Raw genomic sequence first — 60,079 nt, 5'->3', positions numbered from 1 at the left:
CGATGAATACTTCGATCCGTGGTTTTTTTAACTCAGGATGGAGTCGAATTCATTTATTGTAAACTTCAATATTTTGTCAAACCGGATAAATTGAATTAATAACTAATTTCACTCAATCTAGAACATTTATATTCTAAGAGAGTGGTAGCTCTTTAAAGGGAGGGTGAAGTGGAAAATCAAGTGATTTATTTATCGATTCTTCTCCAGTCTGTATGGTGAAACATTCAGGAAATACTGTCTCCGAATGATTTTACAATTCAAATAAGGTTCAGATTTTAAGAACAATTTGAAATTAGGACCTCCGACCAATCGCGTAACGTCCTGCCTTTTTGTTAACAAGATTCTCGTGGCACGCGCCATGTCTCGCGCCACGATCGTCACATCGCGCGCAAATTTTATCAAATCTCGCGATAAAATCATTCGACATGGAACACGTACCACGAGAATTTTTTTAACAAATTGGCAAGGCTTTACGCGATTTGTCGGAGGTCCTTATTTCAAATTATCCATGAAATTTCAATAATTGTAATATTAAAACCATTCGGTGTTATTTCTTGGATGTTTCTCTATGCAGATTGGTATTATAATTAGTAGAAGAATCGATAAAAAGCCACTTTATTTTCCACTTCTCCCTCCCTTTAAGGTGTGATTAAAATTTCAAAGATATCCTTCAAATAACTTTTCTTATAAAGAATAGTTGTTAACCTTGGGTGGTTTTCATTTGCAGAAAAAACAAGTTGGGAAAACCAAAATATTACCTCTCCGTGTCAAGAGGTCTACTACTACAAACGTATTTACCTAGATATGGAATTATTTCACTTTTTTGAAGTAAAAATTTACGAAATATTGAAGCAGTATTCCAAACATAGCGAATGTACAGTAAAGCAGACGACATTTTACATCCAATAAGGATAAATCTTGGACACATGGAAATCAGTCAATGGGGAAAAGAACAGGAAATGAAGTCTACGCTTCACCTGTTTACCCTATATTCTGAAAGCTACATTCACAACTGGTTTGCAGTGTAAACACTATCGTCTCGTCTCACCTCAACAATATTCTTAGTTTGCCAACATGAATGTTAACGTTAAATAACACCAAAGCTAAATTGTAGCTAGACGCACTAATAGTCAATGCGCACCATAAAGAGAATAATAAGTCTGTAGTTACTAGCCGTTTACCATTAGCCCTTTTACTAACCTTATTATTATTATTTAAGAGTGTATTTAACTTTCGACTCACTCTGAACCGTTGATGTCTGTTCATTTCAGACACGAAAATCAAAGCCAATAGTTTACTTCACCTCAGGCCTCAATTATTTACTCTTTGTTTCACTAAGCCTATTGCGGATAATACTTGTTATACGCGCCTGAGTCTAGATCTTAGTTTTCTTCATGAAATTACTAAACCAAGGATTATTCTATATACAGATGTAGTATAGCTTACGCAATATATAAACAGCCATTTCAAATAACAATATTAAAATAAATCTTTGGAATATCAAAATGAAACAGAGCTTTAAAGCTACAAAAGTACTAAATGCATCATAATTACGAAAAACACTTCCACATATTCACTTTATATTATGGAAAAAGGGAATATTAAGGTTCTGTATGATTTCTTAACACATCAACACAAGGCTAACTGCTAACGCGACGCACTAGTGTAACAATGGACGGACACACACAGACAAAAACATAGACTGCTTTTTAAATCTTTCCGTATTAATTTTGAGTTGAGAAACAAGATTATCTTTAATATTTAAATAAATATAATTATTTTTAATTATTTTAATCTTCAATAATTAACATTAATAATAGTTAAATCGTTTAAAATAAAGTTATACCTATTATCATCTCAAACTTTGCTAATATTGACGTTTAAAGTGAAGGGTACCCCTCTTGCCCGCTTTTTTCAAATTTGGGGTATATATACGATTCGTTTCCATTATAATAGTAAGGAAAAAGCGCAATTGCGAAAACCTTTGGTGGCCGATCCCACCTTAGGGAGGCTAGACGTTTCTCGTAACCCTAGCTGATCGCCGCGTATATCCTAAAACCAAACGATGATAATGGAGTAGAAGCCAATGATATAGATTGGTGTCTATGTGGAATAGACTTTGTGGATGGTGGTGTTAGAAGCCAGTGTAAGTGCAGACTGGTGTCAATGTGGGATTGACAAAGAATAGAAGATGGTGGTGGTGGAAGCCAGAAAAGTACCAGACCGGTGTTCATATGGGATGGACGAAGACCAAACATGGTGGTGTGAGAACTCAAGTATAGAGTAGCCAACGGAGAGAAATACAATTTTCCAAATTTCTGTGAACTGTCAATGCGGTCCGGAAATTGGGAACACGTTTGCTCCGATACGCAAACTGCGAACGCGGTCACGTGGGTGTAACAACGGACAGACAGACAGACACACACACACACACACAGACAGACAGACACGGCCGTTACAGAACCTCTCCTGGACTACGTCACACGGAGAGGTAAAAATCGCTCATTTTGACTAAAAATTGGAAATAATAATATCAAGACTGAAATTACAGATAAAAATTAAATATGTCTTTGTCGACAAGGATGCGAAAACGTGAAAAATAAGCGTTTTTGATAAATTCCCTCAGGTACAAATATTCCAATTTTGGTTCAATACTATTGGACCAATTTCCCATTTCCCCCTGGGGCGCTTTCGAAAAGTGGGGAATAGCTTCAAAAGACTGCGCTAAAAGAAAGTGTACCTTGCTAACTTTTCTCCGATACTGAGTAGCAAGCATTTTTAAACGATTTGAAGGCTAAATATGAGGAGAATGTGAAATAAGCCATAATCCACAACGGATCCTTTGATATGATTTTCCGTTTCTAATTACATTCTGCCAAGGTGGTCTTATATCTTTCCCTAACGACTAAAAGTGCCTTGACAAAATTTTCCTGTCTGTGTGGACACTTAACGCCTTTGAAATGTGATTTGTACAATATTTTATTTAGAATATAACTCTTTTTTACAATTTTCAAATTTAATAAAACAATACTTAATTTCGGATTAATTGCAAAGCTAAAATGTAACGGGTTTAGAATAGAACGTTCTTAAGAGGCTTAATAGCCGGGGATTCTCGGACCCATCCTTGAGAAGAAATCAACATGGATCAAACCACTCAAACAATTCGTTTAATCAAATTCGAAATTTAACAAGAGATTTTCTCAAATATATATACAATCAAAATGAGTACAAACTTTTAAAAATCCGTGGGGTCCCTATACTACTATTTTATCCAATCATTATTATCATTGACAAATACAACAGTTAAGTCCGATTGGTGCCATATACAAAAATATTTTCAATTCTTCTGGTTTCTGAGCTCGAAATGGAGAGGCATTTTATGAATTTTTGAGACAAAATCAAATTCATTAGTTACTTTATCTCTCGGTAATTTGAAAGTGATTTGAAAATGGCGAAGAACGTTTACTAAATATAGTTTCATTTCAATCGTGGCGAATGTTTGTCCTGAAAAACAGTTGAAATTAAATGGTGTTATAAATTATAGCAAGAAAGGTGTTGACGATGGGATGTAGGCAAATGGGTGTCTTCCTTCGCTGTTCTCCGGGTTGAATCTGTCGGGGTCAAATATTTCTGGATTGGGGAAATGTCGGGGGTCGCGATGAACGCCCGGTATCAAGATACCGCAAGTCACACCTTTTTTAAGAGTTTTCTCGCCTAAAATTGCAATGGCGTTATTTTATCTAAATGTTTTGAAATATAAATGATAGTGGATTAAAGTAAAATGATCTGTTCTAAATTATAGACGTTTAACAAATTGAGGAGACTTTTAATCACGTATTTGCAAGGGGAAAGGTAAAATAGTGAATTAACTTATTAATGTTAATTCTAATAGGAAAGAAATTAGTAAGATCAGAAGTGAGATGAGACTAGAAGTACTGAGCTAACCAAATCCTTCACTTGGCGAAAGTGAATATTCTTGATAACACACCAACGGTTGGTCCTCTGGTAGCGGTTTCTGAATTCTCCCTCCAATACGTGAGACGCTCGCGGCAGTAGAAGGCCGAACTAGATTCAAGTACCCGCGTCCATGTTCCGCGGCTTTAGGTTGAGGGGAAGGGGGTAGGAAATTTTTTGGAACTCGACCAATTTTTTTCATTCTAGTGTAGGCGCGATGGAAGCGGCGAATAAAATCTTCATATTTATTCACTGGTGCCAGGATCTACTAGCAATGCTAGAGCTCTTTACTTCTAGTCTGGTAAGATTAAAACGAACCCATTTGTAAGTCTTCTGTTAGCTCGCGAGCAATCAAAGGAAGTGGAGGACACAGCCTTAGCGATTCCTGCAAATGCTTAAGTTGGCTTTCACTTAATATTGGAAAACTTATGCTTTAACTATTTAACAATAATTAACCTTGATGACATTTTCGAGGTAGGTCAAGTGTTTTAAATCGGTGTATTCAATGTCTCTTTCGATGTCCGTTCCACAGACGGAAGTCAACTCTTGGTAGACCTTTTCTTGAATCTTCGGGTAAAGACCGAGCAAATACAGGCTAAATGTTGCAGCGGTAGTGGTAGTGTCGAAACCCTACGAAAGAAATTATGTATAACCTTTTTTCAATTGAACGGCGTTATGTTGTTTATCACCGCTCCAATGATAGTAACGGTTTCGTCTCGAAGTTGTTTATCACTCATCAATTCGGGGTTTTTCTCGAGCATTTGTAGAAGGGATTGCAAAAAGTTGACATTTCGAACGTTATCGTCGGGTTCTTTCATATTCGCCTTAACTTTCGACAACTCCGTCTACAAATGAATTAGTGGTTTCGTTACGTATTGTGTCAAAGTTCAAAATTCGAAAAGTGTCTACTTACTTGGTACGTCTCGTCCATTACTTTAACCGCATTTACGGTTTCTTTTCCCTTTGCTGTCATTTTGAATAATTTCTCAGATATCAGCCATGGTCGAACTAACCGGTAACCTAAGCTTTCTTCTAGGCTAAAAATATTAATAATATTTTAATTAAATCTAGGCAGAGAGAATTTATAACAGGGAGTGGAAACTGAGGAATATTATGTAGCTCAAAAATCACGTGATCAACAAAACTGGCCAGGTCTATTTCCGGTACTATTTTTTGTGACCCCTCCCTCTAGGGTGGGTCTAGAATGTTACGGGAGGGTCTAGGGGAGATTGACACTATCTTTTTAGGGAAAGGGAACGATCTGACTAAAATAACTCCAAATGGCGCCAGTCGCACTCGAAATCACGAACCCTTATTGGGTAATTGTACAACCAACAGTGATTGAGGGCAAACTTTAAAATTAAAGGAGAGTCATGTGACCGGAAATTTACTTGGCCAGTTTTAGCGTTTGAGCTACATTGTATTTAGTACTTTCAAGGGCAAGAGTTTCCACTCCCTATTATAAATTCTCTCTGATCTAGGCAAGAATAAAATATTTAAAAACTCCCTATTATAAATTCTCTCTGATCTAGGCAAGAATAAAATATTTAAAAATAAGGAGAGCTGAGGCTAGTGAGATAAATCAACAAGATTAATTGAGTTGGTACATACCTTTTAATGGCTTTGAAAAAGATTTCTCCAAAATATTTGTTACTTTGATGATCTACGTCAGTAACAGCGTCTATAAGAACAAATAATTAATGTTGGCTTTATTTTTACGGAAAGCTCAAACATTCGCGTACAAAACTGGCTCATGTCTCATTACCGAATACCGCCAAAATGTGAGGGTTGACTTTCAAAAAAATTCGCAATAAAAATTAAATTTTCATTTTTGGTTAAACGATACACTTTTTGGTGGCAGAATGAAAAATATTTCACTTTCTTTTAAATGAAAAGTTCAGGTGCCATAATATTATTATAAGAAGTGATATCTAGTTTATCAGGGAGAAGGTATAAGATGCCTAAGAATTCGCGCGCCATAGTCCCAGTCACCCTTTCGAAATACAAGGGGGGGGACGTAAAAGGAGACCGGGCTATTTCGCCTCTCCTAAGTCGGAAAATACGTAATTTTACTCTAGACGTGAGTTTTCAAGAACCAATGAGATGCTGGTTGTAATTTAGAGGCGGGGATTTACTCCGGACCTACGTTTGGACTGGAGATGAAGCTGGAAATGTGGCGAATTTATACCTTCTCCCTGATAAACTAGATATCACTTCTTGATTATACCTTAAAAGAACGGCCTTTTTCTAAATATAAAACTAAATGTATTAAAAAAAATAAATTATTATTTTAAAATAACTACCATTTAATTTATCTAAAAATTGAGGGCTTGCAATTTCCCCCAAATTTTATGAAAATGAACTTTCACATTTTTGGCGGTATTAGGTCCAATGGGATAAGAGCCTGTTTTGTAAACTCAAAGTTTCAAAGGATATAAGGGGCAAAATGTTGTAGCAAAAGAGGAGCTGTCGAAACCCTGCCAAAGTAATTTAGTATAACCCCCAAATTTAAGAGCGCTTTATTGTTTATTACCGCTCCAATGAGAGTTAGGCATTCGTCTCGAAGTTGTTTATCACTCATTAATTCGGGGTTTTTCTCGAGCATTTCTAGAAGGATATCCATAAAGTTTACGCTTCGAACATTATCATCGGGCTCTTTCATATTCTCTTTCTTTTTCATCAACATCGTCTTCGAATGAATTCGTGGTTTAGTTCGAAATGTGTCGAGTTCGATTTTCAAAAAGTGTCTACTTACTTGAAACGTCTCATCAATTACTTTAACTGCGTTTACGGTTTCTTTTCCCTTAGCTGTCAATTTGAATAAGTTGTCCGATTGCAACCACGGTCGAATTAAACGGTAACCGAAGCTTTCTTCGCAACTATATTAATGAATATTTTCTGGTAATTATAAAGTATGCGCGTTTTGGTAGAATTAATATATTATGGGGTTTATTTGACTAATGGTTGGAAAATAATTTCCAAAAATTTTAACCACTGTTTGTCTTCGGAAACCATTTTGAAAATAAAGGGGAAGGGAAAGCTGAGTGGTGTTCAATATGTTAATTCTGTTTGAACGGAAAGATGTCACAGTTGAGGATTATATTTTGTTAATTGAAAAAAGAAAAGATTACCTTATTATAGCTTTGAAAAGGACATCTTTGAAAATATTCTCATTTTCATATTCATGGTCAGAAACCGCGTCTATAATAAGAAAACGAAATTACACCTTACGGTGTATTATGCCACCTATATTTTACTGAATTTCGTAACTTTTTGGTCTGTGATAAGCACCCATAATCAAAGCCTAACCTAAACTAAACATAGCAGGAAAAAAATTTGTTTAGCAGTGAATCATTCTTAAATAATAATGCAATGAGTTCCCCGGTTGATTTCATAGAGTAGCGCATCATCTGCAATACAGACTTTTAAGTTACCAATTATTATGAAGAAAGCGCACTTCTCGACTGACTCCGTTATATCTAAAATCTTGGAATGAGATTTGTGAAGGTTTTCTTGCAATTGAGATATCATCATTTTGACGTGTTTGTTCATCATGGGAACGAACTCCTTGATGCTCCCAAGATGAAACAACGGATTAAACAATTTCCTCTGTTTCCACCAAAGATATCCCGTGCTGGAAATTCGGCAATACAATTGCTTTTTTGAATACATCGCTATCATAAGAAATTTAATAACTTTTCAAACTCTTACCTCGCTACTAAGCCATTTCCTAAAAACATGTGAAAAAGCTTGTAATGCTTGCTTTTGTTGATTTCTTTGCTACTGGTTAGGACAACCTTGAAATAAGTGGTCAATTGATCGGTAGTTAGCGGGGTCAGTCTCAAATTTCTTGCCACTCTTTGAAAGGGACCTTACCTTTATTAGCTCTGGGTCAACTAAAAAAAGCATTTTCAGATTGAAAATGTTGAAATCAAAAAGTCCTCCTTGACGAAATATGGTAGCCATTCCCATAAGGGTCTCCATAAAATCTAAAAATAGCAGAATTAATCTCTTATAAGGGATGCAGAGATTTGTCACAACAAAAAACCACAAACATATTGGCTGTGAAATATGGGGGGGGGGCTCTGCAAGTAAATACCATGTTTCATTAGTGTTGCAAATGCAATTTACAGGGCCAATCTCTCGATACTACTTTCAGTTCTAAATTATATTTGGAACATTGTTCCAAATTCCCAGATTGTGTGAGCACGATAGTATACCGTCAATTGCTAAGATGTTTAATATTGCGAATTCAAACGTAGGACTGTTCACGATATCGAAGCAGCTCTGGGTCGTGACGAGCGAGCCGAGCCGACACTTTGGCGGATCGATTAAGGAGCGAGCGAGCTTTTTTAAGGTCGAGCCGACAGGCATCGAGCAACTACGACTCGCGGGCTTAGTTAATAAAATTGTGCTCTCCTTTTAGTCTTTCTTCTCTCCACAAATAGCGTTCCGTTGCATTTTTACATGAAATAAAGCGTGGGAAAATTTGCTTTCTCTCGCCTCTAACCGTGAGAATAAAACGATTTCTTCACATTTTACCGAGTGGGTTGTAGTGAAACATTTCATTCGTAAACATGGGATAGCATTTCTAGTCGTTCTCAAGTCTTACGTTGGTAGTAGAAATTTTTGTTAAACATATGTATGTTAACCCGGCCAGCTCAGCTCGACTCGTGAACAGTCTTAAGTAGTGACATACTTATGGAACGTATCTTATACGCTTATGGTAAAATTTGGTATTTAAAATAGTCTATTACTCACAAGTTGTAGAGGTGACTTCTTTAACGGGCGGAAAGAGCTTTAGAAATCTGACGTGTCCAAAGGCGAAGACCGACTGGAAACCGTAATTTGGGTACGAATCCCATATTCGCGGTAATGGAATACTTTTAAGTACAGACGATATAAGTTCCATAAAATTATGAGTCAATTCAAACACGAAAAGTAATATCTTCAGCGACATGATTGTTGTGTGATGGAAAGAACAACTGAGCGATCAAAAACACTTGGACCCGCGGTGTTTATACGCAGGATGGAGTAGAAATAATTTCTTATTAACTCGTAATGCATTTCTAATTGCCGGCTCGATTTCATAAATTGAACTTTTAATTCAGGTAAAACATGTTCGCTTAAGTTGTTTACCGTTATAAATTCATTTGAACCGGGTTAAGTTCAGTCAGCCTAAATGAAAACTGTCTCTCTCGGGACTACTTGATCATTAATAAGCAGCCTCAAGGGCGTAATATGAATAAATTAAAACTTTGTTATATAATTTTTCCAAACGGTCTAATAAACCCTTTTTTTAACTAGTCACCTAAGAGTACGATGTTTCTTACTAACAGAGTGTTTCGATTCATGACATGAATATTATAACAAGATATATATATATATATATGATTAATTAATGTTTTCGCGTGGATCTACTTCTGCAAAGAAGCCGTTTAGCCATTGAAAGTTCGACAAGTGAAATACAATACATGAATATTTTCAATTCTTCTGGTTTCTGGGCTCCAAATGGAGAGGCATTTTATGAATTTTTGTGACAATATCAAAACCAGGAATGACCTTATCTCTCGGTAATTGGGAAGTGACTCGGAAATGCCGAAGAAAGTTCGCTAAAATTACTTTCAATTCAATCGTGGCGAATGCTTGTCCTGGAAAACAATTGAAATAAAATGAAGTTATTAATTATAGAAAGTAAAGTGTTGACGAACCGATGCAATTGCGGGGACCGGCTGCAAATGGAATGTAGCAAAATGGGTGTCTTCCTTCGCTGTTCTCCGGGTTGAATCTGTCGGGGTCAAATACTTCTGGATTGGGGAAATGTCGGGGGTCGTGATGAATGCCTTGAATCAAGATGGCGCAAGTCACACCCTTTTTAAGAATTTTCTTGCCTAAAATTTGCAATGGTATTACTTTATCAATGATATATAGTCCTAGTGGGTTAAAGCCAAATGCTCTCCTCTGAATTTTAGACGTAGAACAAATAGACAAGGAGACATTTAATTAGTTCACTTGCTACTCTACTTGGCAAAATAGTGAATTATTAATGTTAATCTAGTAAGAAAGAAATTAGTAAGCTGAAAACGAACCGATTTGTAAGTCTTCAGTGAGTTCGCGACCAATCAACGGAGTTGGAGGACACAGCCTTAGGGATTCCTGCAAAGGGTTAAGTTGGCTTTCACTTAATATTGGAAAACTTCTAATACAGCTTTAGCTGTTGAACAAAAATTAACCTTCGTGACTCTTTCGAGGTAGGTCAAGTGCTTTAAGTCGTCGTATTCAATGTCTCTTTCGATGTCCGTTCCACAGACGGAAGTCAACTCTTGGTACACCTTTTCTTGAATCTCCGGGTAAAGACCGATCATGTAAAGGGTAAATGTTGAAGCAGTAGCGATGGTGTCGAAACCCTGCCAAATTCATTTAGTATAGCCTTTCTACATTTAAACGGCATTATGTTGTTTATTACCGCTCCAATGAGAGTGATGCATTCGTCTCGTAATTGTTTATCACTCATCAGTTCGGAGTTTTTATCGAGCATTTGTAGAAATATATCCCCGAAGTTCACATTTCGAATGGTGTCGTTGTCCTCTTTCATATTTGCCTTCTTTTTCGCTAATTCCGTCTGCGAATGAGTTTGGTGATTTTCTCACGATTGGTTTCGCTTTATCGTATCAAACAGTATCAACTTTACTTGGAATATTTCGTCTATTACTTTCATTGTATTTACGGTTTCTTTTCCCTTGGCTGTTAATTTGAATAATTTCTCCGATATAAACCATGGCCGAACTAAACGGTAACCGAAGCTTTCTTCGCATCTAATGTTAATGACGATATAGTTAAGTCACAGTAACTAGGCGCTTAAGAACTGATTGGTTTTTGGAGAGCATTGAAAGGTCACTTAAAATAGTATTATCTTGGATCCACATACCGCATGTTCCATCTTAACTCTACATAAACAGACGACACAGCCGCCCATTAAAAGTTTCATGCAAGAACACTACATAAAATAGTTTAAACTTGGGAAAGCTGAGGCTTGCGAGTTAAATCTACTGAAGGAATTGAGTTTATGGTGGAATGAATTTTCCACTTGGTACCTTTTAATGGCTTTGAAAATGAAATCTCCAAGAAATTTGTTACTTTGATAATCTTCGTCAGAAACTGCGTCTATAAAAACAAATAATTATCGTTGACTTTGGTTTTCGCCGCATCGCTTCAATATCAAGCATCAAAGGGTTCTTACCCATAACTATGTAGAAGGCGCACTTCTCGATTGATTCCACTATATCTAAAATATCGGAATCAGATTTGGAAATGTTTTCCAGAAATTGAGAGATCATCCTTTTAACGTGTTTGTTCATCATGGGAACGAACTCCTTGATGCTCCCAAGATGAAATATCGGATTCAGCAATTTCCTTTGTTTCTTCCAATGATCTCCTTCCCTGGAAATAGATCATTTCAAAAATGACATACACAAAACACAGGCACACAGGGGCAGGCGGCCATTGGGGGGGGGGAATATACCTCGCGCTAAAAAACAATGCAGGGCGGAGCACGAGTTCACAAAACGCGGGAGGCTAGCCAACTCGCTTTGTCTCTAGCGGTGCTTCTTGGCGAGAGGGAGAAGAAAACCCCTGTGTGTTGGTTTCTCTTTATGTAATTTCCTAAATAGGCTCACCTCGTTACTAACCCATTTCCAAAAAATATGTGAAATAACTTGTAAAATTCGGCTTTGTTGATTTCTTTGCTACTGGTTAGCACAACCTTGAAATAAGTGGTTAGTTCGGCGGAAGTTAGCAAGGTCAGTTACAAATTTGTCGTCACACTTTGAAAGGTCCCTTACCTTAATTAAATCTGGATCAACCAATATTACGCCTTTTTTATGAAATAAATTGAAATGGAAAAGTCCTTCTTGACGAAATAACGAAGACATTCCCATAAGGGTTTCCAAAGCATCTAAAAGTTGAAAGATTTTTCAATTAGAAATGCGCAGACTTATGGGGGCTGAAACCGTTGTACTCACAAGTTGTAGAGGTGATTTCTTTAACGGGTGGAAAGAGCTTTATAAATCTGGCGTGTCCAAAGGCGAAGACGGACTTGAAACCGTAATTTGGGTACGAATCCAAAAATGGCGGTAATGGAATACCCTTAAGCAGAGACGATATAAATGTCACCAATTTATGAATCACTTCAAACGCTAAAAGTATTATCTTCAGCGACATGATTGTTTATTGTTTGATGGAAAGACTAGTTGTGAAGCGATCAACACTTCGACCAGCCGTCAGGATGGAGTCGAATTCATTTATTAATCACTCGAAATGTCGTTAGTGAACCGGTTAAATTTAATTTTTAACTAATAAAAAACTTTAGCAAACAAGTTTTCCTGAATTACCATATACGTGTATTTAATTACAGATTGGAGAATTCTCTTAAACGTGCTAAAAGGAAGTAAATGATTATTTTCGCGTTTGTGACGTTTAAAAATAATTAGCGTTTCTTAAAATAACTTAACTAGAATTAAGATAAATTACTGACGATTAAAATAAATTCATTATTCCTAAAATCATTTTAAACATAGCTTTAGTCGACGTTTGAATTCTAGCGTATGCCTCTTTAAATTTTTTTTGGAAATTTAGGGTATGTAAGGCAATTAATTCACAGTAATGATAAGAAAACCCGCAATTGCGTGAATCGTTGATGGAAGCCCATAAATTGGGAGGCTAGACGTTTCTCGTAACCTTAGCCAATCACCGCGTACATCTTAACCCTAACGATCATAATGGAGTAGAAGCAAATATTGCTTTCTGTGAACTGCGAACGCGGTCCGGATACTGCGAAAACGTTTGCTCCTATTTGCTAACAGCGAACGCGGTGACAGACACAAACACACACACACACACAGACACGTCCAGTGTAATACCTCTCCATGACGTCACTGACGTCACCGCCACTCGGAGAGGTAAAAACACAATCAGATCTAGCGTCTAGCCACTCTAAAATAGAATACGAGCTAAAGAATGTAAGTTATTGCCCGATCAGACGTAATTTTGATCATGACCCTTGGTTCTCATAAAGGACTACGTGTATTTAACTTCCGGCTCACTCTGAACCGGTTAAGCCTCTTCATACAGAACATGAAACAAAACGGCAATTTCAATCGTATTTATCTTGGCATGGACCTTGGGTCTCTTCACAATTCGGTCTAGTCCGAACCGACTAAACATCCATGGAAGGAAAATAACTCGGCATTACACGATTTTATTTATCATTTTTGAAATATTTATGGTTTTGAAATCAAAAAAAAACTTACTTAATAGGCTTAATCGTCTCACATTCTAGTACTGTTAAACTACCAAAACCTGATTGTAATTAAATTTGAAATAATTTATTCCTTTAAATATAACAGGAATAAAGTATAGCTCTGATCAAGTCGGTTTTTGGTTTTTTTAATACCTGCTTATTATTTTGTTTTTAATAAGAATAAGAATTAATTTTAATCATTTCATTTTTGGAGCAAGGCCATTTTTGATTGCGTGTTTGATTTCATAAACAAAACGCTTAAGAGAATTCTGAAATCTACAATTAAATAGAAAAGTTCGATGGTAATTGAGGAAAAACGTGTTCGCTTAAGTTGTATATCGATTATTTATTAAATTTAACCGCTTTATCAATCTTAATTACTCTCATTATAATATTCATATTAAAGTTTACCGTTTATCTGAAACCATATCCCGTACACTTTATTTTACTTCTATAAAATAGATTAAGATTTTATTTTATATAAGTAGAATTTTAGTAGGTCTTTCCATAAACTCTTTTGTGAGAGTGTAGAACCAAGAAGAAATATACCTATAAGAAGGCCTAAATCCGCCTCTGGTGCTTGACAATCCCTCTTCATAGGAAACGGAGGCGGGACTTAATATTTTATCTTACACTATATTTTCCACCTTCTATCTCTTTCACCTTTATATTAAGCCTTGGGTGGTTTCCTGGAACTCACGAACTCATAAGTATAGTACACTTGATTCACCTTAGAATTGATTACAGAACGATTTTCACGTAAAGACGCATATTCCAAATCCATCGAGTTAGGTTCAAAACTAACTAAGTTGTTAATGGCAATTAAAATAAAATTGTGTACCGTTTCAGCACCGCGGGCAGCCTCCATTTTCTGTTTACTTTGCTCGAGTTCCTTTTCTCTACTCTGAATACGTCATTCGCGTCTGTATGACCTATCCTCACGGAATCCAATGGGAAAGCGAAGAACAATTAGGGACATGAAAGGGTGGGGCTTACTTGTCCACTCACGCCTGTGTAGAACTAAATTCTGGCGAATTTAAGTCTTTATATGGTTTATTTCTTCTTGGTAGCTGAATTAACGGACAGGGACAATCTGAGCTCCCGTTGTTCTTGTTATTAAAATGTGGTGTTATTTATACTAGAATTCTGAGAAATTAGGAAACGACATCGTTTATTTTAGTTAACATCTTTATCGTTCAGGACAATAAAAATTATATATGTACAATTAATTATTTTGAGTGGGTCTACAAAGAAACGTGCTTTAGTCATTAATTACAAAAAGTAGACGTTTAGCCGTTGTAAGTTCAACAAGTGAAATACAAAACAAAAATATTTTCAATTCCTCTGGTTTCTGGGCTCGAAATGAAGAGGCATTTCATAAATTTTTGTGACAATATCAAGAGCAGGAATTACTTTGTCTCTCGGTAATTGAGAAGTGATTCGGAAATGGCGAAGAACATTCGCTAGAAATAATTTCAATTCAATCGCGGCGAATGGTTGCCCTGGAAAACAGTTTAAATCAAATGAAGTTATTAATTATAGAACACGAATGTAACCCCTCCTGTTATAGAATGAAAGGTGTTGACAAACCAATGCAATTGCGGGGACCAGCTACAAATGGGATGTAGGCAAATGGGTGTCTTCCTTCGCTGTTCTCCGGATTGAATCTGTCGGGGTCGAATATTTCTGGATTTGGGTAATGTCTGGGGTCGTGATGAACGCCTTGCACGAAGATGACGCACGTTGCACTCTTTTTAAGAATGTTTTCACCTAAAATTTGCAATGGTATTATTTTATCTAGTTATTTTGAAATATAGATGATAGTGGATTGAACCCAAATGCTCTGTTCTAAATTTAGACGTTTGACAAATAGAGGAGGAGACTTTTAATTAGTTAATTTGCAAGTGTCTTGGTGGAATGCTGTTAAATCTAGAATGAAACTAGTAAGCTGAAACCGAACCTATTTGTATGTCTTCTGTGAGCTCGCGAGCAATGAACGGAACTGGAGGACACAGCCTTAGCGATTCCTGCAAAGGGTTAAGTTGGCTTTTACTTAATGTTGGACAACTTGTAATACAGTTTTTTAGCTGTTGAACAAAAACTAACCTTGATGACATTCTCGAGGTAGGTCAAGTGTTTTAAATCGGTGTATTCAATATCTCTTTCGGTGTCCGTTCCACAGACGGAAGACAACTCTTGGTAGACCTTTTCTTGGATTTCCGGGTAAAGACCAATCATGTACAGAGTAAATGTTGTAGCGGTAGCACTTGAGTCGAAACCCTGCCAAAGTAATTTTGTATAACCTTTTTGCATTTAAAGCGCACTTTATTGTTTATTACCGCTCCAATGAGAGTTAGGCATTCGTCTCGAAGTTGTTTATCACTCATTAATTCGGGGTTTTTCTCGAGCATTTGTAGAATGATATCCATAAAGTTTACGCTTCGAACGTTATCGTCGGGTTCTTTCATATTCGCCTTCTTATGCATCAACATCGTCTGCGAATGAATTCGTAGTGTTGTTCGAAATGTGTCACGTCTGATTTTCAAAAAGTGTCTACTTACTTGGAAGGTCTCCTCTAATTTTTTTACTGCATTTACGGTTTCTTTTCCCTTAGCTGTCATTTTGAATATCTTGTCCGATATCAACCATGGTCGAAGTAAACGGTAACTGAAGCTTTCTTCGCATCTAATGTTAATTAATATTTTTATTTTTAGGCGCTTAAGAACTGATTGGTTTCTGAATAGCCTTGTAGAAACTTTCTTAGAATTTTGGTATATTTCTTTTGCTTTAAAAATCTGTTTTTCCTCACTTTTTTGGACAAGGCTTGGTTTAAGAAAAATTCTCCCACCCAAGCAATGCAGGTGCAGGGTGTCACCGGTCGGTCATGCTAGGTTTATTTGTAAGCGTGTTTGTCGCGAGAGAGTACTTTTGCTCGAGGGGAAGTGTTTTTGCAACCCTGACCTTCGGCTAGTACAATGAAAGTGAGTCTTTTTGGAGTTTCTGGGTAAAACGGGCAGTTCTACCACGAAATTTCTACACACGGAAATTATCTTTGTATCTTTTTTTATCATTACTTGGTTAGCTGTTACTCGGAGTAGATCTTGCTACACAAAATTTCTCAAAACCCCTTTTCAATCAGTCTAATATTCAGTATGCAATCTTGTTATATTTTTTAACATTAAAAGTTACTCTTGATACTCAAATCTATATTTAAGCTAGTTGCGGCGATGTTTTATTTCACATGCATATGATTAACGAACGATATAACGCGAAGGAGCAGTTACTACAAGCCTTGACCTGTCCAACGTTTCCTCACTTAAAAATATATTTAAGTTACATTGGAACTCACTGTCTCTAATTCCTGTATAATTTTTATTGGTGAGGACTTAAATATTTAATTTTTTTTAATTTAAGTTAAATATAAGGGAACATCCGTTATGTGGAGAACAAAGACTTTAGATATGACTTCAAGCGAAAGGACTTTAATGGACTGCTGGTAAGTGGTAACTATGAAGCCCCATCTAAAGTCTTTGAATCTTCATACCGGATGTTCCGTAATAACTTAATTTCATGCAGATGATACCGAGGCGCAAGGTTCTTAAATTGACATCCGTTTTTGAAACGGATCTATTGGCTATGGCCGACGATCATCTTACATTGATCCATCGTATACAATTTGTAGTTTCAAGCAAGAACACTAGATAAAATAGTTCAAAATAGGGAAAGCTGAGGATTGCCAGTTAAATCTACTAGAGGAATTGAGATTATGGTGGATTGAATTAAGTTGTCTTGTTGGTACCTTTTAACGGCTTCGAAAAAGATATCACCATGATATTTGTTACTTTGATAATCTTCATCAGAAACAGCGTCTATAATGACAAAAAATAATGTTGACTTTATTTTTAAGGAAAGTACAATCATTTGTGTACATGTACAAACAGTCTCCTATCCCATTGGACAGAATTATATTAAGCCATATCTCATTAAAAAGAATGTCCCATTACAGTGAATACTTCCAAAATGTGCGGTTTCATTTTGATAAAATTCGCATTAAGCATTTCCATGTATTTTTAGAGGCAGAATTAAAAATCTTACAATTTTATTTAAGAAACACACATGCCTATGCCTAACCTATCACTAACACTAACCTAACGCAATCCTAACTCTAACCTAACCTTACCCTAAACCCAAACCATAAACTTATAGACTTTAGCCTAATAGAGCCAACCAGCAAATCTTTTGAATTTTTATAACGGCTCAGATCTCGTTCTCGGGTTTTGAAGCGAGAAAGGGATAACCTTATTGGCTTGATTTTGCCATGCGCAGTACCCGTTTTACCCCAAGAGTCAGACTCTAATCCAATGAGAAAAAAAAGAGAGATTTATTTTCGTCGCTCAACGACAGATGGTACTACAGTCAACTTTTTTAGTCACGAGATCCTATCCCTTAGATGGAGACGAGACCAAGCCATCTTGTTTATTTGTTGGTTGGGTCTATTAGTGGCTAGTGAACGTCTTACTTTAAATATACTTGCATACTTACAAGTATTACATTATTGTTATCCGTCCTGGAATTTTGAACCAGATTAATAATATCAATATCGTTACCAAGAAATATATAATTGTAAAAGTCCTATAAGCTCGCGGAACGTGAATGACTATTAGCATTTATTTTGGTATATTAAGGTCACTAAATATTTCAAAGCAAAACGGGGAAATAAATGAGAGTACCTATCATAAAGTCCATGTTTACGCGTCACTCTTCAAACTACGTATGTCTAGGTTGTAATTTAATGATTGGCTGTTTGATGTCATACTTCATTTCGATATATCGCTTCAATGTAAAGTATAAAATGATTCTCAATTTACCCATGATCACGTATAACCCGCACTTCTCAATTGAATCAGATACATCAATAATCTTGGAATCAGCTTTGGAAAGGTCTTCTTGAAATTTAGAGATCATCATTTTGACGTGTTTGTTAATCATGGGAACGAACTCCTTGATACTCTGAGAATGGAACATCGGATTCAGCAATTTCCTCTGTTTCTTCCAAAAGTCACCATTGCTGAAAATTCGTCAATAGACCATTTCAAAAACTACATACAGAGAACTCAACACAAAGGGGCAATGCCGCCATTGGAGTATTCTCGTTCGCGCCAAAAAGCCCGAGTTCACCAAATGCTGGAGGCTTGTCAACTCTCACTGCCTCTAGCGGTGCTTCTTGGCGAGAGGGGAAGTATTCATCAATGGTGGCCTCGTCCATATGTGTTGGCTTCTCTGTGTGTATTCTCTGAAATGGTCTATTAAATTTGCTTGATCATAACTCTTACCTCGTTAGTAAGCCATTTCCTACAAATAATTGGATTAACTTGTAAAGTTCAGCTTTGTTGATTTCTTTGCTACTTTTTAGCATAACCTTGAATGAAGTGAAAAATTTCGGCGGGAGTTAGCAAGATCAGTAGCAAATTTGTCGCCCCATCACTCGCGAAATGTCTTACCTTAATTAAATCTGGATTATACAATACTACGCATTTTTTATTAAATATATTGAAATGAAAAAGTCCTTCTTGACGAAAAATCTTAGACATTCCCGTAAGGGTTTCGAAAAAATCTAAAAGATGAAAAATCTTTAGGTTAGTGCCCGTAAATTTTCAGGTACAATTATACAAAGCAAAAACATTTAATCAATTGCGATTAGAAGGAAAAACATGTAAAGAAATATATTTTATAATAGCTGTCTTGAGACTCGTTTTAATTATTGATATTCATCCGTTTATCTAGCGCCATATCCGTGGGTAAGCTTCATTTTTATAATATAAAATAAATGGTAGCATGAAATTTGGGTGACAAGATTGGGTGTCCGGCAATTTGGAGCGTTGAAAATTGGGTGTCCCACAATTGGGACGGTTAAAAATTGGGTGTTCAAAAATTGGGAGAATTTAAAATTGGGTGAGCTACTATTTGGTGTCAATGAAACTGGCAGAGCGTCAGTTGGGTGAATAAAATTTTATTTTGTAAAAATTACAAATAACTTCTCATTCTAAATTATTTTTTTAAGGTTAATGTTAAAAAAATGAACTCTATGATAAATTGTGAGAAATGCCTCGTAAATCCGAAAGTGGTTCGGTTTCTTCGGAACGGTTTACGGCATTATAAATTATTTTTTTCCAAATCAGCAATTTTTTCTCTGAAACGTCAGGTTTGGTTCTGTTCGGTTTGGTTGAGACAGGTCAGGTTAGGTTTGGTTGAGATAGGTGAGGTTAGATTAAGTTAGGCCAGGTTAAGTTGAGAGAGGTTAAGTTAGAATAGCCCCTTCCAAAAAGTTTGACTGCCTTGTGCATCTTGTTGTTTAAGTTCTTCGCGCATGCGCACTTGAAGCTAAAAAACGTCATATCTAGGTTGTGAACTAGGCTATGCGGGGAAACTACTTCCTGTTTGTAGGAAGAACTGAACTGACTCAGGCTAAGAACATTTTTTCAAAACATTTTGGAAGGGGCTATTTGTTGAGATAGGTTAGGTTTGGTTATTTCGCCAAACTTTTATAGTTTTTTCTGAAATATGTACTTTTTGAATAACAAATTGTCGATTCTACCAATTTACGCTCTGCCAGTTTCATTGACACCAAATAATCGCTCACCGAATTTTAGATTCTCCCAACTTACGGACGCCCAATTATCTTAGACCTAAATAAATCTAGATTTTAAGTTATCAAAGTAGAATATGAATTTAATTGCTCATTTTATTTAAATAAATCCTAAACTTTCAAAAAGTGCATCGAGGGCTATTTACACAAATTTTCTGAACGCCTGTTAAGTAAGGTACGATGTGGCTATGACCACACGTAGTAAGCTAATCTATTATTAGAATTACGTAAGAATAAATTGAAAGTATATCGATACATGGTATATACCGATGTAATAGTTGTGCAAAATTAGTAACCCTACAATGAAAACAAAAAGTCGCAACCGATATAACTCTGATTTAAATAAAGTGGGTATTCACTTTTACTCTATCTTTAAAACTTGTTATTTAAAGAAGTGTATTACTCACAAGTTGTAGAGCCGATTTCTTTAACGGGTGGAAAAAGCTTTAGAAATCTGGCGTGACCAAAGGCGAAGACCGACTTGAAACCGTAATTTGGGTACGAATCCCAAATTTGTGGCAATGGAATACTTTTAAGCAGAGACGATATAAATGACATCAATTTATGAATCACTTCCAACACGAAAAGTAATGTCTTCAGCGACATGATTGCTGTTTGATGGAAAGACTAATTGTGAAGCGATGAACACTTCGACCAGCCGTGTTTATACTCAGGATGGAGTCGAATTCATTTATTATTCACTCGAAATATCGTTATTGAACCGATTAAATTACATTTTTAACTGATAAAAAACTTGAGCAAACAAGTTTTCCTGAATTACCATCGAATATGTGTATTTAATTACAGATTGGAGAATTCTTTTTAACGTGCTAAAAGGAAGTAAATTATTATTTTCGCGTTTGTGACGTTTAGATTTTCTGACAAATAAAAATAATTAGCGTTTCTTAAAATAACTTAACTATAGAATTAAGATAAATTACTGACGATTAAAATAAATTTATTATTCCTAAAATCATTTTAAACATAGCTTTAGCCGACGTTTGAATTCTTGCGTATGCCTCTTTAAATTTTTTTTGGAAATTTAGGGTATGTAAGGCAATTAATTCACAGTAATAATAAGAAAACCCGCAATTGCGTGAATCTTTGATGGAAGCAAAAGCACTGCCATTGGGAGGCTAGTCGTTTCTATTAACCTTAGCCAATCACCGCGTACATCTTAACCCTAACGATGATGATGGAGTAGAAGCAAATACTGCTTTCTGTGAACTGCGAACGCGGTCCGGATACTACGAATACGTTTGCTCCGATTTGCTAACAGCGAACGCGGTGACAGACACAAATACACACACAGACACGTCCAGTGTAATACCTCTCCATGAAGTCAGTGACGTCACCACCACTCGGAGAGGTAAACACTGAATCAGATCTAGCGTCTAGCCACTCTAAAATAGAATACGAGCTAAACAATGTATGTTATTGCCCGATCAGACGTAATTTTGATCATGACTCTTGGATCTAATAAAGGACTACGTGTATTTAACTTCCGGCTCACTCTGAACCGTTAAAGGCTTTTCATGCAGAACACGAAACAAAACGGCAATTTCAATCGTATTTATCTTGGCTTGGGCCTTGGGTCTTCACATTTCGGTCTAGTCCTTACCGACTAAACATCAATGGAAGGAAAACAACTCGGCATTACACGATTTTATTTACCATTTTTGAAATATTTCAGATTTTTGAAATTAAAAAAAAAACTTTCTTAATAGGCTTAATCGTCTCACATTCTTGTACTGTTAAACTACCAAAACCTGACTGAAATTAAATTAGAAATAATTTATTCCTTTAAATATAACAGGAAAGAATTATAAGTCGGTTTTTAGTTTTCTTTAATACCTGCTTATTATTTTGTTTGTAATAAGAATAAGAATTAATTTTAATCATTCCATCCTTGGAGCAAGGCCATTTTAGATTGCGTATTTTATTTCATAAACAAAACGCTTAAGAGAATTCTGAAATTTACAATTAAATAGAAAAGTTCGATGGTAATTGAGGAAAAACATGTTCGCTAAAGTTGTATATCGGTTATTTATTAAATTTAACTGCTTTATGAATCTTAATTACTCTCATTATAATATTCATATTAAAGTTTACCGTTTATCTAACACCATATCCCATACGTTTTATTTTAATTCTATAAAATAGATCAAGATTTTATTTTATTTAAGTAGAATGTGAATAGGTCTATTCATAAACTCTTTTGTGGGAGGGTAGAACCAAGAAGAAATATACTTATAAGAAGGCCTAAATCAGCCTCTGGTGCTCGCGTGATACTCTATAATCCCCCTTCATTTTAAACAGAGGTGGGACTTAATATTTTATCTTACACTATGTTTTCCACCTTCTATCTCTTTTACCTTTATCTTAAGCCTTGGTTGGTTTTTTTGGAACTCACGAACTCATAACTATAGTACACCTGATTCGACTTAGAAATAATTACAGAACGATTTTCACGTAGAGACACATGTTCCAAATCCATCGAGTTAGGTTCAAAATATTTTACTATGTTGTTAATGGCAATTAAAGTAAAATTGTTTACCGTTTCATCACCGCGGGCAGCCTCCATTTTCTGCTTACTTTGCTCGAGTTCTTTTTCTCTACACTGAATACGTCATTCTCGTCTGTATGACCTATACCCACGCAGTTCAATGGGAAATGACGGACATGAAAGGGGTGGGGCCTACTTTTCCACTAACACCTGCGTAAGAGTATAGGCCTATGTCTGTCGAATGGTTTATTTCTTCTTGGTATAACTAAGGGACTGAGACAATCTAAGCTCCGTTATCCTTATTGTTAAAATGTGGTGTTATTTATACAAGAATTCTGAGAAATCAGGAAACGATATCGTTTATTTTAGTTGACATCTTTATCGTTCAGGATAGAAAAAATTATTTATGTACAATTATTTGTTTTGAGCGGATCTTCAAAAAAATTTGCTTTCTTTATTAATTACTTCGGCAAAGTAGACGTTTATCCATTGGCAGTTCAACAAGTGAAACGCAATACTAAATATTTTTAATTCTTCTGGCTTCGGGGCTCGAAATGGAGGGGCATTTCATAAATTTTTGCGACAATATCAAAAGCAGGAATTACTTTGTCTCTCGGCAATTGGGAAGTGATTCGGAAATGGCGAAGAAAGTTCGCTAAAAATACTTTCAATTCAATCATGGCGAATGCTTGTCCTGGAATACAGTTGAAATTAAATGGTGTTATTAATTATAGAACCAATGGTGTTGACGAACCGATGCAATTGCGGGGACCGGCTGCAAATGGGATGTAGGCAAATGGGTGTCTTTCTTCGCTGTTCTCCGGGTTGAATCTGTCGGGGTCGAATACTTCTGGATTGGGGTAATGTCTGGGGTCGTGATGAACGCCTTGTACCAAGATGCCGCAAGTCACACCCTTTTTGAGAATTTTCTCCCCTAAAATTTGCAATGGTATTATTTTATCGAGATATTTTGAAATATAAATGATGCAGGTAGATTAAAGCCAAATGCTCTAGTCTAAATTTTAGACATAGGACAAATAGTGAAGGAGACTTTCGATTAGTAAATTTCCAAGGGCACTTGGTAAAATAGTGAATTATTAATGTTAATTCTAGTTAGAAAAAAATTAGAAAGCTGGAAACGAACCGATTTGTAACTCTTCTGTGAGCTCTCGAGCAATCAATGGAACTGGAGGACACAGCCTTAGCGATTCCTGGAAATGGTTAAGTAGACTTTCACTTAATATTGGAAAAATTCTAATACTTTTCTGAAAGCTATAGAACAAAAATTAACCTTGGTGACATTTTCGAGGTACATCAAGTGTTTTAAGTCGTTGTATTCGATGTCTCTTTCGACATCCGTTCCACAGACGGAAGTCAACTCTTCGTAGACCTTTTCTTGAATCTCCGGGTAAAGACCGAGCATGTACAGGGTAAATATTGTAGTGGTAGCGCTAGAGTCGAAACCCTGCCAAAGTCTTTTAGTATAACCTTTTTACATTTAAAGCGCACTTTATTGTTTTGTACCGCTCCAATGATAGTCACGCATTCGTCTCGCAGTTGTTTATCGCTCATCAATTCAGGGCTTTTCTCGAGCATTTGTAGAAGGTTATCCGCGAAGTTCACATTTCGAACGTTGTCATCGGGTTCTTTCATATTCGCCTTCTTTCTCATCAACATATTCTGCGAATGAATTCGTGGTTTTTACGTAATGTGTCAAGCCCGAAATACAAAAAGTGTCTACTTACATTTATGACCTCGTCCAATACTTCAACTGAATTTACGGTTTCTTTTCCCTTAGGTGTCATTTTGAATATGTTGTCCGACATCAACCATGGTCGAACTAACCTGTGACTGAAGATTTCTTCTACGCTAATATTAATGATATTTTTTATTTTTAGGCGCTTAAGAACGGATTTGTTACTGATTGGCCTTGAACTATGGAACTTTTCCCCGCTTAAAAACATATTTAACCTAAACTGGAACTCAATGGCCCTAATTCCCTTTAAGTAACTGATGTTTCTTATGATATTGTTTTTCTTGCCGCGTACTAAAATATTTATCTTGTTTTCTAAATTATCGTATCGATCTTTAATTAAAGCCCAAAATATAAGGGAATATCCGGTTTGTGGACACAAAGACGGTAGATATGACTTCAAGCGAACGGATTTTAGTGGACTGGTAACCTTGAAGCCCCATTTTTCGTCTTTGGATGCACATACCAATCAATATTCCGTATTAACTCTACACCAAGCTGAGGATACTGGTGCCCAAGGTTTGTAAACTGGCAATCCGTTATCTTGCTAATTTTAGGAATAAGGAAAGCTGAAGATTGCGAGTTAAATCTACTAGAGGAATTGAGTTTATGGCGGAATCAATTAAGTCTTCTTGTTGGTACCTTTTAACGGCTTTGAAAAAGGTATCTCCAAGATTGTTGTTACTTTGATAATCTAAGTCAGAGACAGCGTCTATAAAAACATAAAAATTATTTTGACTTTATTTTTATGGAAAGCTCAAACATTTGTGTACAAATCCCATTAAAACGAATGTCCCATTAGAAAAAATGTGCGGGTTCATTTTCATAAAATTCGCATTAAAAATGTCCATGATTCTCAATTTACCCATGATTATGTATAATGCGCACTTCTCGATTGAATCAGATACATCAATAATCTTGGAATCAGATTTGAAAATGTCTTCCTGAAATTGAGAGATCAACATTTTGACGTGTTTGTTCATCATGGGAACGAACTCCTTGATGCTCCCAAGATGAAACATCGGATTCATCAATTTTCGCTGTTTCCTCCAAAGTTCTCCATTGCTGAAAATTCAGCAATAGATTATTTTAAACATAACGTACAGAAAAATCAATACACTGGGGCGAGGCCACCATTAGGGTATTATCCCTCATGCCAAGAAGCAACGCCAGAGGGAACCCGAGTTCACTACAAGCGGAAGCGGAAGGCTAGCCAACTCGCACTGCCCCTAGCGGTGTTTCTTGGCGAGAGCGAGAAGTATACCCCAATACACGCCTCGACTTTATTTTTTGGTTTATTTGTATGATTTTAAATTAAATTGCTTTTTTGGAAATTTGCACGATCATAAGAACTTTGCTATAATATTTCTTTACGCTTACCTAAACACTAAGCCATTTCCTACAAACATGTGGATTAACTTGTAAAATTCGGCTTTGTTGATTTCTTTGCTACTTTTTAGCACAACCTTGAAATAAGTGGTCAATTTCGGTGGGAGTTAACGAGGTCAGTCCCAAATTTGTCGCCCCACTCGCGAAAAGCCTTACCTTAATCAAATCTGGATCAACCAATATTACGAGTTTTTTATGAAATATATTGAAATGAAAAAGTCCTTCTTGTCGAAAAATCGAAGACATTCCCATAAGGGTTTCAAAAGCATCTAAAAGATGAAAGATCTTAAATGGTTCCACCTAAAGACTGGCCGTAAACTACGTCAACCTGTTTCCTTAAATGTTTCAATTCAATAGTGTAAGCAATCCAGAATTAACCCCCTATTATCAAAAGTATATGTAAAGAAAACACACTGCTTAACAGGTATTTTAGCCGGACTTTGCTAGCAGAAATAATCCTTTCTCCAAATTAGAACAGTCCCCTTGACCCTTCATCATCCAAGTTCGAACTTAAACAGTCATTCCGTAAATAAGTATTGTAAAGTCACGTGAAAAGTATATTTTTTTAAGCTTCGATATTTTCAAAAGGACAGGTCAAACTAATACCCGTTGCTAAAAACGTTGTACTTACAAGTTGTAGAGGTGATTTCTTTAACGGGTGGAAATAGTTTTAGAAATCTGGCGTGACCAAAGGCGAAGACCGATTTGAAGCCGTAAGTTGGGTACGAATCCCAAATTTGTGGCAATGGAATACTTTTAAGTAGAGACGATATAAATGTAACCAATTTATGAATTACTTCAAAGGCGAAAAGCAATATCTTCAGCGACATGATTGTTGTTTGATGGAAAGACTAATTGTGCTGCGGTGAACACTTCGATCCGCGGTGTATATACGCAGGTAGGAGTTAGTTAATTCTAAGTCGTCAAATCGTTTAAGATCAATTAGTGTTTCATTTATAATTATAGCAAACATTTTTTTCTTCAATTTTTATGAAAAAGTCTTGATTGACAAAGTTATCATTAAGAAGAAGGCGTTTTTCGTTTGAAGCTGAATTGTTAGAATAACATTACTTTCTTACTAACTTTCTTAATAATAACAATTACATTAATATCTGTGATATTTAGTATTCTTGTTGCGATTACAATGTATCTTTTTTACAATTAGGAATAAAATTCCAAAAACTTAAGTTGTTTTTTATTTTAAATTTCACTTAAAGCACTCCCAACTATCATTATGGGTCGTTATTAAAAGGCTGTATTGACTTGTATCTTCAAGGACTATGACGCATCAACAACGAAAATCAATGAAGTGAGTTTGAAAAACTCTTTTGACCATGAAAGAGAGATGTGAGATGAAGAAGAAATCTTCATTTCTGGCCTATATAACAAACCTCTGCAACCTCAGCTACAGCAAAGTAGTCATCATATCATCCTCAAGCGGCGTTTTGGTAGGGTCGTACGGAACGTAAACGTCGACAATGCCACCTGTGTCTTAAAAATAGACGCCTATTCGCGAGAACTAGATTCTACTTTCAAATGGCGCTAGGCAGCAGCACGTAACAATCACCTATCAAAGGATAGGGGCGTACGCGAGGTATTCTGGGAGACTTTCATTCCCGCACATGGCTATTTTCTATAACAGGTCACGTGAACATTCTTTTGTCGTGGTGAGGTTTTCAACCATTGCTAAAACTCTCATGCATGATATATTTGATTCATATTGAAGTGCATCTGGTGTACACTTATTCCAGACAGGGTCATTAGTATCTCTCTAATAGCACATTTGTAAATTGAAACATAATACGATAAACACGATCAACTTTATCTCTTCGTGAATTTAGATCTACAATTTCTTCGGAACCTTATGCGTTAGTTATATCCTGGCCTTCGTAAGTTCGTACTGCACATATTTTTCGAAGCTCCTTTGCTAAAGTTGGAGAACGTGTTTTGGGATGGGTACCGAGGGGAATTTCGTAAAACTTCTAGTGTTAAAGATATGGGTAAAGATCATTTCAATTAATAATAATAATAATAATAATAATCTAAGCTTTTGTCTATGAAGGGATATCCACACTAAGCCTGTGGCTTGTTTACAGGTGGGTCCCTTTACAATGCATAGAGGGGTGGTGGCTAGCCCCTATGCCCCCACAGCTAACCTACAGCGCCCTATACTAACTATTAGCGTTAACCTCTGCAGTTTTGATGGAAAGGAGAAACCGGGTTAGACCGCGGAGGAAAACTCCTTTTACCAAGCGGAGAGAGATTTTGCAAACTCTACGCAGAAGGATTTGTTTCCAGATTTTCACCCGGTGCCACAGTCCGGGATCGAACCCGGGATCCTCTTGCTGCGAGGCGAAAGCGCTAACCGCTACGCCACCCCACGTCACGTTTATAAGACAATGAACATAAAGGAATAGTCCAATTCATGGCAAATGATTGAAAAAAAAAAATAAGTTACGCATTTTACATCGATGCTAGCAGACTGTATGTTTATAATAATTAACAACATTACATATCGGATATTTTCATTAAATCATTAAAAAACACAAATGACTTTCTCTTTTGAATTAAAATTGATTTGAAATATCACGCTCTTTCAGATATTTACTTACTTATTTGGCAAAATGCCAACTCGCTTAATACTTTCCTGGTTTAACATGGTAATATTTGAGACAGAACTATTTTGCAAGGCGCATGCGCTTGTGGATTTTTGTCCAACGTCAAAACGGGGTTTGTGGGTCGATTTCTGAATATTTAGTACCACCAAACAGTTATGTAATTCACCCACACGGTGCGATAGTTACCCATCTTTTTATACTCAAGATGAAGTTTTCTAACTTATTAAATAGTTTAAGTTCAATTAGTTTATCATAAATAATTTTGGCGAACATCTTTTCTTCAATCTTTATCAAAAAGTCTTGATTGTCAAAGTGGTCATTAAGGAGAAGGCCAAACCCAAAGCACTTTTCAATTTGAAGCTGAAATGTTAGAATTACATTACTTTCTTATTAACTTATTAATAATAACAATTATTTACTAAATTCCAGTTTTAATATTCTTTTTTGCAAGGAAAAAATATATTTTTTTAAGTTTCACCTAGGGCTCTTCTTACCATCATTATACGTCATTATTAAAAGGACTTATTAACGTATATCTTCAAGTTACGTTTTTACCGTCTTGCGCTGTAGATGTTGCATCACACATGAATGATAGAAGCCGATAAAGTGATTTTGACAAGCTGGAGCCTTCCGATAACACTAAAGTGTTACGTACCAATCCAGCGCTCGTACAGAACCAGAGAACCTGGATGAGTCAGGGATTCGGAAAATGGGCAAGAAGTGATTTACTATAAGAAGGCCTTAAAAAGCGTCCGGTGCTCGCGTGATAGTCGATAATCCCCCTCATGGGTGGGGGGAGGGTGGAAACGGTGGAGGGACTTAGTATTTTATCTTACTCTATGTTTTCCACCATCTATCTCTTTTACCATAAGTAAAATAATAATATTATGTTACTTATGCTTTTACCTTTTCGTTAAGCCTTAGTTTGGTTTTTGGAACTCACGAAATCATAAGTATAGTACACTTGATTGGATTATAGAACGAACGATTTTCACGTAGAGACACATATTCAAAATCCTTCAAGCCTTTAACTAATTTGTTAATGGTAATTAAAAACCATTCGCGAACCGTTTCAGCACCACTGGCAGCCTCCATTTTCTGTTTACTTTGCTCGAGGTTTGTTTTTTCTCTAGTCGGAATACGTCATTCGCGTCTGTATGACCTATCCCCACGGGATCCAATGAGAAGGCGTGGGGCTTACTTGACCACTAACACCGGCGTAAGAGTAGAAGCGTAAAATCTCGCTACTTATGTCTTCTTATATAGTAAATTCCTTCTTGATCGCGAGTCGTAGTGGCTCGATACCTGTCGGCTCGGCTCGGCTCGACCATAAAAAAGCTCGCTCGTTAATTAATCGAGCTCGTGAGCAGTCCTATAAAAAGGTCAGGGAAAATCTCAGAAAAAGGTCTGAGAAAACCTGGAAAAGTCAGGGAATTTGGTTGTGAAAATTCTGTGGCAACCCTGCTGGAAATAAAGCTGGAAATGTGGCGAATTTATACCTTCTCCCTAATAAACTAGGTATCGCTTCTTGGCAGTACATTGTAAGAATCCTTAAACTTGAAATAATCATTTTGCTTGAGAAATCGGTCTTCATCGAAGCGTACAGTCAATCTTGGTATTTTAAGTATGAAACTACATTTAAAATTAAATAAAATCTCATCTCGTTTTCAAGGTTCGAAATAAAATCTACTCTTTATGAAGACAAAATGGTTACATAATAATGGGGTGTTAGATATAATGGTTCCGTTCCTAATTACATTCTGCCTTATATATTTTCCCTAACGACTAAAGTGCCTTGACAAAAGCTTCTATAATGCCTTTGAAATGTGATTTGTGCAACGTTTTATTTATAATGTAACTCTTTTTTACAACTTTTAAATTTAGAAAACAATTCTTAATTACGAATTAATTGCAATGTTAAAATGTAACGGGTTTAGAGTAGAACGCTCTTAAGAGGCTTCATAGCTAGGGATTCTCGGACTCGTCCTTGAGAAGATCTTTAAATGCATCAAACCACTTCTAATGAACCTTAATTTCCCCTTGTCTTACTAACAACAGGAGTTCATAATAACACCGCTTCGGGGGAAGTACGAAATTGGTTAAAAAAGCCCGTAACAACAAAGTTTCACCGTAAAGCTCAGCGGATTCATACGCCGCTTAACTCCCAAATAAATAGTTACCCCTATTTTCAGCGCCTACGCGCATTAACTTCCACACTTCCGGTTTAACACTATTTTTATCTTGTTATTTTGGGATCGAAAATGGCTCACGTCTGCGTCTGTCGGCACGTTGGAACTTAAGCCTTGGCTAAGAAGTTAGCTTTTCAATGGTTTCTAGTTTTCTACAAAACATTCAAACGATCGTCATTGATGTTTTTGTTGTGATATGTGTGAGTGGGAATTCCGTGGTTAAATTAAACGGTTTGGACAAATTTATTCGAAGTATCTTCAATGTAAGAATTCCGACGTGTTTCTACGTCCACCATAGTCGCCATTTTTCTTAACGACGGAGATCCCAGCCAACGGAAGTTTTGGAACGAAAACCAAGGAGAATAGATACCACTACAATCTACTGTAAAGTTGTATGTTCATCAACGTGCTAATCCTTTCTATGCGCAACGACAAAATCTTCTTGTTCGCAATTTTTACTAGGCCTGTGCTAGTCCAGTTTTTTAGGGTTCGAGTCGAGTCTCGAGTCCTTAGAAAAGCTCTTATAGAATCTCGAGTCGAGTCTTTTAATTGGTATCGAGTCCACGAGTCCTTAAGTCAGCTTAAGAACTAGGTTTCAAGTCCAGTGTCGAGTCCTGATAAATTATATCAAGTCCCACTCGAGTCCAATTAAATAAATTCTATTAATACTAACTTTAATTTAATTTACTTAGTTTAATTTTACATAATTTTACAAGAATTAAAATAAATTAATTTCTAATAAGGATAAATTTTACCTGGAATATTCATGATTTTACTCACAAAGTGTAACTCTCTCTACGAAAATGAAGAGCAGTAACAATGATTTTAACTTTTGGTTCTGGTTTGCTTAACTCCTTTATCTGAAGTCAAATTTTTGTCCAATCACCTGTCTATTCTAAACTTTAAATCGATTAAACTCCACTAGATGCGGCGCTCTACTTAAAATTCCGGGTCACAAAGTAAATATTTCTGGACTTGATAGGACGTCAAGTCTCGGTTCGAGTCCTCCTCGAGTCCAATAGTGTAGATTTTTAAGAACTCGAAATAATTTTCAAGTCCTAAAATTTTGATTTTCGAGCCTCGAGTCGAGTACTCGACTCGGGACTCGATCGAGTACTCGCCTTCACTCGAGTACTCGCACAGGCCTGATTTTTACCATTAGCTCTATGACCAGTTTCGTACTTCCATCTTCAGCAATTCGTTATATCAAATTCGAAATTTAAAAAGAAACTTTCGCAAATATACAGGGTGTTTCTGAAAAGTCCATCACAAATTAAGGGGCGTGTTTATGGGACCAAACTGAGCGGAAAGTACCAAAGAACATGGGGTGTACAACATTTTGTTACGGAGATATGGCCTTCCAAACATTCGCCCCTAAAACAAGGAAATATCCAAAAATGAGGAGTAACACTTAAGACCGACTAGCCAGCTTGTTTAAAATTACTAGACAATTTCAATAGCCTTTAATCGAACAATTGATTTCTACCTTTACTAATCAGAAGCGTATAAATGAGTAGAAGTATGCCTACGGTGGTAATGTAAAATTAATCCCAAGTGACATGATGTTTCAAGATCTTCCCAGCACCAAGTAAAATGGTTCTGATTGAAGGGACTTTTATTAGCACAGCGTAAACAACGTTATTTTCAGGAATTAGTCCAAATGTCCACGGGCGGCATTACAAAAACGAGGCAGTCTTTCGAATGATACTTGGACATGTTGGAAGATCCCTGGCTTGTTCCTGTTATCTCAAACCGTAAAAAGCTACGCAAATCTTCATCATCACGGACAACACTCTTGTACGTTAGGTATGACCTTGAGAAAACCTAAAAGGACATCTCGAATGTATTTGAAAAACCCATCTCCAATTAAGGGGCGTGTTGTTTGTTTCCAACAGAGTAAACTCGCCCAGAGAACAATTACAATGCAGAGCCACGTTTCGGCGTTAATGGCCCACAAAGGTGGTCCCAAACAAAAGAACAAACTTTAATTTGTTTCGTTCAGTAATTGTTTCATGTGTCATAGATAAAACGCCATGATTAATGCACAAAGAAAATGTTATTGACAAGTTTTCGGACCGCGATGCTGAAATGTGGTGGTGCACCATCGTGCATGAACCACATTCTGTTTATTAAACCTAAGGGTACGTCTTCGAGTAGTTCTGGTAAATCGTCCCGTAAGAACTACAAGTAAGCCACACCGTTTAACCTGGGCTCTAGGAAATATGGCCCAATTAAATTGTCACCCACAATACTACACCACACGTTTAAGCTGAATTGTACTTTGCGAATTCTAACGCGTTTTATCTATGACACATGAAATACTTACTGAACGAAACAAATTAAAGTTTGTTCTTTTGTTTGGGACCACCTTTGTGGGCCATTAACGCCGAAACGTGGCTCTGCATTGTAATTGTTCTCTGGGCGAGTTTACTCTGTTGGAAACAAACAACACGCCCCTTAATTGGAGATGGGTTTTTCAAATACATTCGAGATGTCCTTTTAGGTTTTCTCAAGGTCATACCTAACGTACAAGAGTGTTGTCCGTGATGATGAAGATTTGCGTAGCTTTTTACGGTTTGAGATAACAGGAACAAGCCAGGGATCTTCCAACATGTCCAAGTATCATTCGAAAGACTGCCTCGTTTTTGTAATGCCGCCCGTGGACATTTGGACTAATTCCTGAAAATAACGTTGTTTACGCTGTGCTAATAAAAGTCCCTTCAATCAGAACCATTTTACTTGGTGCTGGGAAGATCTTGAAACATCATGTCACTTGGGATTAACTTTACATTACCACCGTAGGCATACTTCTACTCATTTATACGCTTCTGATTAGTAAAGGTAGAAATCAATTGTTCGATTAAAGGCTATTGAAATTGTCTAGTAATTTTAAACAAGCTGGCTAGTCGGTCTTAAGTGTTACTCCTCATTTTTGGATATTTCCTTGTTTTAGGGGCGAATGTTTGGAAGGCCATATCTCCGTAACAAAATGTTGTACACCCCATGTTCTTTGGTACTTTCCGCTCAGTTTGGTCCCATAAACACGCCCCTTAATTTGTGATGGACTTTTCAGAAACACCCTGTATATACAATCATTATTATCATTGACAAATAGAACAGTTAAGTCCGAAATATTTTCAGTTCTTCTGGTTTCTGAGCTCAAAATGGAGCGGCATTTTATGAATTTTTGAGACAAAATCAAATTCATTAACTACTTTGTCTCTCGGTAACTGCGAAGTTATTCGGAAATGGCGAAGAACGTTTACTAAATATAGTTTCATTTCAATCGTGGCGAATGTTTGTCCTGAAAAACAGTTGAAATTAAATGAAGTTTTAATTAATTATAGAACGAAAGGTGTTGACGAACCGATGCAATTGCGGGGACCGGCTGCAAATGGGATGTAACAAAATGGGTGTCTTCCTTCGCTGTTCTCCGGATTGAATCTGTCGGGGTCGAATACTTCTGGATTGAGGAAATGTCTGGGGTCGCGATGAACGCCCGGTATCAAGATGCCGCACGTCACACCCTTTTTAAGAGTTTTCTTGCCTAAAATTGCAATGGCATTATTTTATATAAATTTATTGAAGTATAAATTATAGGGGATTAAACAAAAATGCTCTGTTCTAAATTATAGACGCGTCCATCTTCGGCGGCTTTAGGTTGAGGGGAAGGGGGTAGGAAATGTTTTGGAACTCGACCAATTTTTTTCACTCTAGTGTAGGCGCGATGGAAGCGGCATAAAATCCTCAAATTTATTCACTGCCCTGGTGCCAGGATCTACTACCAATGGGAGAGCCCTTTACTTCTAGTCTCATCTTACTTCTGGTAAGATTAAAACGAACCTATTTGCAAGTCATCTGTTAGCTCGCGAGCAATCAAAGGAAGTGGAGGACATAGCCTTAGCGATTCCTGCAAAGGGTTAAGTTGGCTTTCACTTATAATATTGTAAAACTTATGCTTTAGCTACTGAACAATAATTAACCTTGATGACATTTTCGAGGTAGGTCAAGTGTTTCAGGTCGATGTATTCAATGTCTCTTTCGATGTCTGTTCCACAGACGGAAGTCAACTCTTCGTAGACCTTTTCTTGAATCTTCGGGTAAAGACCGAGCATGTACAGGGTAAATATAGTAGCGGTAGTGCTGGTGTCGAAACCCTACGAAAGAAATTTTGTATAACCTTTTTTCATTTGAACGGCCATATGTTGTTTATCACCGCTCCAATGATAGTAACGGTTTCGTCTCGAAGTTGTTTATCACTCATCAATTCGGGGTTTTTCTCGAGCATTTGTAGAAGGGATTGCAAAAAGTTGACATTTCGAACGTTATCGTCGGGCTCTTTCATATTCGCCTTAACTTTCGACAACTCCGTCTGTAAATGAATTAGTGGTTTCGTTACGTATTGTGTCAAAGCCCAAAATTCAAAAAGTGTCTATTTACTTGGTACGTCTCGTCCATTATTTTAACCGCATTTACGGTTTCTTTTCCCTTTGCTGTCAATTTGAATAATTTCTCAGATATCAGCCATGGTCGAACTAACCGGTAACCTAAGCTTTCTTCTAGGCTAAAAATATTAATAATATTTTAATTAAATCTAGGCAGAGAGAATTTATAACAGGGAGTGGAAACTGAGGAATATTATGTAGCTCAAAAATCACGTGATCAACAAAACTGGCCAGGTCTATTTCCGGTACTATTTTCTGTGGCCCCTCCCTCTAGGGAGGGGCTAGAATGTTATGGGAGGGTCTAGGGGAGATGGACACTACCTTTTTAAGGAAAGGGAACGGTCTGACTAAAATAACTCCAAATGGCGTCAGTCGCACTCGAAATCGCGAACCCTTATTGGGTAATTGTACAACCAACAGTGATTGAGGGCAAACTTTAAAATTAAAGGAGAGTTCTGTGACTGGAAATTTACCTGGCCAGTTTTAGCGTTTGAGCTACATTGTATTTAGCACTCTCAAGGGCAAGAGTTTCCACTCCCTATTATAAATTCTCTCTGAACTAGGCATGAATAAAATATTTAAAAATAAGGAAAGCCTCAGCTTGCGAGATAAATCTACAAGATTAATTGAGTTGGTACATACCTTTTAATGGCTTTGAAAAAGAAATCTCCAAAATATTTGTTACTATGACAATCTTCGTCAGTAACAGCGTCTAAAAGAACAGATAATTAATGTTGTCTTTACTCTTAAGGACAGCTCAAACATTCGCGTACAAAACAGGCTAATGTCCCATTACCGAATACCGCCAAACTATGAGGGTTAATTGATTTTCAAAAAAATTCGCAGTAAAAATTCAATTTCCATTTGGTTAAACGATGCATTTTTTGGTGGCAGGATGAAAAATATTCACTTTCTTTTAATGAAAAATTCAAGTTCCATAATATTATACCAAGAAGTGATATCTATTTTATTGGGGGAAGGTATAAGATGCCTAAGAATTCGCGCGCCATAGTCCCAGTCCCACTTTCAAAATACAAGGGGGACGTAAAAGGAGGCCCGGGCTTATTTCGCCTCTCCTCAGTAGGAAAATATGACTGTAATTTTCGACACTCGCGTCGCACTGACGTGAGTTTTCAAGAACCAATGAGATGCTGGTTGTAATTTAGAGGCGGGGATTTAGTCCGGACCTACGTTTGGACTGGAGATGAAGCTGGAAATGTGGCGAATTTATACCTCCTCCCTAATAAACTAGATATCACTTCTTGATTTATACCTTAAAAGAACGGCCTTTTTCTAAATATAAAACGAAAGTTATAAAAAAAGAAATTATTATTTTAAAATAACTACCATTTAATTTATCTTAAAATTGAGCGCTTGCAATTTCCCGCAAATTTTATGAAAATGAACTTTCACATTTTGGCGGAATTCAGTCTCATGAGATGCGGCCCAATGGGACATTGGATTAGGTCCAATGGGATAAGAGCCTGTTTTGTAAACTCAAAATTTCAAAGGATAGAAGGGGCAATGAATGAGACCCATTAACTTAAGTTCACTGTACAAGGGTCGCAAAAATTGCTTTGCTCTCGTTCTTTTTAGAATTATAAAATCCATGATTACGCGTCACTCTTCGAACCTAAATATGTCTAGTTTTAAATATGAAAAGGTTCTCAATTTACCCATAATTATGTAGAACGAGCACTTCTCGATTGAATCCGATATGTCTAGAATCTTGGTATCAGATTTGGAAATGTCTTCTTGAAATTGAGAGATCATCACTTTGACGTGTTTGTTAATCATGGGAACAAACTCCTTGATGCTCTGATGGTGAAACATTGGATTCATCAGTTTCCTCTGTTTCTTCCACAGGTCTCTCTCGCTGAAAATTTGGCAATAGACTATTTCAGAAAATTACATACAGAGAAATCAATACACTGGGGCGAGGCCTCCATTTGGGTATTCTCCTTTGCACCCAAAAGCAACGCCAGAATGAGCCCGAGTACACTACACGCGGAGGGAGGCTAGTAAACTCGCACTGCCTCTAGCGGTGGTTCGTGGCGAGAGTGAGAAAAATACCCCAAATAGCGGCCTCGCCCCTATATGTTGGATTCCCTGTATGCAGTATCCGAAATGGTCTTTTAAATCGCTTTCTAGAAATTTTTCTAATCATGAGAACGAAATTTTCCTTAAATCTTACCTCGTTACTAAACCACTGCCTAAAAACATGTGAAATATCTTGTAAAAGTCGGCTTTGTTGATTTCTTTGCTATTGGTTAGCGCAACCTTGAAATAAGTGGTCAGTTGGAGTGAGGTCAGTCCCAAATTTCTTGCCACACTTTAAAAGGGCCCTTACCTTAATTAAATCTGGATCAACTAATATTACGATTTTTTTATTCAATATATTGAAATGGAAAAGTCCTTCATCGCGAAATATCGAAGACATTCCCATAAGGGTTTCCAAGAAATCTAAAAAATAGCAGAACCAATTATCAGTGATGCACAGATTTTTCACGACCAAAAATCACAAATATCTATTTTTTTTTCACTATTTAAAACTACTTATTTTTAAAAGTCAAACTCACAAGTTGTAGAGGTGATGTCTTTAACTGGTGGAAATAGTTTTAGAAATCTGGCGTGTCCAAAGGCGAAGACTGACTTGAAACCGTAATTTTGAGTACGAATCCCAGACTTGTGGCAATGGAATAATTTTAAGCAGAGACGACATAAATGACATCAATTTATGAATCACTTCAAACGCGAAAAGTAATATCCTCAGCACCATGGTTGTTTGTTGTTTGATGGAAAGGCCTATTATGCAGCGATCAACACTTCGACCCGTCGTGTTTATACTCAAGCTAGAGTCAAATTCATTTCCTATTAACTCGCAATGCATTCTAATTTTCGTTAATGATTCGGTTAAATTCAACTAATAAATGATATACAACTTTAGCGAACATATTTTTCCTCAATTATCATCGTTAACGCCCATAAAGTAACGTAAACATCTCTTAAACTTGCCAGAAGGAAAAATACCCGTTTACAAGTACTAATTATAACCTGTGCATTTCTATGTTATGGAAATTTTAATTTTTATTGCCCATTAAAAACGTGCAAACTAACCGTATTTATTTCCAGAAGCACTTACTTTCTTAGGGAAAGTTGAGGCGTATGAATACGCAATGCGATATACATCATAGTAAAGAAAGTAGTGGTGATGAAGGTCGTTTGAACTTAATGATAAGGTGTTACTTGGCTCTATTATATATCTGCTCTTTCCCTAATAATTTTTGGTTTCGTTGTACAAGGCTTAGCGTCGATTTTACCCATTTAATTTTTGTAGCTATGATGATTATCACCGAGTTGATATCTGTCTCAATCAAATATAAATAAAAGGAAACAACTACTTTAAAAGTTTAGATGATTCAAAATGGCCGCTTTTGAAATCATCACAGCCTACAGATCGAGTCAATTTGTTTTTATAAAGTCTGATCAATATGACTCGATCCAAACCGGTTTTTCCAAGCAGCTGAAATTTTGCAATGACACTGAAACGTTGACTCCTTTTCTCAATGGCAACAAATAAATTAAGATTCTTGAATTTCCATTAGTCAGGTACAATTAGAACACTTAAACAAATTTTAATAAAAATCCAAATAATATTTTACAAAAGCTGTCAAGAAATTCGGCTTAATTACTGTTATTATGAAAAGGAACATCGAATTTGAAGTATTTTACAAAAATTTTTAATGGTTACATCCGAAAGTTTCACTCCGACGTCTTGTTTCTGGGCTCAAAATGCAAGTATATTTTGGGAACTTTAGTTACAATTTCAAAACTGACAATTATCTTATCTCTGGGTTCTTGGGAAGTCACTCGGAAGTTTCTTATAATATCCGCAATCAAAACTTTCATTTCCAACATTCCAAAGGCTTGACCTGGTCAAGTAATTAATTAGTTCACAGGTACCAACCATAAGTTCAATGGCCAAAAGTGACTTTTACTGTCCTTTGCTAAATGGAGATTGAAATCACCAGATAACAGTTTTGTAAAAGCTTTAGTGTTAAAACAAAAACCCTTCAAAATTAATAACATAACCTTCAAAAACCCTCTCGTTAATTGTTTTAAAGTTAAATCAATGATCGGTAAAATTTTTGTCTAGCCATTTCATTCTCTCATTTTAAAGTTTTGTAAGCAACAAACCTATGCAATTGCGAACACCGGATGAAAATGGCAAATAACAAAACGGTTGTCTGTCTGCACTATTTTCTGGTTTAAACCGATCAGGGTCAAATATCTCCGGATTTGGGAAATATCTGGGATCACGATGAACCGCCGCTGTTAAGATGTTGCAATTCAATTTCTTTTTCAATTTTACATTTCCTATAGAAACAAATACAAATAAGTTATAGCGCTCCTTACAAGGAGGATGTATAAGAGAGGAGACTCATTATGCAAAGGGGGAGGTAACAAAACCAGGCAGATACTGCATGCCGTTGGTAAAAGTGCGTCAGGTCACCGTTGTTGGAAACATGGGATATTTAAAATTATAAACCAGGTCATGAGGCTAGAGCAAGGAGGCTTGAACGCATGGTCGAGACGTACGCTCTCTTGCGGTAACCATGGTAACTGGGGAACGGCACAGTACCGTTTTATGAACGGGGCTGGGACTACGAGCATTTTGTCTGACTTCGAAACTCCCCTCTCATACATCCTCCTTGCTCCCTGGTTTTGCGAGTTCTTAAGTTGACCTATTTGGATGTCTTCCGTGAGTTTGCGTCCGAATAGTGGAATTGGCGGATACAGTCTTTGTGTTTCCTGATTGTGAAATGAAAAAACACATGTTTTCTTCTTGGTTTACTCGTAAATCTGACGTTAATCGTACCTTGATGACGTTTTCGAGGTATATTAAGTGTTTTAAGTCTGCGTATTCAATGTCTCTTTCGGTGTCCGTTCCTAAGACGGAAGTCAACTCTTGGTAGACCTTTTCTTGAATCTCCGGGTAAAGACCGAGCATGTATAGGGTAAACGTTGAAGTATCTGAGCTGGTGTCGAAACCCTTAAATAAATTGTAACGATAAACTTCTTCACACTTAAAGTGTTGGCTTTCCATAGTGTCTAGCGCTACGTAGCGTTGCTCCAATAGACCATTCCATTCATTCCACATGAGAAGCAAACATCACAAGGGCGGGGTGTGTTGGTTTTTCTTCAAATAACTATTGGGATTGTCTATGACGGCCTTTCAACATAGAGCGCCACCTAGCGGTAGACATTCGGTGGTCTTAATTACAGCTGAAACGATTGTGTAGCATTCATTTTGAAGTTGTTCCGTAGTCATTAGCTCCGGATTTTTTTCAAGCATCTCTAAAAGTACGTCCATGAAGTGCACTTTTGAAACTCCACTGTTTGTCGCTTTCATTTTAATTTTCTTTTTATTCAATTCAGCCTGCATATTAATTTACATGAATAAGGGAACGATACGACATCTTAATTGTACTTACGAGAAACACTTCCTCTATAACATTGAGAGCCTCTTTGACCTCTTTGCCCAGTTTGGTCATTTTGAAAATACGGTCTGACGAAACCCATGGTCGAGTAATACGGTAACCGAAGCTTTCTTCTAATCTAAGGTCAGAAAATCATAGAGCAAACGTTACCCATAGCAATTTAGCTCTTACTTTTTAACGGATTCAAATAATTTATCTTGATAAGTCACGTCATTGTGATCAAACACTGCGTCTGTACAAGATAAATATGGTTTAACATTAATCAACCTTCATAAAATCATCCTTTGAAGACAACTAAATTTCAATGACTAGCTCTAGATAGCAACATGAAAACCTGGATAGACATTGGAATAGTCTACTTCGAAGGAAGATTTCATAGACTTCTATTACCAGTTATCAAGTAGAACATGGCACGGAATATCGGTTCTGATATTTCGATAATTCCATTATCAGATTGAGTCAAAATGCGACGAAATTGAGCCACAACATTCTTGGTATGAGTGTTCATCATGGGCACGAGTTCCTTGATGTTTTGCAGTTGAAACATGGGGTTCATCAATTTCTTCTGTTTCTTCCAAAATTCTCTTCGACTAAATAGATTCATAAATATTACACCCATTCTCCGGATTTTAACTATCATTACCTCGTTAATAAACCATTGCCCAAGAAAGTTCTTATAAATTTGTAGCTCCCAGACTTGTTGACCTCTTTGGTGTTCGTAAGCAGAACCTTAAAATTACGTAGGGAATTTTATATGTTGGTGTTGTAAATCATTAACAATTATTTGATACAAAATTACCTTTATAATTTCGGGATCAAAAACGTAGACAAATTTCTTATTCATTATGTTTAAATTCATGAGTCCTTCTTCACGAAATATTGACGCGAGTCCCATTAGTGTTTCCATAAAATCTGAGTTCAAAATAAAAATATTTAATTTCTCAAGCTATCTAGGCGGGCTTTGAGGGAGGAGCTAGTCTAATCATTATGTATGGCAAATTTTGCGTCACGAATAATTTATCTCTGACCTCTCGTTGCTACGTCACAGTGATATGGGTATTACTCATGCGCTAGGAATATGAGCAGAAGCCCAACCAATGAAATCATGGTTAGAAAGACGTCGGTATTATGACGCGAGACGGAGAGAAATCAAGCCACGCCCACAATACCCGCATAGAAATTAGCATGGAAACTAAATATTATTTTATGCATTCCTGATTTCCATGATATTCGTGGTCTGGTCTAATCTTACAAGTGTTCTTTGCTTATGTTAATAAAGTCACAATTTTAACATGAATTAAAATTAATACTTACAAGCCGTTATTGATAACCCTTTTATTGGTGAAGATAATTTGAAACATCTGAAGTGTCCCAAAGGAAACACGTCTTGAAGTCCATAGTTAGGGTAGGGTTCGGTTTTGAAATACTTCGTTACTGATCTTAGAATAGACTTTATGCACGACACGGATTTATAAATGATTTCAAACACACTTAAAAGTCTTTTCAGTAACATGACTTGATCTCCGAAATAAACTAATTAAGAAACTAAAGGTGCGTGCGAGATAAATTTTGGAATTGAATAAAATCAGACTTTAATCTTTCCTTTGATGATTAACTCTTTTAAAATTCAATCGAAAAGTTTTAGAGAAATAGTTTTTTTTCGAGCGTTGTACAAAGTCCAAAAATTACGCTTACTTCAATCATTGTTCCGAAGTCCATCAAGTACTTAGAACTAATTTTAATTATCCTAAATTACTCGCTTTGTATATTTATTTCTCGTAAAGCGACTCCTGGTGAGGTGCTGTCAAAGGGTTACTTAGTACAGACTAAATAGGAAGATGGACTGCAAAATTAACCAAGTGTAGGACTTCAATTCTCGCTTCCGTCGTTCTCGAACTAGCTCGAGCATTAAATCTCTAGCATTACGAAGTATAGGTAGTGTCATCTTATAAACTTAATACGGATTTTTTAAAACTACCATATCGATGCGACTTTTCTGAAAGTTCTCATTTTCACTTTTGTGATTTTTAGGGCTGGAAAAGTTTTAAATTGAAATGCAAACTTAGCTGCAATTATAGATCTCTTTCAGAGATGATTTTTTTTATTTTAATCTTGTATGATTACATTAGAAAGCTGTTACAGTTGATGCAAGATGCGTATTTTTACGACGTCTTGTTTCTTGGCTCAAAATGCAAGTATATTTTGGGAACTTTCGCTACAACTTCAAAACTCATAATAATCTTATCTCTGTGTGATTGAGAAGTCACTCGGAAATTCCTTAAAATATCCACAACCAAAACTTTCACTTCTAACATACCAAAGGCTTGACCTATTAAAGTAATTTCACAATGTAAGTGTCAATTCGTGGCCATAACCGCAATTCCCACTAAAAAGCGAAGTTTCTAATTTTTCTTTGCGCGAGTGGAAATTCTCGTGAAATGATTACACGAAATTTCTATTCTAGAATGATAAAAAGCGCGAAAATCAAATTTGGCGGGAAATGCGTAAGAAACAGCGCCATCTTGGTAGAAAAAGGGCAATACTTTACAAGACAAAGTACCAACAAACCTATGCAATTGCGGACACCGGATGAAAATGGCAAATAGCAAAACGGTTGTCTGTTGGTGCTATTCTCTGGATTGAACCGATCAGGGTCAAATACTTCCGGATTTGGGAAATATCTGGGATCACGATGAAGACCCGCTATAAAGATAGCGCAGTTCACGTTCTTTTTCAACATTACGTTTCCTAATAAGAACAAAGAAGAAGTTATGCAATTCGATTGTCGAGAAACTCTAAGCGATTCTTATCTTGACCTATTTGGATGTCTTTCGTGAGCCTACGTCCGAAAAGCGGAATTGATGGGTACAATCTTAGTGTTTCCTGATTTGAAAGAAAAAATCTAGTCATTCTCTGTTAATTCACTCGTAAATCTGACGTCAATCCCACCTTGATGACGCTTTCGAGGTAGGTCAAGTGTTTCAGGTCGTTGTATTCAATGTCTCTTTCAATGTCCGTTCCCAAGACGGCAACCAACTCCTGGTAGACCTTTTCTTGAATCTCAGGGTAAAGTCCAAGCAGATACAGGGTAAACGTTGAAGTGGTAGCGCTGGTATCGAAACCCTTAATGAATTGAAACATAAACCACTTAAAGGATACATTGCATTTGTGTCTCTGGCACTACGTAGCGCTGTTCCCGCGTTATATTTTACAGTGTTCCTGTAGCACAGCACCACGTAGCGGTAGAAATTCAGCGGTCCTGATTACAGCTGATATTATTGTGTAGCATTCATCTTCAAGTTGTTGGGTTGTCATAACTTCCGGATTTTTTTCAAGCATATCTAAAATGATATCCATGAAATGGAATTTCGGAACATCACTGTTTGACTCTTTCATCTTCATTTTCTTTTTATTCAGCTGACTCTGCATTTAAATTGATACGCATAAATTAACAATAAGATAGTACGACCTGTCATATGTTCTTACTATAAAATATTCCTCCATAACCTTCAGGGCCTCCATGACTTCTCTTCCCATTTTAGTCATTTTGAAAATACGGTCAGAGGAAATCCATGGTCGAAGAGTTCGATAACCAAAACTCTCTTCTATTCTGAAATCAGGAAATCATATTGTAAATATAACCATGGAGTAAGTAGAGGCAGGAGAGTCGAAGATGGAAGGGGGAAGGTCTTTGTCTCACGCGCATGCACACACCGACATCAGCGCACAGCCGAGGCGCCAGAGGTACTGTAATGTTATGCTACCCAAAACGGCTTGCTTCCCAAATTCTCTGTACTGTTCGGCTTCCTCATGCATAAACTAAGTTTTAACTGATCAAATTGTAACAAGCGTGATCAAATCTTACTTATTAAAGGAATTAAATAATTTTTCCTGAAACTTTTCGTCATTCTGATCAAACACGGCATCTGTATAAGTTAAATATAAATTAACTTAAAATTATTTAAAAAAAATATCCATTCAAGTCAACTATATTTCGATGTCTAGACTTCAGGCATAGAAAGTCAACCAGAAAACCCATGCATTACAATATTCTACTTCGAAGGATGATTTCATATTGTTCTATTACCAGTTATTAAGTAAAACATGGCACGAAATATCGGTTTTGATATTTCGATAATTGCATTATCAGATTCGTTCAAAATGCGACGAAATTGAGCCACAACATTTTTGGTATGAGTGTTCATCATGGGCACGAGTTCCTTGATGTTTTGCAGTTGAAACATGGGGTTCATCAATTTCTTTTGTTTCTTCCAAAGTTCTTTAGAACTAAAATATCAATTTGATTGTTATGGTCATTCTCGAATTCTAATACTTCTTACCTGGTCAATAAACCATTGCCCAAGAAAATTCTTATAAATTTGTAAACATCAGATTTGTTCACCTCTTTGGTGTTGGTTAGCAAAACCTAAAAGTTTTGTTGTTCAGATGATTTCAATCATTGACGGTTGTTACAACATTACCTTTATAATTTCAGGATCGTAAACGAAGACATGTTTTTCATTCAGTACGTTTAAACTTATGAGTCCCTCTTCGCGGAATATTGATGAGAGCCCCATAAATGTTTCCAAAATATCTAATTTAAAAGTTAATTAAACTTCAATAAATATATTTGTAATATCTAAGTCGAAGTCCTGACAGTCTGACTAATTATCAACGCCCAGGACAAACTGCTTTAGCTAAAAACCTGAGAAATTGCAGGGACGTTACTCTAAGTAGTGGGCAAGCATCAAGGATGATTTTTTTCAATCCGACGCCATCTTGAAAAATGGCGGCCAGAAATGTAAAAAACAAAGCATACGACGATCCAATACAAAATGGCAGCTCATCACCGAAACCTTCTATTTCTATTTATGGGTTCTCTCTGGTCTTTTAAGGTCAAAAGGTCAATGGGTTAACGATAATCAAATACTTACAAGCCATTACCGGAACGTCTCTTATTGGAGAGGACAATTTAAAACATCTGAAGTGACCAAATGGGAAGAAGTCCTTAAGTCCATAATTGGGATAGTGTTCAATTCCGATATACTTGGAAACTGATTTTATGATAGACTTTATAATCGACGCGAATTTATAAATGACTCCAAACACACTTAAAAATATTTTCAGGATCATGATTTGTTCTCCTAAAAAACTTAAAATGAAGTAAAGGTGTTTGATATTTTTGGCATTGAAATGAAATCAGACTTTAATCTTTAGTTTTTTAAATAAAGCTTGAAGATTCTGCTGAGTCACTACTAGACCCCATCCTCGAGCGAATATGATTTAAAAATTAAGATTTCTTTCTAAGCCTTTGCATTTGAACTTTGAAATTCCACAAGAGCCAAGTGATTACTGATTTTTGGTTAGGAATAACGGGTTTATATATAAGTAGATTTTCGAGCTACGATGTATGAGTATTAAACGCTCTCAATTAATTCATACAACGTTCCAAAATGTGTCAAGTAAACCAATTAGGTCCGCAATTAATACTTTGGTACGATAATTAACATTCCCAATCACTGGCAGCAAAATTTAATTTATCACGTGCATGGTGTTATATTAGTGATGAGCTAAAGGTCTAAAGTTCTTATATGTATTGCTTTAAAATATCAAATTTAATTATCATTTTTTCTATGCATCTCTGTGAAGTGATGCTGGACCCCTCTATTGGACGAAATGGTCAGCTGGTACTTGTCGTCCAATGGGGTAGTATTCGATCTAGCTTCATCTTCGCAGGCAAGCCTAACGCGTAGTATCCATTGAGAGAACTTTTAAATTATCTCAATGTTACTCAAAAATTGAAAACCGCCTTAGAATGTTTCAGATTTAAATTTTTTGATATTTTATAAAAATGCAATCTCAGCTGAAATTATAGATTTTTTATTACAATAATTAGGCCTAATGGTTACATAATAAAGTTCTTCCAGTTGATGCAAGATGTGAATTTTTACGACGTGTTGTTTCTGGGCTCAAAGTGTACGTATATTTTGGGAACTTTGGCTACAACGTCAAAACTCATAATTATCTTATCTCTGGGTTGTTGAGAAGTCACTCGGAAGTTCCTTATAATATCCGAAATTAGAACTTTCATTTCCAACATACCAAAGGCTTGACCTGGTCAAGTAATTAATTAGTTCACAAGTACGAACCTTAAGTGCAGTTCATAAAAGAGACTTTTACAGTCCTTAACTAAATGGAGATTGAAATCACCAGATAACAGTTTTATAACAGCATTAGAGAAAAAACAAAACCCTTCAAAATTATTAACGTAATCTTACATAACTCTTCTGTTAATTGATTTAAAGTTAAATCAATATGCTTAGTGAAACACTAGACATGTTGTTGTCTAGCCATTTCATTCTCCCATTAAAAAGTAGGTAAGCAACAAACCTATGCAATTGCGGACACCGGATGAAAAAGGTATATAACAAAATGGTTGTCTGTTGACGCTATTCTCAGGATTGAACCGATCAGGGTCAAATATTTCCGGATTGGGAAAATGTCTGGGATCACGATGAAGACCCGCTGCTAAGATGTTGCAGTTCACGTTCTTTTTCAACGTTACTTTTCCTAATAGGTACAAAAAAGAAATAAGTTACTGGTGAAGTTTTACAATTCAATTTGTAAAACTACACAATGTTAAGTAGCATAAATGATAATGTAGACCAATAGACCATTTCTACGTAACGAAGCGGGAAAGACACGGGGGTAAACATTTGCCTTCCATCTTGCTTTTAGGCGCCTGCGCTGTAGTGGTTTTGTATCATGAGAGTGCGTGTGTCAACCCCCTTGTATGTTCCAGCACCCCTTTTTTTAATTCGAAAAGGTTTGTAAAATAAGTCCATAAGATATGTTCCATACGTTTGTCACTGGTTACAAACTGGAGCTTGTCATGAAGTGACTGAGGTGAAACGTCAAAGATTATCATAAAGCGGCGCCTGGTGAGGGGCTGTCAAAGACTTAGTACAGACAAAATAGGACCTAGATGGAAGTCCTGCAAAATTAACCACCGAGTGTAGTCTGCAATTCTCGTTTATGTCGTCCTCGAACTAGCTCTAAGTAAGTCTCTAGCATTACGAAGTCATATACTCATGGAACATCTTATAAACTTGTACCCCAATGGCGGCCTTGCCCCTGTGTGTTGGTTTCTCTACGCGTATTTACGAAATGGTCCAGAGATTAACTTATTTAAACTTAACCTATTTGGATGTCTTCTGAAAGTGTACGTCCAAATACTGGTACTGACGGATACAATCTTTGTGTTTCCTGATTTGAAAGAAAGAAACCCGTTTTTTCTCTGTTAATTCACTAGTAAATCTGACGTAAATCAAACCTTTATGACGTTTTCGAGGTAGGTCAAGTGTTTTAAGTCGTTGTATTCAATGTCTCTTTCTGTGTCCGTTCCTAAGACGGACACCAATTCCTGGTAGACCTTTTCTTGAACCTCTGGGTGAAGACCAATCATGTACAGGATATACGTTGAAGCGGTGGCGCTGGTGTCGAAACCCTGAGAATTGTTGAAAGGATTTTTACTAAGGGGTTATGTGTCTACCGCTTCGTGGCGTTATTCCCGTTCCGTTAGTAGAGTGCCACGTAGCGGAAGGTATTCAGCGGTCCTGCTTACAGCTGCTATTAATGTGTAGCATTCATCTTGAAATTGTTTAGTTGTCATTAGATCCGGATCTTTCTCGATCATGTCTAAAAAGATATCCATAAAGTGGAATTTCTTAACAACATCACCGTTTGAATCTTTCATCTTCATTTTCTTTTTATTCAGAGCATCCTGCGATTTGTTTCAAAAAATTAAATACGATCTCGTTTTTACAGTACGTTCTGTACAATCAGGAATACATTTCTTCCACTTGGAATCTCTAAAAAGCTGCTTTCTTTGCCTTTCTGCTTGAGTTAAATGGAAGGCGGTGTAGAAACCATCCCCCCTGACGTCAAGCGTGATGTATTTCAACTTAGAAATCACGTAACATCGACTAGTTTGCGACCTGCGCCTCGACTCACGCGCACCAAATCCAAATGTCAGCAACACAACAGTTATCAAAAGGTTCAGTATCCTACGCAAAGGCTTAGATTTTAACGGGAAAAAATGTCATCTATTGATCTATTCTCGAAATTGTTTAAATATTGAATTATGAGATACACGAAGTTCTAAGTCATGGACTTGTTAAAATCTTAAGTAAATTTCCAAAGTTTCTAAAACGGCCCAAAACCTTACAAGTTCTCGGTCATTTCTGCGCCCAAACCAATGCAGCCATAGCAGACAGCTTGAAAGCTCACGAACTCGACGAGTTCTTACACGTGGTTCTAGGAACCACATGGCACGGTCGCTCCATTCCATTGTTAGTCTTGATGCTCGTTTTTCAGTTTTCTAGAACACTTTTTGCTGGAAGTCGGCCTTTAACCCAATTTTAAGCCTTGCCACTTCCCTTCAATCAGATGACTGCTTAAAGATTCCAAGTAGGAGAAATGTATGTGTTCCTGATACAATATATACTTACATAAAAAAAATCAGCTACAAACTCGAGACCTTTGTTGACTTTCCTTCCCTCTGCAGTCAGTTTGAAAATACAATCATAATGAACCCAGGGTCGAGGAATTCGATAACCGAAGCTGGATTCTATTCTGAAATCAGGATATCATAGACAACACATTACCAGGAAATTCGGAGCACCTTTTCCCTTTTATGTATGTGGTGGGCAACAAAGACATTAAATATGACTTCAAACAAAAAGGACTGGTAACGTTAACTCGCCTCCCCCTTTATGAAAAGGTTATTTTGCAACAAACGTCATAAAATCTTACATTTTAAACCAATGAAATAGTGTATCCTGATAAATGGTGTCACTCTGATCAAAGACCGCGTCTATAAAAGATAATTATACTTTAACTTAAAATCAATTAATAAAAATCATCCTTTGGAGTCAACTGTATTCCCTTGCCTAAACCAAAGAGAGTACAGAGAGGAAGTGGAAAGTGGGGTAAAACTTTATCGCGCATCTGCAGCTCGCAGTACAGAGGAGTTTCCGTTTATGACGTCAAACACGTGGCACGACGGTAGGCCAATCAAAATCGAATAAGCCGGAAACTCTCTCGTACCTCTAGTTATATTTAGGGCAAGAAGTATTTTCGGCTTGTGGAAAGAGGGAGATTCCACTCCTTCCCTATATTCTCTTTGCCTAATCTTAATTCGAGCCTAGATAGCCCGGACATTACAATAGTCTACTTCGAAGGATGATTTCATGGTATTCTATTAGACTATTACCAGTTACTAAGTAAAACATAGCTTGGAATATCTGTTCTGATATTTCGATAATTCCGTCATGAGATTCGTTCAAAATGCGTCGAAATTGAGCCACCAATTTTTTGGTATGAGTGTTCATCGTGGGCACGAGTTCTTTGATGCTTTGCAGTTGAAACATGGGATTCATCAATTTCTTCTGTTTCTTCCAAAGTTCTCTAGGACTAAACACCAATTTGAATGATTACGGTCATTCTTGAACTTTAATATAGTCTTTACCTGGTTATTAAGCCATTGCCCAAGATGGTTCTAATATATTTGTAAATTCCACTTTTATTAACTTCTTTGGTGCTCGTTAGTAAAACCTACATTTAGTAAAAGTACAGTTTAGTTCCTTCAGTGTTTTAATCTATGACAATAATTACCTTTAAGATTTCAGGGTCATAAACGAAGATATGTTTTTCATTCAAAACGTTTAAATTTATGATACCTTCTTCGCGAAATATTGACGCTAGTCCTTGTAATGTTTCCAGAGTGTCTAATTTTAAATTAAAATCGTTATATGGGTCGAAGAAGTGTACCATGCACAAAGCGGGGACTGTAATTGTAACATGATCCTTCCCAACATCAGAATTAACATTTGGAGTGCGCAAGGTTACTAAACCGAATCACAAACGCGATAAATAGTTCCCCTATCATCATTACTCTATTAGCGCTGCTTAACTATTTCCCAAGGCGCATGCATGCGTTTGTGAGTTTTTGTCCCCCCACGTCAAGGCAATCAAGGTTTGTTGGTTAATCGATTGCTGAGGATTTGGTATATACCAAACAGTTATATAATTCACCCCAGCACGGTGCGATAGTAACCCTTCTGAAGTTTGATGAGTAGAAGAGCAAACAAAATGGTGCCATGAACCCGGGAAGATTCATGTTACGTAACTAAAGTATTTATAGAGGATACAGAGTGTCACCCTTTTTCTATTATCCCCTACTGAAGCATGAATTTCATACCCCCTAAGATATTTACGTTCTAAGGTTATGGGTTCTTGTTCAAGGTCAAAAAGGTCAACGTCTAAACACAAGTTAAATACTTACAAGCCGTTGGCGATACGCCTTTTATTGGAGAGGATAATTTGTAACATCTGAGGTGACCAAATGGAAAGACATCTTTAAATCCATAATTGGGGTAATCTTCAATTCCTAAATACTTCGATACCCATCTTATGATAGACTTTATAATCGACGCAAATTTATAAATGACCCTAAACACACTTAGAAATAGTTTCACTGACATAATTGTTCTCCGGAACAACTGAAAATGAACTTAACGTGACTGATAATTTTTGTAATCGAAATGAAAGCAGACTTTAATCTTTCGATTCAACAAAGACGCTTGAATATATTGGATAGATTAATCTAAGAGTTATTAGAATTACGTAAGATCTGTTAGCTAACGCAAGAGTCTCTACTACACTTAGTCATCGAGTGGCAGACCCTTCTTTGTTTATCCATCTAAAGAGTCCAATATTCAATCCAAGTCCCCAATTAATACTTTGGTATGGTAATTAATATTCGGAAAAAAGTGTCATCAATTTTTTTTGCTCTATGATGATCTAAAGGTCTCTAAAGTACTCATTTTTATTCATTTATAGCATCAAAGGTTGATAATTAAAATATGTTTTTATTCAATATATACTCGCAGGGATAGATTTAATTTTAGAAGTAGGAATGGAGAACAGAGTAATCTGGGCGCGCGTCAAGTCCCGGACCCCCTTCCACGGGACGGAGGGGTATGAAAGAAGAGGCGGGTCATAGCGACAGAGGCAAAAAGAAATTACGTATTTTTCGCCGTCCCCGTCAGCAATGTCATCAAAACGTAGTTGAAGTGAGCCAATAAGATAATTTAAAATTGTGACGTCATAAACCTTTTCATGTTTTCCAAAATTTACACTCATGCAGCAGTTATAGAACTTTTGGACTCAAAATTAATTTTATTTTATTAATTAATGATTACATAAGAAAGTTATATTTTATCAAGGTGTGTGTATTTTTACGACGTGTTGTTTCTGAGCTCAAAATGCATGTATATTTTGGGAACTTTAGAAACAACTTGAAAACTTGTAATTATCTTGTCTCTGGGTGCTTGGGAAGTCACTCGGAAGTTCCTTATAACATCCGCAATCAAAACTTTCATTTCCAACATGGCAAAGGCTTGACCTGATGACGTATTTAATTAGTTCAAGGTGATACGTTCATTTGATATATACACAGTTTTACTGATAAGTCTAGCATAAATTAAGGGGAATGTTCTTTGGGAAATCAGAATCATTCTGTATGCAATAGCTTCATGATGATAAAATAACACCCAACAAATTAGGCCTAAATTAAGTTTTGTAACATCTCAATCGACTAAAAATGGGTGTCTTGCCATTTCTTTCTCTCATTAAAAAGTTTGTAAGCAACAAACCTATGCAATTGCGGACACCGGAAGCAAATGGCAAATAACAAAACGGTGGTCTCATGGTGCTATTCTCTGGTTTAAACCGATCAGGGTCAAACACTTCCGGATTTGGGAAATATCTGGGATCGCGATGAACCGCCGCTGCCAAAACGTAGTAATTCACATTCTTTTTCAATTTTATATTTCCTATTAAAACAAAGAGCAATTACGTTAGTTGCTCCCCTGGTGGGTAAAAATATCTATTTATCAATTGCGAATGTGAACGTTGGATATAACAAAATTCGAATGACGTTCAACCAGGGAAACTCTACATTGGGAATCTTGCTAATTGCGTTAAAGCTATGTTCATACTTGCACCGGAGTCGGTTGAGAACTGGTTTGTTTAACTAGTTTTGAAACCTTCTTCATTACCAGTTCTTAGCGATATCCACAGCCACGGTTCACACTGTAAAACGCTTTCGTAGGTATTTTCTGCTAAGGCCTGTGAAAACTAGTCTCATCTCAGGTAAAATAACCCTGAAACCTAGTCTCATCCCAGGTAAAATAACCCTGAAAACTAGTCTCATCCCAGGTAAAATAACCCTGAAAACGAGTCTCATCGCAGGTAAAATAACCCTGAAAACTAGTCTCATCCCAGGTAAAATAACCCTGAAAACTAGTCTCATCCCAGGTAAAATAACCCTGAAAACTAGTCTCATCCCAGTTAAAATTTCCCCAACAAAGATCCCGAGGTTCAATCTCGTTTCTAACAGAATGGGGCTTAAGAAATACGTTATAAATCTCCCTTATGTAGCCTCCCTGGTTGCACGAGCTCTTATCTTGACCAATTTGCATGTCTTCCATGACCTTTCGTCCGAATGTCAGACTTGGTGGATACAATCTTAGTGCTTCCTGATTTGAAAGAACAAAAAAAAAAAACCACAATACTTCATCTTTGTTCACTCGTAAATATGACGAAAATCGAACCTTAATGGCGTATTCGAGGTAGTTTAAGTGTTTTAAGTCGGTGTATTCAATTTCTCTTTCGACGTCTGTTCCACAGACGGACGTCAACTCCTGGTAGACCTTTTCTTGAATCTCCGGGTAAAGACCAAGCAAATACAGGGTATAAGTTGAAACGACAGCGCTGGTATCGAAACCCTTAAAACAATTCAGTATTTTCTTCAGCTATTAGTTGAATCTGCTTTGTAAACAATGGGCCGAGCGAGTTCAAAGGGACCTTTCGTTAGGTTATGAGAAGACTCGTAGTCTGCTGTTCACATTGCTCGCTCGGCCAACAACTGTTTAGGGTTAACTATCTTTGCAGGGTGCCTAGTGCTACGCGGGTTAGGGCAGATCACGTGGTAGCGGTAGAAATTACGTGGTTTTAATTACAGCTGCTATAATTGTGATGCATTCATCTTTCAATTGTTGGGCTGTCATTGATCCCGGATCTTTCTCTATCATGTCTAAAAGGAAGTCCATGAAGTGCAGTTTTGGATCTCCATTATTTGTCTCCTTCATATTCAACTTCTTTTTATTCAGTTCAGTCTGCATTTTAATTTGAACAATTAAATCATCCTTACGGTATATTCAAAATGTTCTTACGTAAAAAAAATCCATTGCAACATTAAGAGCCTCCGTCAATTCTCTGCCAAGTTTGGTCATTTTGAAAATACTATCAGAATGAACCCATGGCCGAGGAAATCGATAAGAGAAGCTTTCTTCTATTCTGAAATCAGACAATCAAAGAGCAAACATTGCCAGGAGGTAGAAAAGAAACTATAGTGACTCTGTTACCGTCTCTGTCTCTCTCTTACTCTCTTTGTCTCTGCCCTGTCTCACTCTCTCCGTCTGTGTCTTTCTCTCTTACTCTCTCCGTCTGTGTCTTTCTCTCTTACTCTCTCCGTTTGTGTCTTTCTCTCTAACTCTTACTCTCTCCGTCTGTGTCTTTCTCTCTAACTCTTACTCTCTCAGTCTGTGTCTTTCTCTCTAACTCTTACTCTCTCCGTCTGTGTCTTTCTCTCTAAATCTCTCTGTCTGTGCCTTTCTCTCTAAATCTCTCTGTCTGTGCCTTTCTCTCTAAATCTCTCTGTCTGTGCCTTTCTCTCTAACTCTCTCTGTCTGTGCCTTACTCTCACTCTCTCCGTCCTAGCATTTCTCTTTCTCACTCTCCCTCTTTCTCTCTCTCTACATTTTGAAAAACTTTCTCTTTCTCTCTCCTGGTATTGTTTGTTATAGGGACAAAAACTAAATTTAACTTGTGAAAAACTTGATAAAATCTTACTTTTTTACGGAATGAAACAATTTATCTTGATAAGTCACGTCATTCTGATCAAATACGGCGTCTGTACAAATTAATAATAATTTAAAATTAACTTTAATTAAAAGTTCACGAAAATCATCCTGTGAAGTCAACTATATTCCCTTTCTTTGATCCGAAGAAGACTAACCCGAACACAAAATATACCCTACATTACAATATTCTACTTCGAAGGATGATTTCATAGTCTTCTATTACCAGTTATCAAGTAGAACATTGTACGGAATACGTGTTCAGATATTTCGATAATCCCATCATGAGATTCGTTCAAAATGCGTCGAAATTGAGCCACCATATTTTTGGTATGAGTGTTCATCATGGGTACAAATTCCTTGATGTATTGCAGATGAAACATGGGGTTCATCAATTTCTTCTGTTTCTTCCAAAGTTCTTTAGGACTAAAATAACAATTTTAACAATTTGAATGATTACGGTCATTCTCGAATTCTATTGGTTTTTACCTCGTAAATAAACCATTGCCCAAGAAACTGCTCATAAGTTTGTAAGGTCCAGCTTTATTGACCGCTTTGGTACTCAATAGCAAAACCTACATTTTTAGTAACGGTACCTGTTTAGTTGTTTAAATATTTTGACAGAAATACCTTTATAATTTCAGGATCATAAAAATAGACATTTTTTTCATTCATAAGGTTTAAACTCATGAGTCCCTCTTCACGGAATATCGACGCCAGTCCCATTAATGTTTCCAAAGCATCTAATTTGATATTAAATACATTTTGATATAAATATGCAGGTGTTTCTGATAAGTCTGTCATAAATTAAAGGGTTTGTTCCTTGGGTCAGACTAAGTGAAAAGTGTCAAGGAAATGGGGTCTAAAACATTCAGTGTCTGAGGTACGGGCCACCAAACATTCCCCTAAAATAAGGAAATTGGCACACGTGGAGAGTAAGACATATCAGCCTGCTCATCTTGTTTGCACAATTTCAATAGCCTCCAAACTGTAGAAGTGGTCCTTAGCTGGCAATGTAAAAGTTGTTCAAAGTGTAATAGCACAAGAGTCGATATAAAATAAACACTGTCAATGAACGAATTTAACTACTTTTACATTACCAGCATAGTTATACTTCAACCTTTAAAAGTACACTTTTTCTAGAAAATGGCTCATTAACGTTTTTAATTTGGAAGCTATTGAAATGGTCTTAACAAGATGGGCAGGCTGAATGTCTCACTCCTCCACATGCTTGCCAATTTCCAATTTCCTTTTTTAGGGGCCCGTATCTCCTCAAGTAAATGTTTCGGACCCCTTGTTTTTTGAGTGCACTTTTAATTCAGTCTAACCCAAAGAACGCAATCATTATACTTATCAGAAACAACCTGTATGTACTTACAAGCCGTTGGTGGTACACCTTTTTTTGGAGAGGTCAATTTGAAACATCTGAAGTGACCAAATGGAAAGACGTCCTTGAGTCCATAATTTGGGTAATCTTCAATTCCGAAATACTTCGATACCCATCTTATGATAGACTTTATGATAGACTTTATGATAGACTTTATAATCGACTCGAATTTGTAAACGACTCCGAACGCACTAAGAAGTATTTTCAGAAACATGACTTGTTCTCCGAAATAATCTTAAACAAACTAATTTTTGAATTAAATTTAAATAAATCTGGCATTAATTGAAGTCCCATATGGTAATTAATGTTCGCAATAAGTGTAAACAAAATTTATTACTCCCTCTGATTATACATTTGTGCTTATATAAAGGTTTAAAGTACCTATTTTTATTGGTTTAAAACATCAAAGGTTGATAATTTAAAATAACGTATTTTTGTTATTTTCATCACGTATGTTTCTTCATTTTTTAAAAATGTGGGTCTCGCAAACTTCCATACCGATCCGAAATATCCTTCAGACATTTCTGAAAATTATTTTTCGATTAGGAATTTTTTAACTGACTTAAAGCAGGGATAGATTAAATTTTAGAAGTAGGAATGAAGAACGGAACGGTTAGTATTTACTTCCGTTATTCCGACTCATAGACCACCCAGTATAGAGCCCCTCTCTCAAACACGTAACGAAAAGTTTAAATAATCTTATTGGCTCATTTAAACTACGTTTTGATGAAGTTGCTGACGGTGACGGCGAAAAATACGTAATTCCTTTTTACCTCTGTCGCTATGACCCTCCCGCCTCTTCTTTCATACCCCCCCGTCCCGTGGAAGGAAGGGGGTCCGGAACTTTGACGCGCGCTCAGATTACTCAGTTCTCCATTCCTACTTCTAACATTAAATCTATCCCTGCTTAAAGCAAATGTTGGCATATTTAAAATTCTGGCTCATCTTCTACACTCAAATTTTACCGTTGCCAAAGGCGGGAGCCAATCAGAACTCGTTAATGAGCTAAAACTAGCTTTTGTTAAGCTTAGAAGACCAGTCAACTCCACTCATCGACTACAGGAGGAGCATCTAGTGGTATATGTTTAAACTAAACTAAAGCCGAGACTTGCTTTAACGCCTACAAGCAAGATTCACCTCAGTCCCAATCAAACCACTTAGACTAATTAACTTTCCCCTTGTGTTACGTAATGTTATGTCGATAGAAAACTTTAGTGCTCAATAAACTACATATTATTTGAACTTACGGCGGCCATTTTCCCTGTTTCGTTATTTAGAACCTGTTTATTACAAAAGGAAATAATGAAATTTAATGTACGCGAAGTTATTCATACATAATAATATAAAATATTTATTGTTAATTAGTTTAATAGCAATATAGCTGCAAGGTACGAAAAAAAAGGGGCACGCCTTCCACCAGAAGTAAATGCCTTCAAATGATCATTCTATGTTATGTGTAGTTAAATTAAATAGCTGTCATTACTTACCGGAGCTAGTTTTTGGCAAGCCTGAAATATATTCAAATATATAATTACATAAATTTAAAAAAATATACTTATATTATTTTACTATATGATTATAGAAAAACCCCTAGGGCGATTTGTAAGCGTTATACCAAAGACAAATGTAAAGAAAAGAAAGTGAACTAGACATTGGGTAGACTAATGAAAGCCTTAAATAGTAGCGTCCAAGTGTCTGTCATCAATCAGCGCTTTACTTTAAAGGGATACCAAGGGCTATAATTTTTTTATTTTTTAATCAAAAGAGCGTTTAATTAAAATAATGAATGCATTATTTGGAACCATTTCCGAGTATTCATTTAATATTACGTCATCCTTAACGCGTCATCTACACTCTCCTCACTGCTTTATACTTTCTGTTATTTTAATATGCCTTTGGTTAAACCTTGAAGTTTAAAAAATCCATTAAAATCAAATCAACGTTGGCGTGATAGACACTAAATACTATAGCGTTTAAATCTATCATTAAATTTAATTTTCGTTTATATTTACAAATATAAATAATTAACTGAATGGACTCCCTCACCACATACTTAATTATCTTCTCAATTTAATGAAGTCTTATTTTCTCAAAACTGGTTTTATTCCCACTTAGATGGACAATTAAACTTTCAAATATTCCTATATAAAAGTAAATTAAATATGTACCTCTTTTTTGGCTTCATTTTCACCAATTTTCTGTAGTAATAATTAAATAATTAAATAATTATATAGTAATTAAACTTAATGTAATTACGAAAGTTTAAAGCATAATTTGTTACGTTTATAATATGGTAAGTACTGTACCTTTCGTGCCAAATATTCGTCGCCAATTTTAAATATTCCTCTGGTCTCTTGGATTGCCTAAAACACAATGTTCAATGCTTAGTATAATTTAAAATTAGTGACATTTAAAGTTAATTGATTTTACCTTTCGACATGGGTAAGATGCCAAGAACAGCACCAGAACTATCGCAAAAAAAGTTGAAATTATTATCTTTGTGTATTACCATAAATTGATAATCTACTATTAAGTTTAGATGTCTCAAGCAGACTTTTCTGTCCCCCTGCAGCCTATAATCCGTCTCATCCCATCTTGGTATTAAATTGTATGATATATTACCCTCGTGAAAGCCTTCCCTTTAGTATGACACGCGAAAGGGGATAAAAACCTGTTCTCAATTGCCGAAGAGGTTTCTTACAGAGCATAACAACAATGGCAAAAAATTCAACCCCAGAACGGCGCAACTAGTGAAATAAATATCTCTCCTGTATTTTTGGTGCAGGAATGGAAAGGGTGGGCTACGTTCCATTAAAGACCCAATGATGGCCACTTAAAGCGGGTTATTCGCTTATGGAATTACCAAGAGTAAATCACTAGCAAGTTGGATAAAAACAATTGGAAGCAAAAACATACATCGATTTAACTTAGATACCTTTTATCTTAACTTACCGTAATTTTGTTTCAAGTTTTCGTATTTTTCAATGAAGTTGTAACACTTCTCTTGAAAATTATCTGATAAATACTGAGCGCCGCCATAATTGAAGGTCATAATTACTAAACATAACAAAAAGATACAAGTGAATTTTCCCGACATTCTGTATAGTAATTATATAATTAAGTCTGGTCGTTAAAATCTCCTCAAACTCTACGGTACGAAAGGCAATTAGCACAATGAATTTTTGGCAAAACCATCCGTATTTATCTCACTCGTTTTAGACTAATTTATTCAAATTATACGTAAAGGATGACATTGGAAAATATTTTGTTGAAAGCGAAAGTGATACAAATTATATAACTTTGTTTTAGTAATTGGGTGTTTCCCAAGAGAGAATATTAAAGGAGTAATAAGTGTATAGTAGGTCTACAAATTGTTTCATTTTTTGAATGAGAAATAATTATCAGGGTTACCGCAAGTCAGTCAAATGAAAAAGCTTCAAATGCAAATGTCAGGGGATTTTAATTCTGTACCAAAAAATTAGGTAATTTTTATTCTGTAACAAAGAAATTAGGGAATTTTAATTCTGTACCAAAAAAATTAGGGAATTTTATGAAATTTAACCAAATCAGGTGATTTTAAGAAATGTCAGGCAGTTTTAAGAATTTTAACAAAGTCAGGTAATTTTAACAAATTTAACAAAGTCAGGTAATTTTAAGAAAATAAAATTAGTCAGGTAATTTTAAGAAAATAAAATTAGTCAGGTAATTTAAAAAAATTTAAATAAGTCAGGCAACTTTAAGAAATTTAAGAATTTCAGGCAATTACAAGAAATTTAACAAAGTCAAGTAATTTTTAAAAAATTAACAAAATCAGGCAATTTTAAAAAATTAACAAAATCAGGCAATTTTCAGATATTTAATAAATTCTTTCAACACGATGCCTTTTGGTGCATGAAATCACGCACGTGATGGACCCACAAAGATCGAGTTCCAAAGTCAGACTGAGTTTAAAAAAGTTCCATTGCATAAATTGAAAGTTGCGACTCCATTTTCATAACTCTTTTTTGCACTTTTATTATGTAATATGCACGCCCATCCTTATTTCATTTGTCTTCAATCACGGTGCATAACCCGGGTGCTTTCCGTTCTATTTTTGCAAATGACTTTAATTTGAAATTAATTTTAATACGATGAACTCGAAGTTCTACTACGTGACGAAGTTATATCGTAAATTGCAACGTCAACAAACGAAAAAATGAGTTGACTATCTCGTAAATGTTTGGAACATATCTTATGAACTTACGCTGTTAGGCCTAATAAGTGTAAAATTAATTCCATCTCATTTATTTTTCTTTGAATCCGATGGAAATAGAAATGAGAGAAAAAGTTAAAGAAAATTGCAAGCTTTTGCCAAACTTGCCACTTTTGAATGCAAGGACTTGTCTAGATTTCGGAAATTATTTGAAAT

At 36.3% G+C, this 60,079-nt stretch overlaps 8 protein-coding genes across 11 annotated transcripts; all 8 read right to left on the bottom strand.

The window, feature by feature from the left end:
- Positions 1 to 3,056: 3,056 nt before the first annotated feature.
- Positions 3,057 to 37,624, bottom strand: LOC149678270 (cytochrome P450 4V2-like). 2 transcript variants are annotated; one of them, XM_089836263.1, is made up of 10 exons: positions 37,378 to 37,624; positions 37,149 to 37,261; positions 36,993 to 37,078; positions 36,475 to 36,674; positions 5,566 to 5,635; positions 4,868 to 4,991; positions 4,644 to 4,799; positions 4,411 to 4,584; positions 4,273 to 4,339; positions 3,057 to 3,714 (listed from the first exon to the last, which is right to left on the bottom strand). In XM_089836263.1, exons 2-10 carry the CDS (start codon positions 37,242 to 37,244, stop codon positions 3,539 to 3,541), a joined length of 1,149 nt encoding a protein of 382 aa, XP_089692389.1. In that variant the 5' UTR covers positions 37,245 to 37,261; positions 37,378 to 37,624; the 3' UTR covers positions 3,057 to 3,538. The 2 variants fall into 2 exon arrangements, 1 of the variants encoding a protein (XP_089692389.1); XR_016366053.1 differs by lacking the exons at positions 3,057 to 3,714; positions 4,273 to 4,339; positions 4,411 to 4,584; ... (3 more) ...; positions 37,149 to 37,261; positions 37,378 to 37,624 and adding exons at positions 6,488 to 6,643; positions 6,710 to 6,833; positions 7,086 to 7,155; ... (2 more) ...; positions 7,831 to 7,943; positions 8,716 to 8,928 and having other exon boundaries at positions 4,916 to 4,991.
- LOC149678273 (uncharacterized) lies at positions 9,036 to 22,504 on the bottom strand. Its single transcript, XM_089836949.1, has 23 exons — positions 20,306 to 22,504; positions 18,754 to 18,866; positions 18,586 to 18,671; positions 18,121 to 18,320; positions 17,052 to 17,121; positions 15,814 to 15,937; positions 15,592 to 15,747; positions 15,359 to 15,532; positions 15,213 to 15,279; positions 14,843 to 15,022; positions 14,590 to 14,754; positions 11,976 to 12,149; positions 11,796 to 11,908; positions 11,631 to 11,716; positions 11,195 to 11,394; positions 10,972 to 11,118; positions 10,883 to 10,901; positions 10,646 to 10,769; positions 10,421 to 10,576; positions 10,188 to 10,367; positions 10,044 to 10,110; positions 9,666 to 9,845; positions 9,036 to 9,605 (listed from the first exon to the last, which is right to left on the bottom strand). The coding sequence occupies exons 1-23, from the start codon at positions 20,502 to 20,504 to the stop codon at positions 9,439 to 9,441; spliced, it is 3,147 nt and encodes a 1,048-aa protein (XP_089693075.1). The 5' UTR covers positions 20,505 to 22,504; the 3' UTR covers positions 9,036 to 9,438.
- Positions 21,386 to 26,376, bottom strand: LOC149678272 (cytochrome P450 4V2-like). Its single transcript, XM_089836948.1, has 14 exons — positions 26,178 to 26,376; positions 25,703 to 25,815; positions 25,538 to 25,623; positions 25,023 to 25,222; positions 24,751 to 24,869; positions 24,650 to 24,704; positions 24,376 to 24,607; positions 24,150 to 24,273; positions 23,949 to 24,084; positions 23,696 to 23,892; positions 23,549 to 23,615; positions 23,159 to 23,338; positions 23,010 to 23,098; positions 21,386 to 21,427 (listed from the first exon to the last, which is right to left on the bottom strand). The coding sequence occupies exons 1-14, from the start codon at positions 26,374 to 26,376 to the stop codon at positions 21,386 to 21,388; spliced, it is 1,839 nt and encodes a 612-aa protein (XP_089693074.1).
- LOC149678271 (cytochrome P450 4V2-like) lies at positions 32,770 to 36,409 on the bottom strand. The gene is made up of 8 exons (XM_089836947.1): positions 36,334 to 36,409; positions 35,441 to 35,510; positions 34,794 to 34,917; positions 34,570 to 34,725; positions 34,337 to 34,510; positions 34,197 to 34,263; positions 33,721 to 33,900; positions 32,770 to 33,657 (listed from the first exon to the last, which is right to left on the bottom strand). Exons 1-8 carry the CDS (start codon positions 36,407 to 36,409, stop codon positions 33,491 to 33,493), a joined length of 1,014 nt encoding a protein of 337 aa, XP_089693073.1. The 3' UTR covers positions 32,770 to 33,490.
- A 793-nt stretch (positions 37,625 to 38,417) lies between the features above and the next one.
- Positions 38,418 to 42,291, bottom strand: LOC149678269 (cytochrome P450 4V2-like). The gene is made up of 11 exons (XM_089836262.1): positions 41,614 to 42,291; positions 41,099 to 41,211; positions 40,943 to 41,028; positions 40,690 to 40,889; positions 40,471 to 40,531; positions 40,294 to 40,417; positions 40,083 to 40,238; positions 39,678 to 39,851; positions 39,544 to 39,610; positions 38,996 to 39,175; positions 38,418 to 38,730 (listed from the first exon to the last, which is right to left on the bottom strand). Exons 1-11 carry the CDS (start codon positions 41,810 to 41,812, stop codon positions 38,561 to 38,563), a joined length of 1,530 nt encoding a protein of 509 aa, XP_089692388.1. The 5' UTR covers positions 41,813 to 42,291; the 3' UTR covers positions 38,418 to 38,560.
- Positions 42,292 to 42,382: 91 nt separating this feature from the next.
- LOC149678268 (cytochrome P450 4V2-like) lies at positions 42,383 to 45,535 on the bottom strand. 3 transcript variants are annotated; one of them, XM_089836261.1, is made up of 11 exons: positions 45,005 to 45,535; positions 44,781 to 44,893; positions 44,640 to 44,725; positions 44,387 to 44,586; positions 44,165 to 44,225; positions 43,786 to 43,909; positions 43,567 to 43,722; positions 43,249 to 43,446; positions 43,116 to 43,182; positions 42,868 to 43,047; positions 42,383 to 42,628 (listed from the first exon to the last, which is right to left on the bottom strand). In XM_089836261.1, the coding sequence occupies exons 2-11, from the start codon at positions 44,874 to 44,876 to the stop codon at positions 42,462 to 42,464; spliced, it is 1,335 nt and encodes a 444-aa protein (XP_089692387.1). In that variant the 5' UTR covers positions 44,877 to 44,893; positions 45,005 to 45,535; the 3' UTR covers positions 42,383 to 42,461. The 3 variants fall into 3 exon arrangements, with proteins under 3 accessions (XP_089692387.1, XP_089692385.1, XP_089692386.1); XM_089836259.1 differs by having other exon boundaries at positions 45,234 to 45,535; XM_089836260.1 differs by having other exon boundaries at positions 43,249 to 43,422; positions 45,234 to 45,535.
- Positions 45,536 to 46,222: 687 nt separating this feature from the next.
- On the bottom strand, positions 46,223 to 49,813 carry LOC149678267 (cytochrome P450 4V2-like). Its single transcript, XM_089837029.1, has 8 exons — positions 49,574 to 49,813; positions 49,114 to 49,174; positions 48,810 to 48,933; positions 47,924 to 48,082; positions 47,633 to 47,806; positions 47,499 to 47,565; positions 46,690 to 46,869; positions 46,223 to 46,413 (listed from the first exon to the last, which is right to left on the bottom strand). Exons 1-8 carry the CDS (start codon positions 49,737 to 49,739, stop codon positions 46,247 to 46,249), a joined length of 1,098 nt encoding a protein of 365 aa, XP_089693155.1. The 5' UTR covers positions 49,740 to 49,813; the 3' UTR covers positions 46,223 to 46,246.
- Positions 49,814 to 52,256: 2,443 nt separating this feature from the next.
- On the bottom strand, positions 52,257 to 53,754 carry LOC149678266 (cytochrome P450 4V2-like). Its single transcript, XM_089837028.1, has 5 exons — positions 53,598 to 53,754; positions 53,385 to 53,540; positions 52,977 to 53,150; positions 52,782 to 52,901; positions 52,257 to 52,334 (listed from the first exon to the last, which is right to left on the bottom strand). Exons 1-5 carry the CDS (start codon positions 53,655 to 53,657, stop codon positions 52,257 to 52,259), a joined length of 588 nt encoding a protein of 195 aa, XP_089693154.1. The 5' UTR covers positions 53,658 to 53,754.
- Between the last annotated feature and the right edge of the window lie 6,325 nt (positions 53,755 to 60,079).

This window comes from Phalangium opilio, unplaced genomic scaffold, assembly GCF_054372755.1.
Source record: "Phalangium opilio isolate 3A_F unplaced genomic scaffold, DU_Popi_V2 ptg000042l_1, whole genome shotgun sequence".
Taxonomy (NCBI): Eukaryota; Metazoa; Arthropoda; class Arachnida; order Opiliones; family Phalangiidae; genus Phalangium; species Phalangium opilio.
Note: the sequence above shows the minus strand (reverse complement) of the source record. Positions and strands in the feature narration are given on the sequence as shown.

What these genes read in the sequence shown, in the direction of transcription:
- LOC149678270 (XM_089836263.1), bottom strand. Translation starts at nt 37,244, where the DNA reads ATGGGAATGTCTTCGATATTTCGCGATGAAGGACTTTTCCATTTCAAT. An exon ending in TTTTTCAAAGCCATTAAAAG is followed by an intron (nt 4,992 to 5,565) that starts GTATGTACCAAC and finishes TAATATTTTTAG; the next exon opens with CCTAGAAGAAAGCTTAGGTT. An exon ending in CCGTTACTATCATTGGAGCG is followed by an intron (nt 4,585 to 4,643) that starts GTGATAAACAAC and finishes TTTCTTTCGTAG; the next exon opens with GGTTTCGACACTACCACTAC.
- LOC149678273 (XM_089836949.1), bottom strand. Translation starts at nt 20,504, where the DNA reads ATGTCGCTGAAGACATTACTTTTCGTGTTGGAAGTGATTCATAAATTG. An exon ending in ACCTCGAGAATGTCATCAAG is followed by an intron (nt 15,280 to 15,358) that starts GTTAGTTTTTGT and finishes AACCCTTTGCAG; the next exon opens with GAATCGCTAAGGCTGTGTCC. An exon ending in ACCTCGAAAGAGTCACGAAG is followed by an intron (nt 10,111 to 10,187) that starts GTTAATTTTTGT and finishes AACCCTTTGCAG; the next exon opens with GAATCCCTAAGGCTGTGTCC.
- LOC149678268 (XM_089836259.1), bottom strand. Translation starts at nt 45,432, where the DNA reads ATGATCCTGAAAATATTTTTAAGTGTGTTTGGAGTCATTTATAAATTC. An exon ending in TTATTTAATTCCTTTAATAA is followed by an intron (nt 43,910 to 44,164) that starts GTAAGATTTGAT and finishes TCCTGATTTCAG; the next exon opens with AATAGAAGAGAGTTTTGGTT. An exon ending in TTATGGAGGAATATTTTATA is followed by an intron (nt 43,723 to 43,785) that starts GTAAGAACATAT and finishes ATTTAAATGCAG; the next exon opens with AGTCAGCTGAATAAAAAGAA.
- LOC149678272 (XM_089836948.1), bottom strand. Translation starts at nt 26,376, where the DNA reads ATGTCGCTGAAGATATTGCTTTTCGCCTTTGAAGTAATTCATAAATTG. An exon ending in CCATAAACTCAATTCCTCTA is followed by an intron (nt 24,705 to 24,750) that starts GTAGATTTAACT and finishes TCCTAAAATTAG; the next exon opens with CAAGATAACGGATTGCCAGT. An exon ending in ACCTCGAAAATGTCACCAAG is followed by an intron (nt 23,616 to 23,695) that starts GTTAATTTTTGT and finishes AACCATTTCCAG; the next exon opens with GAATCGCTAAGGCTGTGTCC.
- LOC149678271 (XM_089836947.1), bottom strand. Translation starts at nt 36,409, where the DNA reads ATGGATTTTATAATTCTAAAAAGAACGAGAGCAAAGCAATTTTTGCGA. An exon ending in CCGTTACTATCATTGGAGCG is followed by an intron (nt 34,511 to 34,569) that starts GTGATAAACAAC and finishes TTTCTTTCGTAG; the next exon opens with GGTTTCGACACCAGCACTAC. An exon ending in AACAGATGACTTGCAAATAG is followed by an intron (nt 33,901 to 34,196) that starts GTTCGTTTTAAT and finishes TTGCAATTTTAG; the next exon opens with GCAAGAAAACTCTTAAAAAG.
- LOC149678269 (XM_089836262.1), bottom strand. Translation starts at nt 41,812, where the DNA reads ATGTTACTGAAAAGACTTTTAAGTGTGTTTGAAATCATTTATAAATCC. An exon ending in GGCAATGGTTTATTAACGAG is followed by an intron (nt 40,890 to 40,942) that starts GTAATGATAGTT and finishes GAATCTATTTAG; the next exon opens with TCGAAGAGAATTTTGGAAGA. An exon ending in GCTACACAATCGTTTCAGCT is followed by an intron (nt 39,852 to 40,082) that starts GTAATTAAGACC and finishes AATTTATTTAAG; the next exon opens with GGTTTCGACACCAGCTCAGA.
- LOC149678266 (XM_089837028.1), bottom strand. Translation starts at nt 53,657, where the DNA reads ATGACCAAACTTGGCAGAGAATTGACGGAGGCTCTTAATGTTGCAATG. An exon ending in ACCTCGAATACGCCATTAAG is followed by an intron (nt 52,902 to 52,976) that starts GTTCGATTTTCG and finishes CTTTCAAATCAG; the next exon opens with GAAGCACTAAGATTGTATCC. An exon ending in ACATAAGGGAGATTTATAAC is followed by an intron (nt 52,335 to 52,781) that starts GTATTTCTTAAG and finishes TAACGCAATTAG; the next exon opens with CAAGATTCCCAATGTAGAGT.
- LOC149678267 (XM_089837029.1), bottom strand. Translation starts at nt 49,739, where the DNA reads ATGAATCCCATGTTTCAACTGCAAAGCATCAAAGAACTCGTGCCCACG. An exon ending in ACCTCGAAAACGTCATAAAG is followed by an intron (nt 47,566 to 47,632) that starts GTTTGATTTACG and finishes CTTTCAAATCAG; the next exon opens with GAAACACAAAGATTGTATCC. An exon ending in CGGTGTCCGCAATTGCATAG is followed by an intron (nt 46,414 to 46,689) that starts GTTTGTTGCTTA and finishes TTACTTGACCAG; the next exon opens with GTCAAGCCTTTGGTATGTTG.